The sequence below is a fragment of the Lycium ferocissimum genome, chromosome 5 (genome assembly GCF_029784015.1).
Source record: "Lycium ferocissimum isolate CSIRO_LF1 chromosome 5, AGI_CSIRO_Lferr_CH_V1, whole genome shotgun sequence".
Taxonomy (NCBI): domain Eukaryota; kingdom Viridiplantae; phylum Streptophyta; class Magnoliopsida; order Solanales; family Solanaceae; genus Lycium; species Lycium ferocissimum.
The window spans coordinates 23,265,663-23,336,898 of NC_081346.1; the positions used below are offsets into that span (position 1 = coordinate 23,265,663).

Below are 71,236 nucleotides of genomic sequence, written 5' to 3' on the forward strand. Positions count from 1 at the left end.
CATTATGCATTATATTACGAACTTCATATGTTGCGTATGCATTCGTACCTGCACTAGTTTTATTTTGATTTGATAAAGATGAAAGGCATGTTTGTTTTCCGAGAAATTTTCATTATGTACTTATGTCATGTTTATGGCCCCATTTACGCGCAGTATAACGAGAGTCAAGTCGAGTTCGCCGCCCCCAAGTAAGGTCGGGGTGGCCCATCACGCCCCACCGAAAATTAAAGCGTGACAAATTGGCACGAGCCCGTCCTAGGGGTTGTCCGCAAGTCGTGTCCAAACAGAGTCCTGCTTATGGCGGTGCGAAGCGCGCCACATTTATAAACGGAGGCTACAGCATCTAGGGTGGTTACTCTTTTTTTCACATCCGAGATCGTGCCACAGAGCCAAGTCATAGGAACGAGACTTCGATACTAATCTTGATTTCACAGGACAATGCAAAAATGGCTGCACATGCGACTAGGGATATTGGAAGTTACGAAGCACGCAGTAAGTAAAGGTATGAAAGATATATGCTCAGTAAGATATTGAAGTACGATTGAAATACAAGTCAAGACAAAGGAAAGTAAATAAGAAGGTAACAAAAGCCGAAGCTGAAGCGTGCATACGAGGTATGTTTATTATTTTTGCATCACGATTTATATCGTGTTCCCGTGTTTACATGATACATGACATTATACATATATATATATGTTGGCCCCTCGAGGTATTATTGGTATTTCCCGCGTATGTGTTTCGAGATAGTAGATAGTAAGAAATATAGAGGTAAATTTTTCTAGAAAAAAAAGAGAATGAGATATGGTTTTCAGGATACGATTAAAGGGTCGTACCATTGTAGTAAATGATAAGATCGACTAAGTTACGAGTACCTACCGACCTCGAGAAAGAAGTTAATCATGAATTGGAAGTAATAGTAACATTAAGACAAGAGGTACGAAAGAACTTCAGATGACATGAATGCGTCGTATAAGACAACATGAGACACTAAAGATAAGACGATCGGTGGCGGTGCTAATAAGAAGTGTTCCGCTATGGGATCGAATACGACCAGACATGAATATGATTGTTATAAAAATAAGTAAAGCCTAGTGCATGCGGGCTAAAGCTAGGATGTAATCTATGTGAATAGAATATGTTGCAAGTGTGAAACGGAAAGCAAGTTTATGTGTAACCTAATAAGGCCAATGTTCTACAGGAAAGCTTGGCATATGGTAATCGTAATGTAAGGAAATAATAAGAAAGTTGGAGATAATGCAGTAATAGTCATGACACGTAGCTAAGGATACGAGTACTATGTTAATGGATCCACACCCCGTTATAGAAAAAATGTAAATATCCAGGTAAAATGAGAACGTTTCGAAATTCACTAAGACCCCAACTTACCTTATCATGTGACGAAGGTCACAAAGCCAGGCCGGACGCGATCAAGGGCTGAAGTATTTCTGCGTGACGATTTCATCAGAGATCCAAGGTTAAGTCAGTGGCCGGAGCGAGAGAAATTTCAGACGGGGGACCTCCCGGAAGTTTTCCAAAGTTCTTGCGACCCGGCATAAGTAATAAATGAGAAAGTTTGGTAGCGTCAGTGAGGCTCGTATACGTGGCGCGGGGCGGGTGAACCCAAGAGGTCGCGTATAGTCCGGGCGATTAGGACCGGCAAGACAGGGGCACAGGCGACCACAACTCTAGTAGTCGGGGGCGAGTTCGAGTACGTTTGCACGCGCTTTTTTTTGAATAAAGTGAAACCCCCAAGACCCCTGGCGCAGCTTACGAGATTAGTCAACATTCGAGGACGACTGTTCTGTGCCGGGAAGGATGTTATATCCCGTATTATCGCATTGAATATTTTTAGGCCTGGGTTGCATGTTAAGGATAAGGCTATTTCCGCTTTTGTTTTAATGCACAAGTTGTTTATAATTTTATCGATGGAAATATCGAGGGAAATGAAATGTGTTGGAATTTTTTTTTTTTCAAGAAACGGCCATGTCGCCGTGAGATGTGGGACCCACCCTTGGTTGGCCAAATTTGATTAGTTCAAGTTACGAAGGGTGCGATTACTTTAATATTCGTAGGGCTAAGTGAAATTTTAAACTTTAACATTTCATGAAACGGCCATAAAAGGGTCATGCTATGGGGTTGCGTAAAGGGCCATGTGCCACATGGAAGCATTATATATGTAACATTAGATGACTAATTCATCACATTTTTCATCATTTTTCCACCTAGAAAAATCAAGAAACTTGAGAACCCAAAGAAGGGCTATTCGCCACGAGCAAAAAAAATTAAAGACCAAAAATCTCCATCAAAAAAATTATTTTTCTAGCAATTCAACCAAGTGTTCTATTAAAGTGAAGGAGTTGTTGGAACAAACAAAACATTCATCTTTGCAAAGAACAAGTCCCAGCTTATTTGGAAATCATTGATGCAAGAAGGTTTAATCTTCTTTTATAGGTTACGGATGGTTTACAGTATGTCGAAATGAATGGAATTCTATGAAAACATGTATGTTGATGCTTGGCCGTGAGTGTATGATGTTATGTAGAAATGATGAACAAATTTTATTTAGTGTTTTCGATCATGTCATGTTGCGGATTCAATGATGCAAAGGAAAGTTTAATGGTTCAAATCGAGGTTACAATCATGTGCTGGCTGTTTTGAAAGCTAATGCGAATTAAATTTTAGGCTTGTATTATGAAGATGATGTTGTTAAAGTATGGATTGTTGGTGTAGTTGATGAATTCGAAAGCAAGAAATGTGGTCGTCTTGTTCCTCATTGAATCGAAGTTTCTGCAAGGTAGTATTGGTCGGGTTGTTCAAATATCAGTGAATCGTTTAAAGTTATTCGAAAATTGTTTGAACGATCGGGATTAGTAATTGAACGACAAGCATTGACGTTTGGGTTTGATTATACGTGGTCGATTTCAGTCATATGCCAACGGAATGGCCGTCAATTATGTAGAAAAGAATTACCAATGTTAACGCGCTTGAAATTACTTATTGATGTTGTTGGAATGGTCGGGTATTGTTGTCAAGATTTGGCCGCAGTTGAATTCTCGATGTTGAGTTTATAGGGAAATGTCAGCCAAATTTCTGAGATAAAGTTGTTAGCTTGGAATTGATTCCTAAGTGCTTATGACTAATATTTGGTGTCTAATCTACGTTGTCAGAGATTTTGAGAAGCCGAGACTTAAGTTCGCAATGGGGCCAAGATATAAGCTGGACAGGTATGTAAAGCCGCCTTTTTTTCTTTTGGCATGCCCGTACGTAAGTAAGTTATGATATGTTATGAGGTTTGGGGTAACTCATTCTTAAAGTCCGAGCATGTTTACGATTCTTATTTGCTTTTTGATGTTGGCATCCTTAATATGGTCAACTATGTCCGTATGTCTTTGATATGATTGATTTGAAATGTTGTGTAAACGTTTGTTCCTAAGGATCTTATGTCTAAAAATGTCCGTAACTTTCATGGAAATGAAGCCGGGCTGATATGCTCGTAAATGATTCTATAACGTATAATGACTTTAATTTTCAAAGGGGGCTCATTGGTTTCGATGCCGTCCAGGGCCCCGAGACTTTTCTATGTTTGGTTCTAACCCCTTGTCCTATTTTTAAGAACTTAATGTGGCTATCATCCCGATCCTCGAGGGTTGGTACACTATTTATCCATCGAGTCCGGACCGATCGATGATTTATATGTTATGTATATGTATTCGAGTATGGTCTGTTGGTATCGGAGTCGGTGGTGGGAACAAACCCAATGAATGGGGCAAACCCCATAGTGGGGCAAACCTCAGTACACTGCCGAGTCCCAAAGTGGGGGTGAGTGTAAGGCCGCCTTAGGCGAAATCCCACATTGGTTTGTAAGCGAATCCCACGGCGGTTAATGTCACCATATGATATGTTATGATGTTATGATGTGTTTCTTTTGAGTTGCATACGGAGTTATGAAAACCATATATTTCGTGATTTTTATGCATATGATTTTGATACGTAACTATGATTTCTAAAGTTCTATTTGATATGTACTTGTGACATTCTAAGAAATTTGGTTTTTATCATTCGGTTTGTAAACGATAGTTTGTTTTGATTATTCTATCGAGTCCTTGTGAATGTTTTAAATTGCATGTAGTTTCTCATGACTCGCTCGCATTGTTATTATCTCTTTTCGCCGAGTCCCGGTGCCGTATGTTATCGTGCGCACTATGCTTTATTCCGAAGTATATGTGATTTACAAGTATGATTTGTTATGAAGTATGATGTGATATGAAGTACGACGTGTTCGAGGTATACAATATTAAGAAGTGATGTGTTGTGTGAAGATGGAGTGGCGACCACGTTCGTCCGCCGGTCCCACATGGACCGCATGTGCGATATGATATGATATATGATAACATACGATATGATGACTGCGTTTTCACCGAGTCCCCACCTTGGGCCGGACACGCTATATATGCATATGTATGATGGCATTATTTACTTATGTCATTCCGGGCCCATTATGGGCTTGACATGATACATGACATTGATATGCATGATTTGTATTTCAGCAAAAGAGTAAGCATTTTGGCATCTTCCGATTATTATATTTGTCTTCTCGTACCTCGTATGTGCGATTTGTATTTCGAATCTGTATTTTGGTATTCTCAAGCTATTATGCTCACTTTGTCGTACTTTACTTCTAAGTTATGACCTCAAGTTGTATGCCATGCTTTACATGCTCGGATATATTCCGTACCGACCCCCCTTTTCTTCGTGGCCGTGTTTTCATGCCGCGGGGCAGTACATCTGACAAGATGAGTAGAAGATGTTCCAATGGATTGCGAGCTCCATTTTCTCCGGAGCGCCGCCGAGTCGAGTGTTAAAGTCAGGATATCTTGGTTATGTTAGAGACTTTGCGGACGAGTCGAGTGTATGATATGTCGGTTTTGTAAGCTGTGTGTGTCGATGTATCATTATGCATTATATTACGAACTTCATATGTTGGCGCATTTCGTACGACTAGTTTTATTTGATTTGATAAAAGATGAAAAGGCATGTTTGTGTTTTTAGAAATTTTCATTATGTACTTATGTCATGTTTTGCAGTCTTGCATGATTATGAGTATAACGAGAGTCGGCGAGTTCGCTCGCCCTAAGTAAGGGTTCTCTGTGCCCATCACGCCTACCAAAATTAGGATGTGACATGTATAATAAGAAGTGCGAATTTGATCAAACAAAATACAACAAGTAACAATTCCCCAACAACCGAAGAATTTGTTACGTTAAAATAAATGTGAATCGTTGCAACAAGTTAATAGGTTGTTGCAACAGTATTCTTCAAATTGTTGAATAAGTGATTAAGTTGTTGGATATATCTTCTACAAACACAACCAAATAATCAAGCAATGTCCAATGCATTTATAGTTGTTGCAACATATTGTATACTTGTTGCAACAAGTGTATAACTTGTTGCAACAACTAAAAATCTGTTGGACATCTTCTACAAACAAAATAAAAAAAAACTGAAGCTAAGTCCAACAGATTTGTAGTTGTTGCAACATATTGTATACTTGTTGCAACAAGGGTATAACTTGTTGCAACAACTAAATATCTGTTGGATATCTTCTACAAACAGAACCAAAAAATTAAAGATATGTCCAATAAATTTGTACTTGTTGCAACATATTGTATACTTGTTGCAACAACTAAAAATCTGTTGGACATAGCTTCTACAAACGAACAAAAAAAGCAAGCTATGTCCATGATTTGTAATTGTTGCAACATATTGTATAGTTATTGCAACAAGTGTATAACTTGTTGCAACAACTAAAATCCGTTGGATATCTTCTACAAACAGAACCAAAAAACTGAAGCTATGTCTAACATATTTGTAGTTGTTGCAACATATTATCTACTTGTTGGCACAAGTGTAGAAATTGTTGCAACAACTAAAAATCCATTGGACATAGCTTCTATAAACAACCATAAATACTAGGACAAGAACAAAAAAATCATCTGTTGGATATCTACTCCTAAACCTTGAACCATACCAGGACAACAATAGAAAAAAACCATTTATTTCACTACAAACACACAACAACAATAACAACAACAACAATAACAGCAACAAGATGGATTTTATCCAAACTTTTCCTAAACACTGAACCAAACCAAGACAACAAGCATCTACTTCCAAGACAACAACAACACCATCTACTACAAACACACAATCATACAAGTTAAACAAAATACACCAAATGTATGTGTGATAATTGCTTATACTTTCTTTTCCTAAACCATACCATAGCAGGACAACACCAACACCAACACCAACACAACACCAACAACAGTATTTCACTACAAAATACACCAAATAGAGGTTTTTAAAGCAAGCAACCTCGGCAAATAATGTCTCAATTGTCAAACAAGTGCGGGGTTCTTCCGCAAGAACTTACTACAAATCATTGGAAAAAAGTCAACAAGATTGCAAGCCATTTTTTGAAATCCTAAGGAGAACAAGAACAAAAATATCACAAAAAATCAATTTGACAACAACGTACGCTATTTACAAACAAAAACCCCAACAAGTCAAACAAATACCCCGAATAAGGGTTTCTCAAACATAGAACAACAAAATAAACAACATATCGAAGACAAACCCGTTGTTCTTCTTCTTCTTCTTTTTCTACAACCAAAATCATCAATTTCTACCAAATAACTTTTGGAACAAGTGAACAAAAACTTTACCTTGATATTAAAGAAGAAGCAAAGAAGAATGCAGACTACGTACGAGGGTGAAGAAGAAGATGACAAGAAAAGAGGAGAGATGAGAGACGTCGAAGTGAAGGAGATGAAGCTTGTTGCTTAGTTTGATTTTGAAATATGGAAGAAGTGGAGGGAGTTGTGGGGAGGGAACGATTTGGGATGTTTTGAATAATGGGTGGGTGTTTTAGTATAATTAGTGGATATTTTGGGTTTTTTTATATTTTGTAAAAAATTAAAAAGTTTAAAAATTTATATTTTAGACCCCAATCTTCTTAATCCCAAATTTAATTGGGTTTTGATGTGAAATGGGCCCCACACGTCACCTTTGCTAATTTGAAGACTTTTTTGTCACCTTGAGTTAATTCTTCGTACTAAGTTCCAATTACTCGCAGCTGCTCTCTAAAATTAGGGTTATTTAAGACATCATACGCCTCTGTCAGTCACCATTGATACGGTTGGTGCTCCAACAGTTGTTGTCATCGGATTGCTCGTAAGCTTTTTATTTTATTTTAAATATGATTTCTTCTATTTTTTCTACTGAAACTATGTCAGTTTCTCTGTACTGTGTAAAATTTCTCCCTTTATAGTGTATCTTCCTTCTCTTTTTCTTTCTATATATACCTTCTTTTGCTGTTACTTTCCTCCAGCTTTTTCTCTCTTTTTTTTTTTTTTCACTCTTCATCAAGGAGTAACTCCCTTATGGATCATTATGCAAATTTCTAAGTAACTTGTATCTATAAGTACAAAGGAATGTCGTTTCTTTACTTGATTGTTCTTTATCTATCTTCATTGATTTCCTAAGATTCTCTAAGGTAGTATTCAATTCTCGTTTTATACATGTTAGCCTAAGCACGAAGACTTTGAAATTTGTGGTCTAAGACAAACCTTTGATATTTGTGTTGCTACAAATCATTTCATTAAGGGTAAAAGGGGAATTATAAGTGAAGCTGTTTCTAATTATGAAAAGGTGACATTCTTTTCGGAGCAGAGTAAAAAGGAAAGTGTCCCAAATAAATTGAGACAAAGGGAGTACTCCTGCCGTCCCATATTAGTTGTCCACATTACTAAAAGCAATCATCCCAAAATACTTGTCCATTTACAAAATCAAGATATAATTAATTAATTTTTTCCTATTTTGACCTTAACATTTCGTTGTTTCTGAAAGTAACCAATATTGATTAGAGTGTAATTTAGTAGAGAGAGATAAGGGTAATGTAGTAAAAGTACAATTTTATTTATGATTTCTTAAAGGACATGTAAAGTTGAAAGTGGACAAGTAATATGGGATGGAGGGAGTAGTTATTAGCGTGTAATTGGTATTCAATTGCTCTCCTGACTGCTACAACTCTCTGTTTCCATGTGCCTATTTGCTGGATATTAGTATTCAAGTTGAACTTGGGAAGTGATTGGAGCTGCATTTGCAATTCAAGTTTATCTCTGTTATCATATCATGGGATTACATGGTTATTTAACTATTTTATTATTTCAAGCAGCGTTATTTTTTTAGTTCTTACTTGAAACAAGTGACTTGGCCTGGTGGCAATTGACTTGAGCCTTGGGGTGCTCCCTTTCAAGGTCTCAAGTTCGAAACAAACAATTTCTGAGGGCCATCCTGACCGGGGAAGTAACCCGTTGATGAAGTGTACCCCCGGAAGTAATTTCGATATAAAAAAAACAAGTGACTTGATGAAGTGTAGAAGTAATTTCGATATAACCGTGAAATCTTTTCAGCATTTAAATTTCTTATATTTTTGTAAGAACCATAATAGTTTTTTCTTTTTTTGAATTCAGTAGCACAAAGATGACTCTATCAGAGGAGGAGCTCTCAAGACTTTTCAGAGTTCGTAAGACACTGATGGAAATGTTGTCCGATAGGGGCTACCTTGTTGGAGATTTTGAGATAAATATGTCGAAACATCAGTTCCTTCAGAAGTATGGCGAGAACATGAAGAGAGAAGACCTTGTATTTCAGAAAGCCAAACGTAACAACAGTTCTGATCAGGTGTGCTTTTTCAATTTCCTTTCTTGCATATCTTTGATTATGGTTACTGTCTGTTTATCCTTATGTGTGTATTACTATGTCTTGCTCCATTTGTTTTATATCTTGATATTTTGCTGTCTTATTTTTCTTGCAATCCTACATTAACTGCGTTTCTTTTGAGCCGAGGGTCTATCGGAAACAGCCTCTCTACCCCACAAAGGTAGAGGTAAGGTCTGCGTACATCCCACCCTCCCCAGACTCCACTTGTGGGATTCCACTGGGTATGTTGTTGTTGTTGATACTGTCTGTTTAATTTACTGCTTTCTTGCCTAAGGATTTTAATGTTTCCTTTAATTTGATGACCGATAAAAACACTCTTTCCTTAAATTGGTGAAATATTCGGTGTTTGTTTCAATTCTCCAACACCAAATTTGATTTTGCTGCAGGTTTTATGGCTTAAGTTACTCCTTTTCTACTAGTATGTCACTTCATTGTATAACTGAGGATTTCATAATTATTTGTTACCCATGTCTCAGCCATTTCCTTTTGATGCCAGATATATGTGTTCTTTCCAGAGGAGCCAAAGGTTGGTGTTAAGACAGTGAAAACTTATACAGAGCGCATGAAAAAAGAAGATGTCTTCCAAGCAATCCTGATTGTGCAACAAAATTTGACTCCCTTTGCTCGTACCGGCATTAGTGAAGTATCTACAAAGTTCCACTTGGAGGTTTTCCAGGTGACTACTGTAGTATTTCTACTATTAGCTTGTTCTTACTACTTGAATGAAGGATTGAATCTGTTATGAAATAGCTGAGAAGCTTAGTTTACTCCTAGTTTTGTGATCATTTTATTTTTGGTACCTTTGTTATTTGGTTTCTTCTGACTATTATTCATTTGAGCACTTGACACTAGTCAAGTAGCAGGACCACCAAAATCAGAAAGACAGTATGTTGTTACGTTACCATTTGCATTTTGATAAGTGGACTTTGTATCAAGATGGCATAATGATGAAGCCAATATGTGTTCAGAACAAGAAGCTTGTCCTCTGGATTTCTTGTAATTAGATTCTTTGAGGTGAGAGGGTGAGGAGGACATTCAGTCATTTATTTCGGGAAAAGTGTTTGAAGTTCATTAGGCTTCCAATTTGCTGTTGTGTTGCATGGCTAATGATATTGGATAGAAATCCGTGGTGTCGTATGCTAAAATTGGTGGCAGCTCGTTATGAAAAAGATATCGAGACTGAATGGTTAATATGATTAAAATGGAGGAAACAGATTATGTTATATAATTCTTAATTGCATATGGTTGATGCAACCTAAAAGAAAGTCTTCAATGTGTGTCTTAACTGGAGAATTTTATATCTAAGATACCCTTCTCCCAAACATTGATATCTGGAGTTTCAACAGATCAAGATCTATGTTAAACAAGAGCCTTTTGTGACTAGTTCTTAATAGAATTCGTCTAATCCTACTACCTGCATATTGCTTAGAACCAATGGATCAAATAAGTGTAATTTTTCAAAAGTGGAGGGGATATTGGTGTCTACACCACTGAGCTTCAAAGCTGAAAACAGCGGATTTCTTGGATATTTACGAAAAAAAAGATACTTCTAGATATAAGTCTCCAGTTCCGGCAGACCTTGTATCTGTTTACAGGTCCTTTCCATTTGATGACATTTTCAAGCTTCAGAAGAATAGGTGTTCAAATTCTTTCTAGAATTAGAATAAAGTGCAAAGACCAAGTGTCAAGTTTAAGAATCTACTTCGTACTATGTGCTAGCATACCCAGAATGCCTAGCAGCCATATGGGGCTGCCAAGTAAAGTAGTGAAAAGGAGAGGTAGTCCAGGGATGAGACTGCCAAGGCCTGCCTAGCGCTCCTCATCAGATAGCGAATTCTAACTCAAAGCTTAAGTGATAATCGAACCAAATCCCTTTTCAAGTATATGAGTAAATAAACTTAGCTTTTATGTCATTATGGATTAAACCAGCCTAGACAACCTGTACTTGACTTCATAAGCCACAATTCACAAGACAATGGCTTAAGACTATTGTACATTATATGAACAAATCGACGTTCTGTTCAGAATGACTTCTACATATTTGGAAAAAGTTATCTGTTGGGAATGACTCTGCAACTTTATGTTATCCAAAGCTGGTATAGACATTGATAGAGAATGATTCTGCTATATAAAGGGTTATTTGGTATTCCTCTAGGGGCTTTGTCTCTGTTATTTGTTTGATTTGGAATATCGCTTGGCTTCTAATATGCACATTTAGACGTTTAGTTGCTTCATGTGAATGATATCTATTGTCTTAGAAGGCTTAATCTTCTTAATCATCAAGATATATGATTAATGTTTCAGGAGGCAGAGATGTTGGTAAACATAAAAAATCATGTTCTAATTCCTGAGCACCAGCCACTTACTCCTGAAGAAAAGAAGAGCTTGTTGGAAAGATACACTGTGAAAGAAACACAGGTTCGTCTTTGTAATATTATTGCACTTGCTAAACTTTTCACCTCCTATAATACACTAAAGACCAGGAGACACGTTTTACGTGCATAAAGTTGAAGGCATTTTCGAGCTAATGGTGGTTAAGAGTGAAAGAATGGAGTAAATGAGAAATAACTAATTTACTTATTAATTTAATGGCTTTGTATTCCCTTTCAACCCATTGGGAATGAGTTTGTTGGAAGGGGTAATAATTGGAGATGGAAAAAAGAAGATAAAGCAGCATGCTTCATGATAGTGTTAAAGCCGAAACTGTCTTGTTCCCTTAGTCGTAGTATGGAAAAATTTAACCATTTTTTTTTTTGCGTGTTATTTTATGTGAAGGATCGTCAAAACCTTGTATCCGATAGCCATCTATCTATGTAAATGCATCTCTATAGCTGGGCTTCTATTATGAATGGGAGTTTGGCTGAGGGGAATTTTATAAGGAACTAGTGCCCAGTTGAGAGGCTTGCCCAGATGTAAACTGTTCAGTTTGCAATTGGATCAGTTCAAGGGGGCTTTGATTAACCTAATGTTAATTGTGAATAGCTTTGATGGAAAAACTACCTGCATGCTGCATTATTGATCATCACACTCATGGCCTTGTTATCTTTTGCTTCTTCCTTTTATTCTTATCTATCATGTTGATTCCCCTGCCATTATTTTGAATTATGCTATTTAGGTAGGTGTGATTGATTACTTCGTCAATTTTCTATCTAATTGAATGCCTAACATTTTCTTCTGCTAAAACAGCTTCCTCGGATTCAGATCACCGACCCAATTGCTAGATATTATGGGCTAAAACGGGGCCAAGTCGTGAAAATTATTAGACCAAGTGAGACTGCAGGTCGTTATGTTACTTACCGATATGTGGTCTGAACTAGTTTTTGATGTTTTCATCAGTTGAAAGGTAAGAAGTGGACAGAACAGTCAAGTTATGTAGTCGTTTGTTATTGTTCTCTCCCCCCCCCCCCCCCCAAAACCACACTAAAAAGAGCGATTGAGAATCTAGAGAACCTTGTGTTTTCTCTACCCCGTCTTACCATGTAAAAACAGGGACACTTACGTTCTTGAACCGATAACCATCTTTCGGTTAACTTAGCCTTTTTTTTTCTTTTCAGGATAATTGGTGAAAGAGAGGCGGTAGGACACTCCTGGATTGCTTAATGTACTGCTTATGCAAAAGTGGATCTAGAGCGAGTTCTATGGATTCCGCTGAATCTATTTTGTTCAACTTGAACAATGTATCATACCCCAAAAAAAAAAAAAAAAAAAAACCATTATACATATAATCATGTGATGGCACTCATTCTGAATCCACGGACTCTAGAATTTAGATCCTAGATTCGCGCACATGCTTATGATATTGTAAAAGCTAAAATGGAGCTTAAAAGTGTCGTTGGTTGAAGGGGTCAATATTTCTTTATGCGGAAGGCATTATCCTTGCAGATGAGTTCAACCGTATGGGATATACCGTTTTGTCCAAGTGCTCTTGTTTTACTCCAATGTTTGTTATGGGTCTAAATGGAGTGATATGATTAATATCGTTCTTATAACCGGTCCCAACTAGCTTAGGATTGAGGCATGGTTGTAGTTGTTGCCAATACTAAAAAAGGTTAATTTCATGCACATTGATAAATCTGATTAGTGCATATCTGAGTTCAGAAAATTTCTGCCATAAAGAAACTCCCTGCAAAAGGTTCACTTATGAAGAACATTCATCTTCACTGTGGGGTTTAAGGCACAAATTGTACAAACAACTGCATTCATCAATGTGATATTTTAAAAAAAATCACTTTATGCTATGTGAATTTTACCAAGACACCAATCTATTTTCTGTTCAAGGGTTTCAATGTTTACTTGGAAATTTAAAAAAAGTGTTTTCAACCTTGAAGCAGGTCACCTCACATCAAAGAAGAACGCCTAGTAGTATTTTTCACATTAAATTACTTAACTATTGAAAGCGACTAAATAAGTTGCAACATTCTCCCTGTTCTGCGATAATCAAGGTAAAGCTACAGTGATATCGAGTGTGAAAAAATCAAAGAAATAAATGGTCATACATAGAAAAGCAAGACAGATAAGTATTCCAGGGAGAACTCAAATTCGTTGATCCATGAATGGAAAGTGGTAATAGAACTTTGACAAATTATCTTCTTTGAAAAAACTGTTAAATACAAAACCGAAATGACATACAGAAAAGCTCTAGACATATTACCTTACAGATGATGCAATAGCTAACCAGACAACAACGCCGAATCAAGCAATCCACAAAAAATCCACAAAAGCAAAACAGACTCCATTAGTCTCTGTATCCATGTGTAATTCTGTATATACCGCAGTGCGCTTAATATAATTTCTTTGCCTCATTTGTCTTGGTGATATTCTCTAAAAGGTCATAAATAACGAAAACTAATGTTTTTTCATGTCAGAGTTGCAAAAAAGTGTAGGAAAGAGTAAGTTTGCTTCTTTGCTAATGTATCATAATTGTGAAATTACTTAGCATTATTTAATGGGAAACTTACATAAATGATTACATTCTGGGAGTTATTTTTTAGGCATAGCTACACTTTAGCTAATTACATTTCGTAGCTACAGTAGACGCGCGCTACAATAGATTGTATTCGCGCGCTACAGTAGATTGTATTCAAAATTCGGATGATATTCAAAATTCGATTGTGTCAGATTTTGATGTATTCAAATTAAATTTCACTGTATTCAAGTCAAATTCCGATGTATTCGACTAAGTTTAATCCAAGTCAAATGTATTCAACTCAACCGTATTCATTTGTAGCTATTTTTACACTGTATTCACTTTATTATATTTAAAATTAGTTGTATACAAAAAAATATCCTTCAAAGAAACAAAAATACACCGCAAACACATTTTTGCAATACGGAAAACAAGAAATAAAATACACCCCAAACACTGCTTCGTATGCTAAAAAAATTAATGAATACACTAGACTATATGCTAAAAAATTAATGAATACACTAGACTGTATGCTAAAAAATTAATGAATTCACTCATAAAAGAAACACTATTTTCCAAATCCGGCACCGGAAAACGACCGGATCTGGTATTACCGGCGGCGAGAAAATACCGACCATGCTTGCTGAAAACGACAAAACAACCAGAAAATTAAAAAAATCACTGCCACTTTCACTCCCATAATCGCCGGGTAGATTTGAGCCACCACAACACCATTACACCCCGATCTGAGAAATACTCAGAGATTTGAGAAATACTCAGAGATCTAAACTTAATTTCTATGAAGAATAGGAGCAACAAGACGAAGAAGATGAAGAAGAAGTAGGGAACGAAGAGTCCTGTACATACAAAGAGAGCTTAGAGAGAGAGGGAAGGGAGAGACAAGGGAGGGAGGAGAGAGAAAAATGTGGATACAGGGGTTGCTTTTTTATTTTAACCTATTTGTATGTTTTAGTTATGGAGTGTAATTGATATACACCTTTTAGCTACGAGGTGTAAATAAATTGAAGTATAGCGACTAGATAAAAATAAGGTCTAATGTTAGCTACACCATGCAGATTTCCCTTATTTAATGACACCGGGCCGCATACTGAACTTGGAGACTGTCACATCCTGTCTTCTCTTCTACTTCTTTTTTAATGTTCAGAGCTGAATTCTTAAGTGACTTACTGCAGCGAATCAGCTTAATCAACTTTAGTGTTGGGATATCCGCAAAGCTGGAAGGGATCTCTTGAAGCCTCCAACAATAATCTATAACTAGTTTCTCGAGCATGGGGAAGGATGTCTCCAAGGAGCGCCATTCTGTCATAAGAACAAAGTGTAGTTTCACGACTTTGAGTGCTTGGAACTTGTAATCACTGGTATCCCAACATCTGCTATATCCTTTACCCCTGAAGTATATTCTACGGAGTTTGAGTCTCTCAAGGTTTCGCAGTCTTGCAATATTTGAGACGATTTTTTCTGTTAGGAAAATACTGTGAAGGGACAAATCCTTTAAATTTGAAGGGAAGGCAATACAGCCGCCCAATCCAATAGATATGTAGGTTGAGAAACCCACTTCGAGAGATTGAAGTTGGAGTTCTTCAAGATTCGGCATATCAACTTCCGGTTGCACAACGGAACAATATTTGGGTTCAACGATTCGGAGCTTTAGTTCCTCAATATTTGGAAATTTCCACCAGAACTCCGGACTCATATCAGCCAAGTATACACGACACTTCCCAAAACTCTTTAAGTTCGGTAAGACTGAATATTCTTCGAAAATTGCTCGATCATTGTCTTCCCATTTGAAGGAAAATTCGTTGATATCCACATGCCGTAGGTTTTGCATTTTCCAAATAGCAGATGATGTCTTTAAATGCATTCTAGTTGAATCTTCCCACACCACCCGCAAAGTTTGTAGATCGAGCAGGTGTGATACCCATTGGAAATCAAATTCTTTCGTACGAATTGCAAGGTACCTCAATTGAGTTAGTGCTTGCATTGCTGAAGCCCAAGAACTTTCCAAGTAGATATCCAACAAATTCAACACCCGCATAAATCTAAAGTTGTCAAGTAAAGGAAAAAGACTTATCTGATCCCACGCATAGAATTTTGGATGAGCAATGAACTCCCCTTCCTTCAAGCCTGTCAATATTGGAATCTTATCCAACGAATATTCATTCTGCACCAATTGTTTGACAAGATCGTCATGGACATACATGCATAACCGAGACACTTTTGCATCTGAAGGCTTGCAGGGATTATACGGGACTACGAGCTGCATAAACATTTCCTTTGTAAGTTTTCTCAAGCAAAACTCATGCACTACATCATGAAGAGTGCAGTACTTTATCTCACCATTAACTCTCCTTTTAGTAACCACTACTAGGCTTCGGTTCGCTAGATCATTCAAGCAAATCTTAGATGCTTCCTCCATGTTCTCTGTGTCCATGTTCTGTACAAAATTTTCAGCCATCCACAACTTCAGCAAATCGGACACTGGATATTTGTAGTGTTCCGGAAACAATCCCATGTAAAGAAGGCAAGGCTTTAAATAGTCTTCCAAATGGTCGTAACTTAATTCTATTATCTTCATGCTTTGCTCTTCTAAAACATGGGAACTTAAATCATTTGCGACCTCATTCCAAAAAGAGACTTGCCTTTGCTTTGCAAAAATTCCAGCAATCAAGACTATGACAATTGGTAATCCCTTACAGTTTTTGGCAACTCGTAATCCCACCTTGAGTAGCTCTGGGGGACAAATCTCTCCTTGAAATACTTTCTTCTGAAGTAATTTCCAGCTCTCATCCACTGTGAGAAATCGAAGAAAATATGGATCACTGTGGTGCTTAAGCTGCCTAGCCACTTCTTCATCTCGAGTTGTTAGCACTATTCTGCTTCCATTTTCATCCTGTGGGCAAGATAATCTGAACTCTTCCCATGCCTTAACGTCCCATACATCATCTAATACGATGAGGTATTTCTTGCGCATTAGACTCCTGCGCAACTTGTCAGGCATGTCTTCATCTCTCATACCATTGATATTGCCTATAGCTTGTTTAAGAATATCAGAGAACACTTTGCTCAAGCTATATTCTTTTGAAATGGAGCACCATGCTCGAAAGTCAAAGTGTTTATTATCAATAAAATGATTGAACACCTTTCTAGCCAAAGTTGTTTTACCCAGTCCAGGCATTCCAACAATTGAGACAATATCAAGTTCCATTGTTCCTCCAGTTAATTGTCGAATTATACTCTCTGTTTCATCCTCAAAACCAACTACTTCCTCATCAATTGGTGAAAAACTATGTTGGGTGGAAGCGGTTGCACCTGCAGGTGTTCTTTCACTAGTCAGAAAGTTCTCCATGTCAATTAGCTTGGTCTCTTTCCTGCTGTTAGAAAGTAAATATAACTATGTTAGAACTGATTGCTAGTCATAAAATTAGATAGATATGGAAAAAAGAAGTAAAAGTTAATCTATGAGATCTAGGGGTTGAAGGAATATATAGAATTGCATACTACAGAAATTTTCTATTAAGATAATATTTGGAGGGAGTTTTCCTTTTCTTCCAAGTTCTTTTTTCCTTAGAAAAAGACGACAAACTAGAGTTCGTAGTTTGGGAAGGGGAAAAGGCCAATTTTGCCTTTGAATTATTCGATATGGGATAACTTTGTAATCCGCTTTGTTTTTTGGCTCAACAACGCCCTTGCCATTAGCCAAGTAACTCAAGATTGCCCTTCGAACTAATGATTGCTCCAGCTTGGATGTAAAACGGTCAATTTTTTCCCTGAATATTTGATATGGGACAATTTTGTCCTCCGTCAACAAATCGGCCAGTATCATCCCCAAAAATTTGGAACCAATAAAATTGAGCCTCTAGTCATTTTTAACTGATTGCTATTAAGTTGATGATATGATTTTTAACAAAGCGACTTTATTTGCTTCAACCCTATTTTAATTGTTGCTATTATGTTGATGATCTGATTTTTACTGGTAATAGCGAGAATATAGTTACTGAGTTTAAGAAAGATATGATGAAGAGATATGAAATGAGCGATTTGGGATTGTTGCATACTAAGTTTCTTGGTCTTGAGATTTATCAACAAGCTGATGCAGTGTTTTGTTTCTAAGCAAAACCATGCTGAAACAATGATTAAAAAGTTCAACATGTTTTTAGTTGCAAAACTATGGAAACACCACTTGCTTCAACTTTCAAATGAGAAGTTGAAGAAAAATGGACAACACTTTGTACAGAAGTATGGTTGGATGTTTGATGTATGTTACTATTACTATGCTGAATATTATGTTTGCAACTAGTTTGTTGTCCTGATTTAGGCAAGATCCTATCAATTTTCACCTTAGAGCAGCCAAACAAGTTCTTCGCTACATAACGCTGGCTTATGGTATGATCATGTATTGGAGAGGAGAAGAATTAAAGTTAGTTGCCTATCGTGATAGTGATCGGGCAGGTTCTAAATTAAAGATGATATGAAAAACATGTAGGTCATGTATTTTTACTTGGTACGGGGAGCATTTTCTTGGCAATTAAAGAAGCAAGAAACAATGGCACAATCATCTATCAAAGCTGAATATATATCAGCAATCATGGCAACTTCTCAAGCTATTTGGCTAAGAAGAAATTTGGAGCATGTTGGAGAAAAAACAAGACAAAGCAACAAGGATTTTCCATTACAACATATCAGCAATAACAATGGAATAAATCCAATTTACAACAGCCGAACAAGACACATTCCAGTGAAGCATTATTTCATCAGAGAGAAGAATGAAGGACAAGAGATTGAGCTCGAGTATTGCAAGTCCGAAGATCAAGTTGCTCATATTTTCACCAAGCCATGAACTTTTGGGAGTCCAACAACGACACATTAATGTGTTGTCTTTGTATTAATTAAAAGTAATCTTGATTGTCACGAGTATAGTTAAGTTATTACTCCCTCCGTCCCATTTTAACTGTCGCTTTAGCTCTTTCACGCTCATTAAGAAAAGGCGGAATAGCTTGGTAGGTCCCTGTGCTTGTCCATTTTTGTCATCCCGGTGTTTGTACTTACGAGTTTGACAACTAAACCCTTCTACCCTTTAAAACTGAGCATTTTAAACCCTTTTTCGACCCGGTCATCATAAATACGGTAACTTAGTAAACTATACCCTGCATTTATTGTTTTTCTTAAGGCGGCCATGACAAATAGGGCCTACCAAGCTATTCTGCCTTAAGAAAAACTATAAATATAAGGTATAGTTTACCAAGTTACCCTATTTATTAGATTTTTTTAGAATTAAGAAATATTAAAAAGGAGTACTTATTTAATGTTAAGGGAATTTTGATTTTGAATTCCCAAAGTGATACTTATTTGGGACAATTGTTTAAGCTAAAATGATGGTTAAAATGGGACGGAGGGAGTATCTATCTAGAGTATTCTAAAGGACTCTAAAAGAAATAAACTTTGGGGAAGCCAAAGAGTACCCATTTTGTATCTATATATGTGGAAGTGTATTGAACAAGGTCAAGAATGTAGAGGAATAAAAAAGTTACAATTGCTGCTGAAAAATATATCAGTAAAACTACTGCTCCCTCTGTCCCAATTTAAGCGTCTTAGTTTAATTGATTAAAAAATTTAAGGAATAAAAAGAGATTTTTGAATCTCATGGTCCTAGGTTAAAGATGTGTGTAATGTACTAAAATATCATTTGAATTGTCAGGTACGATATTTGAATTGTTAACTTATTAAATATAGAAAGAGACACTCTTTTGGTACAGACCAACAACAACAACATACCAGTTGGGAGGGTAGAGTGTAACGGACACTTTTATGAAAGGTCGGATACGAGCAAACAAATTAAAACAATTATGAAAATGAAAACAATGAAAGTAAATAAGCCATTATAAACCAACGAATTGAGACAAGAAACTATTAAAAAGTAAGAAAGGATAAACGCGACTACCTCTACTACCCTAATATGAGTCCTCCATACCCTCATCTATTAAGGTGTTAAGGAATGCCATGTCTGTTTTAATCACCCTCCCAATACTTCTTCTACTACCTCTACTTTAGGCCCCAACTCCGTATGGGACATTTTATCTCTCACTCATCATTCTAAATCTTGTCTTCCACCGGTTAATGACTTCATGGGATCGGAGTGCGCCAACACATCCATCGCAGAACTTTCATCTTCCTCAATACGAGATTTCTTTTCGATACACTAAACTTCTAAAACCACTTTGGGACTCTACACAAAATAAACTTTGGGAAGTCCCCATTTCCTCGTATAATAGACCCATTTTGTATCTATATATGTGGAAGTGTATTGAACAAGATCTAGAATGTAGAGGAAAAAAAAAGTTACAGTTGCTGCTGAAAAATATATCAGTAAAACTACTATTCTCTCTTCCATCACCAAGTCCCAACCCCAAGCGTCTCCTCTCATAGTTTGATTGAGCAAAAAATTTAAGGAATAAAAGAAGCATTTTGAATCTCATGGTCCTTTTCTAGGTTAAAAATGTATGTCCCTATCTCTCCGTAAAATATCATTTGAATTGTCGAGATAGATATTTGAATTTTAACTTATTAAATATAGTTGTTGCAAGAATGCCGCAATTCTTGACACGGAGTCATTGTACAGACCAAAAAAAAATAAAAAAATGGTAAACACTTAAATTGGGACGAAGGGAGTACTATTCTCTCTTAAGTCAGGACATTCTATTTCAGACTTATTACCAAACATTCTATCTGTTACTACTTTTCTAATTCCTACTCTTCCTCACATAAAAGTTAAAACCATCGGTAATACTACCTCTGTTTCAATTTATGTGAACCTATTTTCTTTTTAGTCGAAATATAAAAATGAATAATCCCTTTCTAATTTGGAAACAAATTCACTTTATGAAATGATTCTGATACCCACACAAATATTAAGACTTATTTTAAACCAAATTTCAAAAATCTTCACTCTTTTTTAAATGTCATACTCAGTCAAATGGGTCCACATAAATTGAAACGGAGGGAGTATTAGATTGAGTGATAAACCAATACCATTATAGGAAATACTAATACTGTTTATGCCTATTGATACATTATTACTCCTATTCAAGTTAAAAAAGAAAAGAAGTATAAGAAGAAACAAAGTCACACTTACATTCAAACGATTAAAAAAAACCACCAATCTTTCTTCGTCCTGGTTCTGGTACAGTAGAGGTAGTAATGAACTCAAATTTGGTAAGATGTATGGCTTCAGATGGATTAATTGCTAACATATGGTTTTGAAGTAGATCAATTGAAATGGAATAGCTAGAAATAGGAAAGGAGAAGGAATAAATGAAGAGTGAACTATGTACCACAAAAAGTAAATAAAGACTGAAGAGTCTAGTCAATAATGAGAAAATGACAAAAACTGTATGTTTGAAGGAAGCTATGAAGAAAAAGGAACATTTATACGTACAATAAGTTTTTACTATTTTTAATTTAGGGAAAAGGGTTTCTAGGAAAAAATTTAAAATATCATGGTTATTTTGGTAAAAATCATTTTAAATATACCCCTGTATTTTTGTTAATTTTTATATTTTTTTTTAAACGATTATCATAATCTTTAATGTTTTATCCCTTATTTTAAAATTTGATGGGGGAATAAGGGATCTTTCTTGATTTTTATTCCCCGAGTTAATGGAGCGGGAATAAAAAATCCATTTCGAGGGATAATTCCTATATTTGAAAACTTTAAGGATGAGAGGGGAATTTTTGACCCAAAATAAGAGGATATTTTTTAGCCTTTTTTTCCAAAGTAAGAGGGATATTTTTCACCCTTTTCCCTTTTAATTTATTTCTAGAATAGGCCCGTTAATTTTTATATTTTTTTAGTGATTAGTGTAATCTTTTGTGTTGCATATTTTAAAATTTGATGGGATTTTCTTGATGTTTTATAGTTAATTTTTTTCCATAGTTTCCTTTAAATCTAGGACAATAAATATTTGAATCTAAGTGTTAGCTTTTTTGGGCCAAAAACTATTAAGTGCATACTTAAGGGACTATTTTGAATCTACTACTACCTCTGTCCCAATTTATGTGGCACCATTTGACCAGAAACAGAATTTAATAACGAAAATAAGACTTTTGAAATTTGTGATTTAAAATAAGTCTTAGATATTTATGTGTCTGTAAATCATGTTGTAAAGTTAAATTGTTTCTATATATACAAATGTAGATTTTTTGGGGCATTAAAAAAAAAAAAGGTGTCTTGATAAATTGAGATAGAGTGAGTATCAAACATAAGAGATCATTTTTATCATTTTCTCGAGTCATAATTAATAGTACTTTTTTTTTTTTTATAAGGTAAAGTTTTATTAAAAAGTAGTATCAAGATAATACTGCGAAGTACAAAGAAATTGCAGGGTAGATTACATTAGAAACCTAAGCGGTCTAGCATGTCATCTAAATTCATCCCAACATTTCCATCTTTTCAATAGTACACGTTGTGCATACAACTATATTTTACGGACTGCAACTGCTCATTTTTGCCTTCGAAACACCTCTTATTTCTTTCTATCCATATAGTCCAAGCTATGCTGAGAGGAATGGCACTCCATATCTTCTTTAGGGATGCATCTGGACATGCAGCTTCCCAACACTCTTAACACACTCCTGAATGTCATTGGACTTGTCCAATGAATGCCAAAGTTAGCAATGAACATGGACCACACCTGCCAGGCAAATTCACAATGCACGAAAATATGATTCACCGATTCGCAAGCTTTCTCACACAAGTAGCATCTGCTGCACATTTTCCAACCCTTCTCTTCAGATTTTCTAGTGTCAGGCATGCTTCATGAGACGCAAATATGCATTGATGAATAATGTACCTTAGGGGTTATTGAGGGCCAACTTATTTGGCCGGATTTTTCACAATTAAGGTAAAGAATCTAAACCCCATCACTAGTATCCCCCCCCCCCCCTTCCCCTTTTTGCCTTCAGAAAATCATGCACGTCATGAAAGACAAACTTAAGTTAAATCTAAAGAGAAGAGAAAATTACAAAACAATAGCTTTTATATATGGGATAGTTTAAAGTAATCCCTTAAATATGTTTTTGCTTTGTTTTTGCCAAAAGTATGCGCTTTTGATGTGTTAAAACTTTAACAAACTACGACTGTTAAGTTTGACGAAAATCTGGAACTATTTTTTTTAGTGCAAACTCATTTTTGAAGGTGTAGTTTTTATAGTTTTTGTCATTTTTGGTCTATTTTCAGAGTTTGATGTAGCTTTTTGAGGCACAATTTATGCTAGTTTTTGTTTCTTGTGCAGTGTTTTTCTGCTGAGTTTCTAGAATTATCTACTAGACTTTCCTGCGATATTGCTGGTTAAATCTATATTTTTTCCACATTTCCCTCTAATCTAACAGATAAAACTTGTTGAAAGGTTTGAAGAAAACCATAAGTGCTCATTTTTCACACACTAAGAGAACAAAAACTGCTCAGAAATATATACAAGGGAGTAAGGGACTAATTTAAACCTACCCTAAATATGAAAACTATTTTGTCTTTTTCGCAAACGAAAATCGAAAGCTCTTTATCACATGGTTGTTTGTAGCCCGATGGTACGACTGGACTATAAAACTAGATGTTTGTAGCCCGATGGTACGACTGGACTATAAAACTAAATGTGATCTCTTCACTCCAATTTTTTAAGAAATTTGAATTTTCGATCAATGAATGTGTACGTACTATTTTACTCAAGGAGTTACACAGATTAATTTTTAAATTTTTTTTGTCTCACTCCACGCTGTCATTTTTACTAAACTTACTAGCTGGACTCAATAAGGTAACAATATTTTTAATATGTTAACAAAGATGGTCCAGCAAGGAGGCGTTTAGTTTGTGTTTCTTCTACTTAGTCAAGGCACAATTGTTCCTCATTTTTTGAAAATTCAGCACCTAAGAGGTGCAACTCAATACTATGTCTTTTTCCTTATTGGCACTGAAAATGATAAGCAGGGTTTGTATTTTATGTGTTGGTGGGAGGTAATAGATATTTGGTGAAATTAGTTGAAGTGTGTAAGTTGATTCGACACCACGATTATTTAAAGAAAAAAAGAAGGTCTCGTTTGTATTAGAAAACTAGTTCTATACTCTATAATTTGATACTCTCAAGTCAGAATTCGCATTGTGTAAAATTTGTATTCATTGCAAACTCTTCCTATAATCTTAACTAAAAGAAAGAAAAAGAAAAAGGCAAAAATAATTTTGTCCGCTTGTGTACTCATATTTGAGGGTATATCCTCTTTTTCTTAAACTATATTTCTTAAAGAGGTCAATGTAATCCATTGTTTGTTCTTTTTTCGGTTTGAGAAATAAAGATCAATTTTAGCAGTTTTAATCTTAAGAACTACAAAAATGGAGTAGTTTCTCTTGAGATCACACAAGTTCTGTGGTTAAGAGAGGCTCTACAGTAAAAATTTAGCCAGAGTAATTCAAATTAACTTAAAAAGCTTTTTCTGTTTGATATACGGTATATAGCTTCCCAATTAAAAAAAAAAAAAAATTCTAAAAAACTACTATAGTTTTGCCCGACTTGGTTACAAATGAAGTACTAGACGAGTTATTTTTCAATGAGCAACGAATAGTGTGCAAGACCTGATGAATTTAATGGTAAATCTCTCAAGCTATCTGGGACATACTGGATCATATATGATGTCCTCAATGCTAATCTTACATTTTTTGTGGAGATTCTCTATCAGAGTTGGAATTCAAATAAACCTTGCGTTGATTCTAAAGTTGGCTTCTCCAGTGTCTTTCTTTGACATATGAGCAAAAAGTTTGTAACTTCATGGGCATTGTTTACATGTTTACATTTTTTATACTTAAACTATGAGATGCTACTATTACCTCAAAACTATATCGTTTCTTGTTTAAAATCCTTTTGGAGTGCCAAGTGATGTAGAGAGCGATATCATCTCCTTTGTTGTGTGTGGAAGCTAATTATTGGGCCAAAAAGAACAATTATATTCAGTCAAATACTATAACATCAATTAAGACAGGATACAATCTTTTAATGAAAACTACTTCCCCTTTTTTTTTTTTTTTCAACAAAAAAATAAAAATAAAATTGGTAAGCCTTGAATGGTAAGTTGGTGCATTTGTCAGTATTATCTTCTAAAAACATTAAAAAGATCTTCAGAGAAATTTCCGATGGAGAAGCGCATTAAGGCTACCTTTTTTTAATTAGGAACTTGCAATCATTGTTTTAACAGACTACTAAATGACTTAGATAGGAGAGTGTAATTATACAACAAATGTACTAATAACATTAATCAGTTAAGACATGATAGACCTTAGTAGCACCGCCAAGGAAAACTTCGAATTTATACTAATAAGTCACGCCTTAATATTTGTTCGAAGCTGAGCAATCAAAAAATGACCACTACTGTCAAGTCGTGATGAAAATACTATTTAACGTATTTTGGGATGAACCCTCTTTATTTGTTTTCTGAAGAGGAAAGCACACGATCAGCAGTCAGCACAGCACAAGAAAGAATGACAGCATCCTGTGCGAGCCTAAAAATGCAAGTGCAGAAGGAAGTGAATGCAGGGGTAGAAGGAATTGCTACCCTTTTAGCAGGCCTACTCTACGCAAATCCGGATTAATTGAGCCAATAAACTTCGAATACCGGATGCTTAAACCAAAAGAAAGGAAAGAAGGCTATAAATGAGGGGAAGAGTTCATTTGCATGTATTATACTAAAAGGACCACAAGCACCACTGCCCAACTCGACTGAACATCAAATCTGAAACCCGACAACACTTACTGCCAGTCAACCATAGCAAATAAGCAACAAAAATATTGGAGAAGTGAGATTGCTCAACTTAATTTAGCTCAGAAAAGAAAGACAAGCAGTTGGTCTGTGAAAAGCTGGGACCATTTTATCAATTGATTCTATATTCATATATTGTTCAAACTAACATGAGAATTTGGTAAGCTGCCACTGCTGAAAATAATGAGCAATAAGAATAAAAATTTTAAAACCCAATTATTACAGAAAAATTGTAAGCTGCAAAAAGAAGGCTACCCTAGCCAAAATGCGGCAACAACTCCAAGAAGAGGATGGGATGTAAGCTACTCTAGAAAACCTTACTTCAACTGTGACAGAAGACCACAGGTAAAACGGAACCTCTGCTGGACTAACTAAAAACTGCACAATCGGGTATAATCAGAAAATACTTTCATCCTAAATTATGGTTTTCGCTTTGGAATGTACCTTGTCTTAGTAGACCTATCAGGCTTCTGCCTGAACTTGTGTTTAGAATTGCCATGGGAAGATAAATTAAAAACCCCAGTATTTGCCTGCTGATTATCAGCTTTGACAAGAATGCCATGGTCCTGATCATCTGATGCTAGGGCTGCTTCCGAACTGCCGTTTTGCGCATCTGGATGTCCGGAAACCTCTGAGTCATTGGAAAGGACTAATGTAACATGATCCCCAGAGATAGCCTCCTTCCATCCTACATTCATTTCCAAACAGGTCAGATGAAAATGAAACGGAAAATAAGTCAGTAGAAACTTTAGAGAGAAGCACGAATAACAGCATAAAAACATACTCTGAGAGAGAAAAGCTCTTGCAGAAATACTGCAAAATCCCAGACCTTGATTAACATTACCATCTGAAACCTGCTTGCCAATTGGGTTGTCCATCGAGCATGATGGCAAACTATTTTCAGTGGATGAAGTCTGATTATCCAACTTTCCAGTGATCACAGGCTCTTCAGGATGTTGTCCACTTCCATGCCTGCCCACAGGCCTCCGAAGCTTCACAGCTGCCCCATTTGACCCACCCTGAAGAGCATCTTGCTTTGCTGGCTTCACTACAAGATTACACTTATTAGGCATGCCTGGTTCTGTGCTGTCGAGGTTATCTCTTTCTACGGCAGGACAGTTACCCTGTCCATGAGTGTTACTATTTTTCATTGGAACAGATATAGAACCAATCATCACTTCACAGTTACTTGGATTTTGATCCATTGCCTCTTTCTGTGGCTCCGGTCTAGAGCGCTCACCATTTTGCACTCTAACTTTTCTTGTCCAGATCTTACTGCTATTAACGGGGGCACCTCGGTCTTTAAAAACTGCATGCTTCTGCATGGGTTCAAGTTTCTGTACTTGATGATTCTGGCTGTTATGAAAACCATTTCGCCCCATTCTTTGTGATTTTGGCACTTGCCACTGGGTGCGGGGAAACTGCCGTCGACTATTTGCAGATACTGGTGGGGGCTCAACATCCTGAATTTCGACCAGATCCAGATGCTGGTGAGAGAGATTAAGTTGGGCTTCAATGTCTATATCTTCATTGTTAGATAATTGTACAAGTTCAAGGCAGGAGGACAGATCATCAGATACTTCGGGTGTACTTGAGTAAGAATCGGATACAGTAGCTGAAAGGATGGAAGATTCTGCCATTGGACCGTCAAACGAATCAGCAGGTACCTCCAAATCTCCCCTCTCCCAATTTGATTGCTCCCTTGCTCTCTGTTCCTTCTGTCTAAGCTTTTTCAGTTTTTTCCTTTCCAACAACTCAGCTTGCCTACCAACAAACAAGAAGAATGATAGTGAAAACGAGTTTCTGCACAAGTGAATAAATAATCATGTATCCTTTTCTTGATAACTGAGAAATCCTTGAGGGCTAGTGACGAACAGTTTGGAACACAGTGAATAATGGTCCCAAGCCCTGGGAGCAAATTATGTAGTTTTAATTTTACGCAAGTGATGACAAATCTTTATTTGAAGTAGAATAGGATTTGTTACGCATGTGGAATATTTTTTCCTTTGACTTTCGAGCCTCACTCCATCTCTTGGGGGAACTGCTAACAAGCTATTGGATTCTCCTCTTTATTCATTTTCCAGACATATCATCAAATCAGTTGGCTAAGAACAAATGACAAAACACGTAGCTCATTTGGTGAAATAAGAGCAAATTGTTTGCCACATTAATAGGGATGCAAATGCAAAAATTCCGTCTTCAAAACGTGAGAAAATTCTTTGTCTCCTTCAACGTTTCTGGGATTGACAACCAAATGAAAAAGAAAAACTGTTAGCTACTCGAAAAGCAATCTGCTATTCTGCTTCAAGAAAGGAGGGAATAAACTCCAAGCACAACTTCGCAACATATAAATCTTTTTTTCTCAAAATAGTCACACTGAGTATGTAGACGTTCCCAAACACTTCATTCCATACAATAAAAAGAATACCGCTTTATCAATTACTGACTAGCCACCCGAAACATCATAAAAATATGATCAACCAAGAGACATAATTCTTAGTGAAATAATGGGGAAAAAGGGCAAATACGAAACACCACTTTATCAATTACTGACTACCTACTAAGAACATCAGAAAATGATGATCAGCCGAAAGCGCCATAATCACCAGTGGGACACATAAAAAGGTAATATTAGAGAACAAAAGATACAGTAAAATGTGCCTCACTTTTTTTGAGCAGCTTCCTCCTCCTCAAAAAGTAACTTCTGGCATCTCAAAGCTTCAGCATCTTTGTCTGCGAACCATGCTTTTACCTGGGCATAACAAGACATAAGTCACTGTTAATGTTGGTTTGAAGGACAGGGTCAGTCTGATACGAAGAAAGGAAAAAGTAAACAAAGAATGCTTTGCAACTAACAGCCTTTTCAAAAATGTATCAAGAACAGAACCTAAAGCATTCATTTCAATGCCATATGCTGGTGTTAGTATTCATATAGACATGTACACAGAGAGAACATACAGAGCTGGCTAGTTCTCAAGAAAAAAGAATTAAGAGGTGAGGTAGAAAGACCTACCAGTTTCTGTTCAAAAAGGAAGCTAGTGCAAGCAACCAGGTTTTTCAACTCGGGACCTTTCTTGGAAGCATCCCCATCAAACACATATTTTTGAACGGACTCGGCTGTACCAGCACATAAAAATGTTCTTTCGCTAGCATCATCAAGGATGCTAAATAACTCCTGAGAGGTAATTGCAAGCTTGGAAGGTATAGCTTGGATGAGCTCCTACAAATTCACTATGAGCATCATTGGCCTTTTCTGCTCAAAGGGCATCAATAGCACTTGACAGGGAGTGGAATAGATTACTTACCAACAAAGCTAAGCCAGCCCTATAATAATCTTGGGGAAGAGTCCAGACTGCCGGTTTTCGCATAGACATTGCCAGGTCCTCAACAAGTGAAGATCCAGAAAGATCCTGAAAGACAACCACAGAACGATCCTTTAAGTCTGAAGATCAGCAAAATGGCACGTTAGAATTTTCTAACATACGACACGACATTTCAACAGTGTCAATTTAGACAGTTTTACCACCAGTCCTAAGCTTGTTATAAGCAAGCTAGAGATTTCTAGCATGAACAGACATTTATATGAAATAAAGAGGTAGTTTGAATAAAAGTAGATCCTTCAACCTCTGCAGTCAGCAATTATTTGTGTGGTGATTATCAGCGACTATTACAAGTCACCACCTCCCTAACATAAGAATTCAGCCATAATTTCTCATAGAAAAAAGGTGTAACATGCAGAATACAAATATATTATTGTCAACTTCACATATATAGGTCAAGAGATGTAAGAAGCACCATATAGCACATCACCAATAATCCTACTACAATCACGGCAAGCAATTTTATGATCAATGGGTGACTTTAGATAATCTTTACTTTATATTTATGTGTCAATTTCATGTTAAAAGAACTCACTTCAAATTCCAGGCAAACAAATACCTAAGACAGAGGGAAAGTGAATCTGGTAATTACCTTTATTGAAACATCATGCAATGATACAACTTCCTTAATCTCATCCAGTGAGAGCTGTGCATGTAATTACACAAACATAAATAGCCATTACGGAACCATGGACACTGGAAAAACATCTTAAAGGAAAATTTAGGAGGGGAAAAGGTGCAGTACCTTATCCCAAAATGCTCCCAGTAGATCTCTGTATTTGCGAGACTCCTGCAAAATGTGAAAATATAATTATTAATATTTTTGATAAGGAAAACAAAGGCAGCTATACATGTGAACATATAATAAGATGCATATGGCAGTACACCCACGCTCGAATTATTGACAAGTAAACACATCTGCACTAAGTTTTATGATAAAATATAGCAAAGGTCACGGGAATGGAAATTCAATAGTATAAATTTCTGGAACAAAATAATATTTTTCTTTTTGTGGAAGTATAAAGTAATAAAAAGAAGGGACATCTAAATATACCTTATCAAAATTTAAGGCTCGACGATGCAGACGCATATGCCTTCGATAATTTATAGGGGAATAAAATTCCCGTGAACATTTTTCACACTTTTGAAGTTTCACTGGTGTTAGCATAGGCCAACCACCAGCATTATCTGCACAAAGAGCCACAAAAATCAATCAATTCTAATGGCTTCAACCTGAGCTCCATATGTAACCAATTTTGAGTCAATTTTCATGTTACTTATCGGATTCTACATCTAACACACCAAAGACGAGTATGGTCCAAAGCACGACATTCTTTACCACCACAAGGTTTTCAAACCTACTGAAATATTAGCGACTTCCCTGACCCACTTATCTAATACTGTATGCACAAGAACCTAGAAAGTGTTGTATGCTATGAATGCAGCCCTTTTTAATGTTACTTTGGTACCTTGCTGCTCTAAACCATGAAGCAGTTGAAACCACTGGACAGGACCATCCCCTGTTCTGGAGAAAGAAAAAAGAGGCTCCTTGCCTATAGCTTGCCTAATTAAAGTATCAAGAGAATCATTTCCCTCGTCTGCTTTCATTGCAGCTGGAGTAGCACCTATGCTGAGCTTTGCAACCGGCATCTATTCTCAATTAATGGCTCATAAAATCAAACTGCAGCAGAAGTTATCAATTAGTTATTGACATTCCAAATTAACATCTTCTGCATCACAAGTCAGATATATCTCTATATGCAGGTGTACAAGTGGTGCTTGTGTAAGTATATCTTCATCATGCACACAAGAACTGCAAAAGACGTAGGTTCTTCGCAGAAATGAAAAAGAGGCAAAAATAAAAGTAGAAAAGGTGAATATAGCTTGTATCCGTAGACATAACCTGGAAGAGACACTGCTCATAACTCGCACTATGAACATCACAGAATCCAATTAAGTTACAAAATATTACAGCAAATAAATGGACTGTAAAGAAGAATAAACAGAATTGCTTGCATGACTACCAACTGCCCAGTGTTAAAACATACTGACTTAAAAAAGGCCTAATATATAGGAAATCAAAAACAACTGGAGACTATGGAGCCAACAAAATGAAATACTTCTATTGATATTTGATACCTATCTCAGTTATTCTACCAATTTCACTCAGATGCAAAGATTATTTTCTGCAGGCACATGAGATCAACATAAAGTTGAAAAAACTCTAGTACTGATTGCTCGAGCGGTTCCTATTCAGGAACTAGGCCTAATGTTTATTTCACTAATCAGAAAAAGGTTCACTTCTCCAGCTATTGGAAAAAGTCCCAGGTTTGCCTCTAATTCAAAGATGCATACAAACTTTGAAGTTTTTCTGGTTTGCCACAGGTAGGCTAACTGAAAAAACCAAAGCCTACATGAAAGCAGAAACAAGCCCTGGTGATTAGTTTTACAAACTCTAAATACATTTCTTGTAAGCTTTATGATGTTTAATCATGGACAGTTCATTTCACAAATTAATTCTAGAGCATTAAATGAGGAGATGATCCCAAGTGTGCATTCATAATTTTGTAGTGTTTAGTTATTTAGCAAGCCTAGTTCCACCATCAACAACTACCACCTTTTCAGAATTTCTTCAATCATTTAAGATGCAATTGACTCTTGTTTTTTCTTCGGAAAATGGTAATGTTAAGATGCAATTGACTCTATGAGACCTCTAGTACACTTGCTTCGGAGAAAGATGGTTTCCCAGAGAAACTTCTCTTGCTTCTTCTTCTTTTTCCTAATTCACCTGGAAGAAGAGTTTTGACAAAGCGGATGAATCATGTAGATAAATTATGGGTTAAAAGGCAACAAGGTCCTTAAGAAAGGCCAGATAAGAAAAGATAGCTAGCAAAATCAACTAATAAAGAAAGTAAGACTACCAATTTTCCACCTTCCATCGTACAGATATAATTGATCTCGAGAAACAGACAAACAGTCTATTCAAGATCCCAGAAAAAGCCAGTCACAGTTGGCTTTTATTGGTACAACTAGATTTCCTTGAACATCTCAACAAGTAAAAGGTTTACTTCTTTCCTTGAACATCTCAACAAGTAAAAGGTTTACTGCTTTATGGTGAAGTATACACCAGTCCCTTGAAGATCCTCACCATGCATGCTTTACGACATTGGGTCGTCTCAGACCTTCTAATTGGTATTTATCTCAAAATGTTTGGAGATACACATACCAGGTTCGACAAAAGTAGAAGCGAAACTAAGAGGTAAACTTTGTATTATCACATAATTATAATTCAGTTTAGTTGACCAGCTCCATAAAAATAGCACCCGTCATTATCTTTTGTTTATATAGAACAGAGTTTTCCAAATAACTTCATAAAATATCCCAATCAAATCTCAAACGTATTTTTTTTTTTTTTTGATGACATGGGAACCCGCAGCCGCTACCCTTCGGGTGCGCACAGGGTAAACCCAGCTCCTGTGCAATAGCTCGCAAACCACACACAAATCTCAAATGTATTTTAAAGCATGAGTCTACCCGTTCCAGTTCAATTAAAGATTCCATATGATCGGCAAGATAGATAAAATGTTAATGAAACCAGCTGTTAAAAGCTAAAACTAGTGTAGCTCACCTAATCTTATTTCTAACAAGAGAGCCTATTTCATATTCTTCTTCTTATGTAAGATTTTCCTTCCTAAATATTATGGTTAGAAACCATACCAAAAGTACGGTTTGTTAAACATAAAGTTTCAAAACTCGTTACTGTATGCACCCAAGGATGTGGCCTATTGGTCAAGGAAGTGGGTTGAGAACCATGAGGTCTCAAGTTCAAATCTCAGCAGAGACAAAAACACTGGGTGATTTCTTTCCATCTGTCCTATCCTTGGTGGATAGAGTTACACAATACTTTATTCTTTGGTGGGAGGTATCCCGTTGAATTAGTCGAGCCAAAAAAAAAAAAAAAAAGAAGAAAAAAACTCATTACTGTATCTCAAAGTATCATTCACATTAGAAGTTGTGCATTCAGCGTCAATTATGATTTCAACAATGACTCATAAGGCAGATTATAGTAGTTAAATTTGTACCCCTGGCTCATAGATTGGATTCAACTGCATTTGTAATAAGAATGTTATACATCACCAATGCAGAATGATAGACACAATTACTGATTAGCGCATCGAAATTTAAACTTACTTCAGTTGCCATATGACACTTAATTCACAGCATAATGCAGTTTTGCATCAGTATACATCAAAGCTAGCTGCTATAAAATTCTAATAAACCAACTCGTTGACAAACTGATATAGTTCCAATGAAAACAAATTAGTACAACAGCTCTTATGATATGAATAAATTAACACAGCAATAACTAGAAGTTTTACCAATAACAGATCAAAGAAGAACTAACTTAATTGAAAAGGAAACAAAAAAAAACGTGCGAGAATTAGGGCTTTAGGTCCCGTGATCCGTGATCGGCACGTGCCGGTAACAGAACATATATAAAAAAATGAGAATAGTAGAGTTCACCATATTTACCAGTGCGGCAAAAGTATCGAGGGATCACCGGCAACCGGAGAGATTGAAAATCGCCGGTAAAGAGAAAATTATATTTGTATGTGAATAATAAAGTATGAATGAATGTATGTATGTATAGGTGGCGCCCTTTATATATCCGGGGTAGAGGAGGAGTCGGCGAAATCTACACAGGGACTAAAGGGAGGGACACTGACAAGTAGGGAAACTGTGAGAGAAAATATTATGTAAACCCTTTTTTTACCTCAACATTTTATTAATAGGAATAAATATTTTGTTATCATCGAGAAAATAACGTATTAGGGTAGTAATCTTGATTTGGGACTCTTTACACTTTATTTCCAATCAAAAAAGTTATGTGCTCCGCTTTGCATTTTTAACAATAGTAAAATGTATTTTTTTTTTTTTTTATGTCATGTAATTAATCAATGGTAGAGAAAACCTAACTAAACAAGAAAGCATCCTGGTTGTTGAGATTGCGCTTGTGAGATTGTGATTTGGATTTTAATATATAGGGGCCGTTTGGTTCATAGATAAATTATGCAGAAATTAGTAATGTGAGATTTTTATGCAGTGATTAATGATGTGTAAATTATTTCTTGTTCAATGATGAATATATTACAAATTAGTGTATAACTCATAATTTAAGATGTTTATTTAAATTTTAAAATTTTAACCTATATATTACTCTAACTAGATCGTCTTTCTAGTGAGATTGTTTCAGGGCAATTCGCAGAATTGCCCTTCTTTTGGGGTGGTCTTTAAATTTTACTGCCTCATTTGAAATCTTTAAATTTTGCCCTTCGGCTATGGGTTCCAGGTTCGAACCCACGTGCGGTCAAAATTTTAAAAAAAAATTCGCAAGGCGAGTTTAAATTTCGCTATGCGGACCGGCATACTTTTTGTTAAGGAATTACCAAAGTTATGCGGACCGGCATACTTATGCCTTGTGGGCGGACTTGGCATAAGTATGCGGTCCCGATAACTTTGATAATTCCTTCACAAAAAAGTTATGCGGCCGGATAAAAGTTTGCCCATTAAAAGTATGCCCCCACGCGATAACTTTGTGAAGGAATTATCAAAGTTATGGGACCGATACTTATGCCTTATGGGCGGACTTGACCTAAGTATGCGAGTCCCGGCGTAACTTTGATAATTTCTTCACAAAGTTATGTCGGTCGGCATAAAGTTCACGGCACTTAGTAGGAAATATGTTCCTCTCGATTCAATGCAAATTTGGTCTTTCAGTCGCATTACAAAACAAATCTGTGGTAGTATACGAATCATTTCCATTTTATATAAGTGTTCAAGCACTTCAGCCAGGGGAAAAGAGTAAACTTATGCCACAAGAGTAGAAATAAACAAAATTTAGATGCATATGTTACGTGTTTGAGGCCAAAAGCTCACCATTCTGCAATATTTATCTTTCGAGTTTACGGAAAAATAGAAGAAGGAAAATATGTTCGATAAATATGAAACAACAATAGGAAAACGATAGACAATATAAAAGTATGCCCCCGCGGCATAACTTTGTGAAGGAATTATCGAAGTTATCTCCGGACCGTACTTATGCCTTATAAATGCGTACTTGGCATAAGTATGTCGGGGTCCGCATAAAATTTGTAATTCCTTAACAAAAGTATGCCGGGTCCGGCATACACGCGACCCAAATCTTGTCTTGCGATTTTTTTTTTAATTTATGCTTGAGCCGGGGTTCGAACTCAAAACCTCATGATTTCGGCGGGAAAGCTCAAAGTTGCAATACAAAGGGCAAAAATTAAAGACCGAATATGAGGCGTAATTTAAAGACCACGAATATGAGAGCCCAAAATTTAAAGACCACCCCAAAAGAAGGGCACTCCGCGCAAAAAAATGATTGTTTCAATTCTCTTTGTTGATGATTGTTGAGACCTGAGTGTGTATGATGAATACTTTGCTAGCATTTTGTCAAAGCTCTTGAAGATTTTCTAACCTAATATTTGTACTATTTACAAAAGATAAAAGAACGCAATTGGAATTTTTTTTTTTTTTTTTTTTTTACAAGAACTAATTTTTTTTGGACATATTTTTGAAACAAACGCCAGCACTCACCCTTTCATTGTTAATTAATTAATGGAAAAGATTAAGAAATAAAAATATTTCATATTTAGTTAGGAAAAATTATTTTATCGTTATTAAAATGAAAACTAATAATGGGGTACTATGATCTTATATATATGACATATATTATCACGTAAAAAAAGTGTACAAGTTATTTTATTTTAATTGATAGAACGAGATTAAAAAGGAAAAAAAAAGAAGGATTATTTTCCCCTTTTTAATTAGTTAAAGGGATTTTAAAAGAAAACAAAAAACAAGAAAAGGGTTCTTGTTTATTAGGAAAAAAAAATATATGTTTAAAAAGAAAAGTAACAATATGTTTATTAGAAAAAAAAAGAAGCCCAATTAAGTAATAATGGGGATACTTTTGAACTAAACTATTAACTGAACACATTTTTATTCAAGTTCACATAATTTAAGGACAGTTTTAATTCTTTTTTGATTAATTAATGTAAATTTTCTTCCACAATTCATGGAAAACTGGTTGTTTTTCGGCGTGCAACTTAACGAAAGAGGAAAAGTAGAAGAAATGAAAGGTCGTTATCACGACCACTATTGTAACAAAAAGGGCAAAAGAAAAAGACTAATAGGCTGCTAGTACTACGTTGTGATTTGGCTGGATTCTGTGGCAAACGTAAAAGTAGTTCTGATACTGAGGAGGGTCGGATCCTTTTTTTATTTATTTCTCTCTTTACTGTTTAAAGAAGAAGTGGATTGTTCTTCTTCTGTAAAAGAACATGTGATGTGAATTGTGAAGGCTGGCCCAAAAGAAAACCCAACAGACCCACCCCAAATGGGCTTATCCATTTCCTCACAGCAAATTGAACACTGTGGACTATGCTGGTTCCGAAAGTTTACATTAATTTTCGCCAGTGACAGTTGATTAGTAAATAATTTTTTATTTCTTTTTGCAATTTCTAGATGTTTTTGAGTAAACTGAAAATCTTATGAGAAAATGTTAAACTATGATAGTATAATTTTGTAAGTTATTGCAAATGCAAGACGACTTCTAATGTTTTGTATGTAAAGGATAAGTTTTCAAGTGCTATATTTGCACAATTTTAAAAATAGAGAAAAAATCTAAACAATTGATTAAAAAGAGACACTTGCGTAAATCAACCGAAAGTCTATGATGTTTCTGTTTGCTCAATATAATTGTAAAAGATGATGTATGAGAAGTATATTTTCCATTGGAAAATGTTTGATTCTGAATGATCATTTTGTCTACCATTTTCTAGTTTTTGATTGGTGAAAAAGTAGATAACATATAGTAGTAACCTTACCAGGTAGATGTAAAATATGAAGATAGTGTTTTGGTGATAACTTTGAGCACTAAAAGATTGGCAACAATGTCCAAGTGTAAATTATTTGTAAAGGCAAATTACTATTGTCCATACATGACCAAAGTCATCAACTTGAACATATTTTCCCAAGAGAAAACACCCAGCAATTCAAGGTAACAAAATACAGGAAGTAATTTAATCAAGGAAAATACCAAACACACCTAAGAACAAGAGAACTGTCCTTTTGCTCAATATTGATATTAAGTTTGCAAAATATACAGGGACATAGTGATAGAATCTGTACATATGAATATTGCAGTCACTTGTATACTTCCCTGACAAGTTCAAATAAGTTGAATCCAAGTATTAACACTAACTACCATTGGATACGGCTTACTTTCTATACCAGTATATATTTCAACTTTGAAGCTGTTTTTGTCTGTGAAAAGGCGTTATAGACCCTAATGAGTTTCAGGACTGTTGCTGCCATTCCTGAATTGCGCGATAGAGAGCATAATTGGGAATCAAATCACAGGTATCGAGCTTGAGGTTTGTCATGGGAGAAGTATCATGTCCACTATACAGCCATCCTTTTATTGCATCACCTTCATATGTATAACCATCCGCTGCTATGTGTGGATCTTCCATGACATCCTGAAAGTGTTCACGAAAAAGTTTTAAGGCATCAATCATACAGGATACACACTACACCAGATATGAAGTTTCAGCAACCATCTGTGCTTCATCTTGATTCTTGATAGTATCTTGCTCTAGCAGGGATACAGGAGGCTTTTCAATTTCTTTCATGTATTCATCATTCGTACCAATTGATAAAAAGTACACTCCCTCTGTCCCAATTTATGTGGCACACGTTCCTTTTTAGTCTGTCCCAAAAAGAATATCACCCTTTCTATAATTAGAAACAATTTAACTTTAAAATCTCGCTTTTACCCTTAATGAAATGATTTATAGCCAACGAAATGTCTAAGGTTTGTTTTAGACCACAAATTTCAAAAGTCTTTCTTTCTTAAATTTTGTGCCTAGTCAAATGGTGCCATCCTAGTCACTTGTTAGTGCAACCTAAATTCTCTCAACCGGTAGATGAAAATGATTACTCTGTATGTTCATATTGAATGATCGATCAACACAAGACTGAGGATCTCACAGCTAGTCTACATGTTCTCACGCAAAACAAGCATTGATCACAGAACTGAGCATCTCACACAGAATTTGAAGTAAAGAACACCAATCATATATCATATGCTTACCTGGAAAATAGGACAAACGAAATGAGGAGGAATTCGTCTTTGACCCTTGGAACCCTGAGATGAAGTATTCAAATCCGAGTGTGGTGTGCATATATCTCTCATTGGCTCAATTGTTGGCCAGATTTCGGACACCATATTAGGCCGATTTAAAGGAACTTTCTCACAGCACCTCAATGCTAGATAAGCCAACAGTTCCGATAGTTCAGTTGGCCAATCACCAGCTGAAGAATCCAAAACTGAACCCAAGTTCCCACTTTCCAAAGCACACTTGACGTCCCTCACTATACCCAAAGCTGGTCTTGCAGTCAAAAGTCGTAAAAGTATGACGCCAAATGAGTAAACATCAGATTCTACAGTACTCTGTCCCTTGTCAACACATTCTGGGTCATCATTATCGGAATTCTCCTTATGCGAAATCAAGAGATGGACTCCCCAATCACTTATTTTGCTGACAAAATTAGCATCAAGGAGAATGTTGGTAGGTCTTAAGTTCCCATGGACAATGCAAGGATCGTTGGCATGAACAAAGATAAGAGCAGAGCATATCTCGACAGCAATTCGTATCCGATGTTGCCAATGAAGAGGGCGGGATTTTTTGCGGCAAGCCAGGTGATCTTCAAGGTTTCCGTTTTCAAGGAATTCATAAGCAAGGGACCTAGACTCTGAGCAAATCCCCATCAGTGTAACAAGGTTTGGATGCCTCACCCTGCTCAAACTTTCTGCCTGTAATGATCAAACATTGTTAAAGTAAGAAACTGTTTATTTATCAAGCGTAAAGATGGAAAGATCTCTAACAAAAATGAACCCATGTACAGTTATTCAAAGAATGGAAAATTTTTAGACATATTTTACATCAAAAAGCCTAGAAAATTCTCAATGTTTTAAGAGTAAAGAATTAAGATGAATACTGCAAATTTTATTCCTCCAGACCCCACATTGTGGGATTTCACTGGGTATGTTGTTGTACTGCAAGTTTTATTCCTCAAGCAACAGGTTGTTGAGTATAAAAAGCTAAAATGGAAGCAAATTTCATATTCTGTCAAAGCTTTGAAATCATCTGCAAGTAAGGAATAGGGATATATATATATATACACACACACACGCAAGGACAGTCCTGCTCTTAAGATCAAGGGGAAACAAATTGAGGGTATTTCACTCATTCACTTACCCTTTTACAAAACGTACAAGTGTTCCTGCAAGACCACCAAAAAGAGAGGGGGTGGGGGTGTAGAAAATATGAAATGAAAACTGTTGAAAAGTTCACAAGTTGGGAGCAATTGTTGAATTTCCATCTCACTGAAACTATAGCTTTAAATGCTAGGGACGAAATGTCTAATAAATAGGCGTTAGGCATGCAGCTAATACTTACATAAAGAGGTACGGAAGGGATCACTAAAAACAATTATATAAAAAGAAACTGAAGTGCACACTTGCCACAAATCAGCATCTTAAGATTCTAAGTGATTCACCTTGTGTTGGAAATCCGAATCGCTTAAAGAACCACAAGCAGGCAACATCTTTATAGCTACTTTTACATGGTGAATAATCCCCTTGTAAACACTACCGAATTTTCCTTCTCCAATGTTTGAGGATGGATCAAAATTTTGTGTAGCCTCTATAATGTCGCAGAAAGAAATTGAAAAGAAATTTTTGATACAATACTCATCGGCATCATCTTGTACCAATTTTCTAAATCTGTTAACTTCTTTGATTGCATCGTCACGCTCTATCTGCATCTCATCCCTCTGCTTCCTAAAGGATTTTAGTAGCTCTACAGCTTGAATTATCTTCTCCTCTAACTCCTGCCCTGCATAGGAGGATTCAGTTATTTGACTTTCTAATACAAGCTTCTTCTCCTGGGTCTTCTGAAGTTCTTTTAGACACAGGTCATGCTGAATCTTCAATCTTTCTATCTCTTCTTTTTGCTTTGCCAAAATTTCTTCCTTCTCTTTTCTTTGATCTTCCTTTTCCTTGGATAATTTATATGACACTTCAGCCTGGGATAATCTAACGTCAGTGACAAGCATGTCATAAAAACATGTGGAATTCTATCAAACAGTATTAGTGGGGAGGAAAGGCATATGATCCAAACACTACAGGGAACTGCCAGGTCATATCACCACAGCTAACTAGCTGGTGATCCTACATTGATTCAATTGATATATACAAACATACAAGTGTGTGTGGAGTGAAGCAAGAAATCCAAACTAAAATATGTTATTATCATCATAAGACAAGTACTCATCGTGAATCTGCGAAAATAGCGACTACTACCTTAGAAAAATTAAATAAGATCAGAACTGATACTCAATCATGTCGTAGAAACTACATCCATATTGATTCCTAAATTTTTGTCACTTGTTTCTTAAACACGCAACTGCATTAAATGAATGAGTAAAAGTGAACGGGCACCGGAAAGATTCAGAGTGATAGATAAAATTGAAAGAGGAAAGCAAGATTTACCATGCGGATAGCCTCCATAGCATCTTCTTCAGCTCTCCACCGTTTTACTGACTCTTCAAAAGCCCTCTGTTTTGAGTTCTCAGCATCCATCATAGCATGCTCCAGTCTACTCCTTTCATCACTAGAGGCTTTTCTGAGAAAACTTTCTTCTTCCTGAATCAAATATTATATACAGCTTCATATTAATCAAAAAGACAAAAGCTAATAGCTTAACAATTTTTTGCTCCAACAGAAGTCTCCAACAATATAGTATTATGTTGTCTCTCTCTCTCTCTCTCTCTCTCTCTCTCTCTCTCTCTCTACATTAATAGGATGGACAGTAAGAAACTCCACATTAATGCTAAGGAAATAATAGAGCCAGTACACGTGGAGATTAAGTGATAAAGGTTCACACAGATCACAAGTTCAACTCTCAAGTTTTAAATACGCAAGGGAAACAAGTTTGCAAGCATCTTCATATGAGAAAATACAATGCTTACCAGCAAAGGTTGAGATGTTGCATGAAGCAAATGTGCTTCATGTTTGTTTTTTGAGTGCAAGGGTGAATAGTCATCCTTGATCTCTATCTTGACTATTTTGTTATCTGACCTTGATGCATCTTCTGAAATGTTCAAATCTTGATAACTGTCCAAATCTTCATAACTGTCGTCAACATGATTATGCAATTTGGTTCCTCCATTATCTTCTGGAGAAGACAATGACTCCATGCCCCTTAAAAGAGAGTTATCCATAGACCTTGCAAGACAGATAAACAAAACAGAAAGTAAGTCACCTCTGTAAACTGTTAATCAAAAGAAACAACCACACCTCAATCGCAAACTAGCAGAATAAGAAAAAAGGCAGTCCGGTGCACTAAGCATCTCGCATTCACGCAGGGTCCGGGAAGGGCCAGCCTAATTCCACGGCTCGAACCCGTGACCTATAGGTCAAATAGATACAAGTTAATCGTTGCTCCAAGCCCCTTTCCAAGCTAGCAGAATAATATATTTTTGATCCTCCCTGTCTAATTCATTCCATTTAGAAAACTGTTTATCAAAAAGCCATGTGCAAACCTCTTGCTCATTACGTTATCAATTATTTACAGAATTTCCATGATAGCTCTCTTCTATATCCCTTATTTATGCCATAACATTGCATCCACAGATCAATTTCATTATAGATGTATATGTAATGAATTTAGTTCCAACATCTTATTTCGTGATATCAATTGTCTGGTAGCAATTATCTCACATGCAAAGCTAATAAGAAAACATGCTCCCACTATTTCGTTTCTTTTTCTTTTTGTGGGTGGGACTTCAAAATGACATCTTGTCTCTGTTTTTGGAGGGAAACAGGGATATTAGAAGTTAAGTATATTTAAAACTTTGAACTTATAGCATAACTGACATATGAAAGCAACGAAGGCTGACACATGCATATTTTTAGAACTTCTTCAGGTGTAACCTCATTTACATCCAAAACAAATTATAACCCCCTTATTCAAAAAAAAAAAAAAAAAAAAAGAAGGTAGGAGTAAGTCTGCGTACGCTCTACCCTCCCAGACCCCACCTGTGGGATTACACTGAGTACGTTGTTGTTGTTTTATTCAAAAAAAAATCCGAGGGGTTCTGAATTTTCGGATGATCATACAAGCACAATGTGAACTAGCACACTGTAATATGGAAAAAGAAATGAAAAGGACATGTGTGCTTGCAATGATCACATGTTTTAACACTCGGACGTGTAATATGTGTGGACACAAGATGGCAGAATATGACTAGTCAAAGGAGTATTCTGATAACAAAGCACTGCATGAGTAAGTGAATCATGGAACACTAAAAGAACATACATAGGCCATTGCTTTATGTGTTATCTTTTAGATGATTTTGTACCCACGAGTCATCATACCTTGTCTGTATCAGGCACCCGCTGCAAGTAAACCAAATTTGACAGTGCATTGGTGCATGTTGGCACACAAATTTAGCTTTGCTGGACTTGAGTTCTAACAATTGCCTGCAATCTAGAGAAATCCTAATCAGCAAAATTATGGTTATCAGATATCTCACACCAAAAGAACTCTTCATATCTTTCACTATTCCAATTATTCCTGTTCCACGTCTGATAGATCTTCAAAGAAAAAAATGTGTCATACTTTGAGTAGTGAGTCTCGGCTGCTGCTCCCATCACAAGCGATTGAATTTTGTGTTGTTCAATAATATGTATTATCCCTTTCTCCACATTGTCTATTTCAAGCCACACCTTGGCCCCCTGTATCTGCAGAAGTGAGCAGTGGTCAATATTTTGAATACTAGCAACTCAATCTTTTAAGCAATAATATGGTTTTAAATTATAATCTATCTCAAAATAATTTTCCAAGCATGTAAACCCTTTTGATCTTTTTCTGCGAAGAAGCTAATACATTCTTTTGAAACACAGCTATTGGAACCTATCTTCAGCATAAGTTCTATCTTAAACAACTTACTTGGATTTTTCCTCTATTTGTTTTTTTTTTGATAAGCAAAACAACTTACTTGCTATAAACTGGAATTCCATTCGTAACCTCCATTACGGTTATTTTCCTCAAAGTTCTGTAGATGTTATATTAACTTCAAAGTCACAAGGGGCTTACAAGCTGGATGTCCAGCTTTTCTTTTTGCAAGTTACTAAACGACTAAAAGTAAGTCCAGTAGAACCTTACGCCATTAATTTTATATTTTTGATCAGTAAAAATATGTACTTCCTTAAACCCTTCGATTCTTTTCAACAATTATAATCTCAATGTCGTCATAATAAGTGTGTTAAGTCAGAGGCGCACTCAATATGCAACAGACGAGCTAGTAATTCTGGGCTTAGTGAATATCCAACATGCTAGTAAATCTAATAAAGGAATTAGAGGGAACTGTACCCCAGCTTGGGATATAAAGAGAAGATACTGGTTTAGAAGTTTGTGCGCTCTTAGTCTTTCAAGTTCTTGGCATGCCTTCACCACGTGCTGTTTTAGCTTTGCACCTGAAAGCTTCCCATCCGCTGCAAATTAAAAGAAATGTGATTCATTCATCTGTGCATTTTGTGAATGACAATGATTTTCATGAAATAAAAGGGGGATCCAGTTGGCCAATAGAGGTTAATATATTCATCACAGCAACAAGAATAATTAATTAGCACACATGAGGCGATCACTTGTATAACTCTGGCAAATTGTTAGATCTTGACTCAAAGCAGACAGTACCTTTGGCTCGCCCTCTCCTTTATTTAACAATCCCCAGCTGAACTGTGAGATAGAGTGGGGAAAACACATTACACACTCTCATCACTCTAATTTTAACTCATTTTGCACATGTCAGCTTGATAATTAATGTACTTTTAGCTAAAAGAACGAACTGATAGCGTGTTACCATTTATCTTCAAAACATAGCATATCTAGTAACCACACATCAATGCAGTTTGAGCCCCACTTGTGGGACGACAGTGGGTTTGTTGTTGTTGTTATTGTTGTACACATCAATGCAGTTCAAAGTTTGCAAACAAAGGTATAATAGTTGTAAGTCAACCATATAGAGAGCATACTTCAGAACTGCCAATTTCCAACCAAACTTGACATGCTGCAGATTTATCTACCCCAATCAATCCAAAAAAGAAAAATGATATACGCTGAAACATCCGGAGGCTTTGCATTGCCATGAACTCTGAGAGGCAAATTACAAGAGCAAAAAGGACACATCTACCTCATATGTTTAAACTGATAAGGTGACTTTTATGTGTATCAATCAATCAAAAAATCGCGCCTCAATCCTGAATTAGTCAGGGTCAGGCAACATGAATCCCCTACATATTCCATTCGATTGGGGCATATTTCATTCCAATACTAACTAAAAAGAATCCCCATAACTATACTTATATGTTTATACAATACACTGCACGGAAAGACACATGGTTTATATTAAATTTGATTTGTTGAAGAAACCTGTAAGCTTACCGGGGTGCCTGCTTTTGAACCAAAAAACCTTCCTTGTTACTTGTTAGTGTGTAAAAGAAATAAGGGTGTGGAAAATTTATCCGTAAATATAACCAAGTCAAGTCTCCATTTTTTTTTTATTTTTTTTTTCCCCCTTGTCTACTTCCTTTCAGTGTCAACGATAACAACTTAACAATTATGGCTCTTTCTTGCCACTCTCAAAATCTGTCTTTACCCTTCCTGCCATGGACTTAAGACATGTTTGGTTGACTAATCAAGTCTATCCGGTAATCCCGTTAAACTAAAAGTTAGCACCTCAATCTCAAACAAGTCAGGGTGGGCAACAAGATTGGAACACATTTCATTCCAATAATACTGTTAAGTAACTAACAATTAATCTTTATAACGGCACAAAAAAGACACATGCTTTATGTTAAAATTCATTTCTTGGAAAAAAGCCTATGAGCTTACTTGGTGAGAACAAATGATTGGGGCATATTTCATTCTAATAATACTGTTAAGTAACTACTATGGATCTTTATAACTGCACAAAAAGACACATGCTTTATGTTAAAATTTCATTTCTTGAAAAAAATCTTATGAGCTTACTTGGTGAGAACAAATGATTAGGTTGATGAACATGAAGAACACAAATTCTTCTACCAGCAAAGCTCTTCAATGCCCAAGAAAGTACAGATTTACCCTCTTTAACATTCTTTCCCACGGCTACAAATACAGTATTCTCTACATCACAGATCCCTTCAGCTTTGATCACTTCACCACTCATAACTTAAAATTTTTCAAAACCCCTTTGCAATTTTCTTCCCAAAAAGCTCACTCAGCTCAAGAAATTGGTTGATCAATCTGTAACTGATTCAAGAAAAGTAAAGTGGTATTCATAAAGCACTTTTTGGACACAAAAAAAAGGGGCTTTCTTGATAGTGTAAAGAACAAGGAGAGGTAGTGTGTGGAAAAATCATCTGTAAAGATGACTAAGTAAAGGTCTTCATTTTTCTTTTTTTTTTTTTTTTTTCTTTGTCAACGTTTACAATTATGGAGAATTCCTACTAGTGTATTTGACACGGTCAGATTCTGTCTTTTACCGTTCGGTTAGGGATAAAGACATGTTTGGTCGACGAATCAAGTAAAATGATAAGTCTGTTTCTGGATTTAGTAGTGATTTTATTATTTACAAACCAAAAGCTAACCAATCAAATATGTGTCACTAAATTATGTCACATTCGTTCATATATTAAACTAAATAAAAGATGTATCGCACTCGTTCATGCATGAAGATACTTTTTCGCACAGGATTAGTAAAATTATTGTAGTTTATGATTTTATGAGGAAATAGTTTAATATAGCACTTTACCATTTACATTAAAAAATGACTCTGCAAAAATTCTTTTATATGCTATTATATCAGATTTCTTATGTTTAAAAATAAGTTTCTCATAAACATAAAACTAAAACCAAATTACAGATAAATTAATCAGGAAAAGTTTAAATTTCACCAGCTGATTGTACCAAATCAGTGAATCATGACAGGTGTCATTTAATGCATTTCTACTTTAACTTTTTATTTTTTAAAATTTTTTATTTGATTTGGGGTAACTGGCGAGTGCCGACATATTCTGTAAAAAACTGCGATAATTTAATTGCTTATTTTACTATAGATTTTAAAAATTAAAGTGCAATGATCATTAATCAATTCAATCTTTTCGTACAAAGCAAAGAAATATATATAGGAGGTAATAATAGTGAGAAAGTGTAGGGTCACCAAGGCGTTAATGATTTATTAGTAGTGCAAAGGATTTAAATTGAAGACCAAAGACGAGAATACTTGGAGTGCGAGTTCGATGGCGTGCGCGTGAGGGGATGAGGAAGTGAGGCTTGGTACTCGGAGCCATTCAAAAGAAAGGAAGTTTCGAAGTACCTTGGAGTGCATTATACAAGAAGATGGGGATATCGACGAGCGATGTTTCGCATCGTATTGGTGCGAGTGGATGAAATGGAGACTCGCCTCGGAGTCTTTGTGTGATAAGAAAGTGCCTCCAAAACTTAAAGGCAAGTTCTGTGAAAATGGTGGTTAGACGGACTTTATTGTACGGAGCGGAGTGTTGGCGGGTCGAAATGCCGCGTTCGAAAGATGAAAGTCGCGAGGAAATGCGAATCTTGCGGTGGGATGTGTGGGCACACTAGGAGAGATAGAATTAGGAATGAAGATATCGAGATAAGGTGGGAGTGGCGTCGGTGGAGGACGAAGATGCGGAAGCAGGTTGAGATGGTTTGGGCATGTGAAGAGGAGAGACAGAGATCTTTGCGGTGCGGAGGTGTGAGAGGTTGGCTATGGATGGTTTCAGGCGAGGTAAGGGAGGTCACAAGTATTGGGGAGAGGATTAGACAGGATATGGCGAGCCGAACTCACCACCGAGGACATGACCTTAGATAGGAGGTTGTGGAGGACTCGATTAGGATAGAAGCTGGTGGCTTACCCTTTCACCTTAGTAGTTGTAGTTTCGCTCATTTGTTTGTTACCTTTGGTTTATGCGTCGATTGTGCTTATTACGGTTGGGCCGTTGGTACTTTGATTATTTTATTTATATATAGTAGTTAATGCTCCTTTATGCCGGAGATGCCATGACTTTCTCATTTTGGTATTCGTGTTATCATGTTTGTTTTCGATATGCTTGGCCCCTATCCGGCCTTTTGTCTTGTTTTCTTATCTTCCTCTTATAACTCTCTTAGTAGGGCCTTTCGGAAAGCAGTAGCCTCTACACTTTCAAGGTGGGGTTAGGTGCGTCTGTTCCTACCGCCCGGACCCCGTGGTGGGATTATGATTATAGCCTTTCTTGTTGTTGTTGCAAAAAGTGTTAACACTGTTGGTTCTTTTTTCCAATTATCTATCTTTATGAAACTTTATGGAGCATAACTTTACCCTCTTCATGTTCCATAAAGGTTGTAAAATTGATTCATTTTAGGCCAAAATTATAGATGGATTCCTGAATTTGTCCTGATTTTTCATTTAGACCCCTTAACTGAAACGTTGACCATCTGGACCCTCGAACATAAGATAAATTGTGCCATTTGAACACCTCGTGCCAGCTGGCAAAACGCGTGCGTGCAACACTTTTTAAAGAGCGTGAGAGACCAATTTTTTTTTAAAATTTTTAATCATTAAAAATTAATTTTAACAAAAACTCTATTTTAAAATCTATTTAAATAATTAAAAAATTGAAAAACCCAACCCATCCTCTCCGATAGCCCACTTCGCTGCCGCCACTGCCTCCGTCGCCGCCGCCGCTCCACTTCAAAATCTATTTAAACAAATCTCCGACGAAAAACGACATCATTTTTGTAATTATTTAAATAGCTTTTGAAGCGGCGCGCGCCAATAATGGCGGAAGCGATGTGTGGAAAACGACGTGTGCGGCGAAGTTAATTTAAATAATTTAAATACTCTATTTAAATTATTTAAATAGATTTTAAAATTAATTTTTCTTAAAATTAATTTTTTTTATTGACATGACTTATTTTTATTAGTCTAATTTTTATGTCTGAGTGTATTGCACGCGTGTGCCAGTAATTTGTACCATTTGTTCAAATAATGCGATTTATCTCTCTTATGTTCGAAGGTCGGATGATCAACGTTTAGGTTAAAGAATTAAATAAAAAATCGGACAGTTCAAAGGTCTATCTATGACTTTGGCTTTCATTTTATAGTAATTTTTATCGAGTTCTTCAATTATATGATCAGCTGGATCAGTTGGAATATAACTTTTTATTCTTCCTTTGTATTTAAAATAATTGGTCTAAAGAAAAGAAAATAAGATATCCCAAAACACACCACGTGGACTTGGTTCTAACGTTGGCGTTACGTTTTTGTGGGGCGACAACGAGGCAAAGACTTTCTTTTATTCAACACTGATCCTTTACACACGCAAATTTGGTCCTTTAAATTCGTCAAAATGATCACTTTTAATTGAATTTATGTCAAATATTGTAACAAATTATCTATCTGATTTGAGCGAAATTGTAGCAAAAGAAAAAATTTAACTAAAAACATCAAAAAAATCTCATCAAATTCTAAAAATTACCTCTCAAAAAATGTAACAGAGACTAAAATAGCAGACATTGCACCCCCAAAAACATCACATGTTATAAATTGTCAAAAATTGCAAAAACTATACCTCCGGTTGTGAGTTCTCCCTGATTTTTTTTCTTTTCTATTCCCGCCAAATCTAATAACTATTGTTAGATGTATGGCGAATACCAAAAGTGTTTATTTTTGGCTAACTTAAAAGACAGAAACTACTTAGGAATATATTTAAGGGACTATTTAAATCTAACCTTAAATCATATGGGATTATTTTGTTATTTTATCTTCTTTTATCTCCCTACATTTAGCCATATAATTAGGGGAAGAACTTTCGGAAAAGTCATGCCAATTAAGATCGGGTAGGTGACTTTGGTTAAGCAGAATGTCAATCTATTAGTTCTAACTTCTTTGATAGGACTAACTTTTTGGTCGATTTGTGCAAAAGAAGTTATTCAAACCTAGTATTCACACTAAGCTTGTTAGTTAATTATAATTAAGTGATATATTGAGAATAGGAAAAAATGATACAAATGTATGTAAAATATATATATATATATATATATATATATATATATATATATATATATATATATATATATATATATATATATCAATTATTTATTAATTTGGTGTAACACGGCGTGTGAATACAATTATGTCATGCTCATTCACTCCTCTGAGCTGGTCCTTGAAGTCATATTGCCAATGATACTACAAAATGCTGCTTCTAAAATTGTGTGTCTGGAAATCAACGACTCAGAGGAAGAGGAGGATTGAGAAAACAAATGCATAAAAGAATAAATAAATAAAAAGTAAAATACAATTTATATTACATGTAATTAGTTTGGTTAGTGAAGAAATTAGGAGATGAGAGGAACTTTTATCTATGGTTAAGAAGTGGGCTAACAAGAAAATGATGATTCACCTTAATTTCATATTTTTGTTTGTTTTTTATCATCTGGTTGTCTCCTGTTTGCTAACTAAATAAAGATTTACCCTTCTAGTTTTCATATTATATTACAGATCCAAATAACATCTCTTGGTTTGTATAATAGAAAATTCACCAAAAAACATATAGAATTGTTTAAGAAATGAAAATTTACTCCAATTTCCTTACCTCCGTACAGGAGCAAATGCATAAATTTTTCGTTCACTCTTTGTCTCATTTTAATTGACTACTTCTACTTTGGTTTGTTTGTATGACTTATTTTCTCTAATTGGAAATGTGATGTACTTCAAATTATTATAGATTCATACACATTGTTTACCCCTAAAAAGGTAACAATTGAATTTATACGCGGTTTAAAGGATACATGGTTTAATATGTCGTTAACGCAATGAAATATGGAAGAACAATCAATTAATATAGAACAAGGATAGAAGTAGCCTGAATCTGTGATTGATTGCCCCTGTAATTGGTCCGGTACAGATCGTTAGTTTTGTGCCCGAGCCAAATTGTTATAGAATTTAGGACTTGAATATGAGATTTTACAAAGTGTGAGAGTAGAAATTAGATGCCTCTAATGAAAGGATTTACCCCTATTTATAGTACAAGGGTTAAAACCCTAATGTTAGCTCAAATATGGTAAAATAATCTAAATACTACTACTGGCGGCGCCACAACAGTTGTAGCGTAACAGACGGCGGGTTTGGCGGCCAGAAATTCGACCCGTTGCGGATTTCCTGCATTCATATTAAATGGTGCCACTCCGGCTTACCGAACTAACTACTCCTCGAACTTCGTTTGATCGGTATCACCCAATTCAAACCAACGTCATGTTTTGATGCCCACGTTTCTGTTTTGCTCCGACCTCTCGACGGATGGTCGCAACTTTCTTACCTCGATTTTTACCGTATACAGATAGTCCCCACACTTTCCGGATCGGAGTCTGTCAGATTGATGGGAAGTGGAATGATAACCTTGGTATCTTCTTTTGTAAGCTTCCTTTCGAAGATAGGCGGGAAATCAAACGTCCCTTCACATCACATCTTTCTGACTTCGAACACGTGTATCCTCCTGATTGGACCGTCCCTTCGGTTCCCAAATTGAAACACCTCGCCATTATTACTCTCCCCCTATAAAAGTTTGATTTTTCACTTTTTACTTTTTACATCTCGATCAATTATTCCTCGATCTTCCTCGAATCTTTAATTTCGTTCTTGTTTTCCTTCAAATCTTTATCCGCCAATCTTCAAAGCTTCATAGCAATCTTCAAATCTTCAACCCAATCTTCGAACCTTCAACCCAATCTTCATTTCATTATTCAAATCTTCATCCTAATGTTCAAATCTTCACCCGAATCTTCAAATCTTCAAATCTTCATAAGAAATGGATCGCAAAATCTTCTTCCGAAACGCTAATGCCGCTTGCCCTCTGCCAGCCCCACACTCGCCTTACAAACCACCAGGCTCAAGAAATTTTTCCACGAATTATCATTTGACACCGAATTCGTGATCAAGGCTGCTCCGAAGAAGTCCTCAAAGTATGACAGGGGATACTATGTCAGAAGTTACCCCTCCTCGATCAAGGAAAAGGACCTCCCACGAGTCCAAACTAACTGTGGCTAGACGGTCCGGCCTTCGGAGATTATTGTTCCGAGCCCGGATCATGACATCACCATCTTCAGGGATAGATACTCAAACGTATACACCTATCCCTTCACACTCAACCTTGATCCTCCGATTAACCAAGTCATCCTCAACATGTGTAAAACGTACAACCTATGCCTCGCACAAATTGGTCCGTCTGTCTAGTGGACTATAACCTATCTCCGCTTTTTGGCGAACAATGTCAACGCGGAGTTTACTTTACACCATTTGATCCAGTTATACAATCCGTGGATCTTTTGTGGCGAGGTTGTAAAGCTCTATAAACTAGGAAATTACCCCATCCTTTCCAGCGTTGATGAGAACAGAGACCGAGGTTGGTTGGACTTCGTTGCGATCAAAACTGCGGAGATAATCCCGGCGAGATCCATGCCATTCCCCGAGCGGTGGAACATGTAACGTAAGCATCATAGAACTCTTTATTTCTCCGCATGCTTTCAATTATGTATCTAACTTTTTTTTACACTTCAGCTGTTGCATGGATCCCGAATGAAATAGAAAACTTCCTCGATTGGATAGAGAATATCATATGCTAGTACTCGCACCAACTGTACACATGGAAAGATATATTCGACAAGAAGTGGATAACAAAAAATCAAGGTAAGCATCGTTTTTCCTTTTTTTTTTTTTATCATCCCTTTTTCTAACTTCGACGTTATCTTTTTCAGGTGTGTGACGGTTTATCAATCCCAATCAGGGCACGAACGATAGATGCCCCTCCCCGTGCCGAGTCGATATTTTGACCCCGCGGAATCGGTGCGACATTGCTGAGGAGAAGAATTAGAAAGAGAGCGCCAAATACTCCAAGCCCCCGAAGTCTCCTTCGGTGGGTCAAAAAAGAAAGAAAAGCTCCAAAGTTAATGGCGGCCCTTCACAAGTTCGGGGCTTAAGAGACTTCTCGGATGATGATATCCTGGTAGCGGAAGTCAGGACTGGTGCCGCCACCACTGCTCCGGTTGATGTTATGGAGGAGAATGTCATGGCTGGTTCGAACGAACCCATTGCCGTTAAGATGGCTAAAAAAGTCTCAATCCCCATCGCTGAAACCTTCGAAACTTGTGCTCCGTTAAAGGTTATCGTACTAGAAGTGGATATTGTCATCGTTGAGGATGGCACGTCTTCGGATGAAGAGCCTACGACAAAGTGGGCCAAGCAAACTGGGTCAACTTCTTCTCCTGCCCGAAAGGATTTTGATAGTATGTTCCCCAATGAAGGGGTTGTTACCGCATCCTATGTGATGGCGGGTGCCTTCGAGTTTGGCCACCTTGCTATTCCATAACTGCCAAGGAGATCCCTGAATCTGGATCGGGATCAAAGCTCATGGGGACCTTTCCAGCTCCGAGCGTTGACCCGAATAGGATGAGGTTGGCCACTATCTTCATCCCCGAGGATACTAATTTCTTATCCCGTCCTGTCAGGGTAGCCAATTGCCTTCGACCCCTCGTGTCAGAATCTGATAAGGAGAAGATGGGGTGAGTCTCCTAGCAATGTCTTTTCAATGAGAGTATACACGCAACCAACCGGGTAAACATTCAATTCTCTCAAAAGAATTATTTGCTTCGAGTAATTCTAACGGTCTGTTGATTTTTAGCTTCATTTTCCATTTGCAGTCTATCGTACTTGAGAATGAAGCTTTCGTTCATGTTATGCGGGAGATGGATGATATGCAGGGCCAATTGGATGCCTAAGACCGAGAAACCGAGAAGTTCAAACTTCTCCAGCAACAAAAAGAAGATCAACTGCAAAGAAGTCGGTGATCCTTCGGTCCTCAGAGCTGAGCTTGATGAGGCTAAAAAAGAAACCCTCTGAGTCGAAAATGACCTCAAGCTTATGACCGAGAAAAATGAGGTCCTTAAGGTGGACGTCAAGAAGCTCGTTGAAGATGCCTCCGCCTTCACCGCGCAGTTCCAAAAGCGCGAGGCAACAATTGCCCAACTGAGGCAAGATGTAGACTCCCTCAAGGTCGAGGCTATCACCATCGAGAACGGGTTTGGGGATTAAGACCAAGAGGCCTCCGAGAAAGAGATCTTAAGGGTGGCCTAAGAAAAGGTAAAGAATCGGGCCAAAGCCAACGAAGAGCTGAGGGGTGAGCTTGAAACTTCTACCCATGCTCTTGACACCCTGAGTCAATAAAATATCGAGCTGACGGCCCAACTGCAGCGAGCTTTGGCTAAACGGGACCAGGCCCGTGTTGATATTGATACAGCCATGGCTCAAGTCTATGCTGAAGACCGAGCATGTGAGATGGAATTCTGGAGGCTTTCTTTAAAAGAAGCTCAGGGCGGCATCGAGGATATTGCCGCCAAGATCGAGCAGGCGAGGGTATTTGAAGATGAAAGGCTAAAAGCACTCTTCGGAGATAGCTCGGGGGATGATCCCGAAGGCTCTAGCCCTGATTTCTCTTCGGAGGATTAGATAGGCTTTTAGAAAGCCTTTTTATTTTCTTTTCTTTTGACTTATTTGTAAATTTTTCAAGGTCAATATCCAGCCTTTTGTTTATATGAAAGCTTCGGTTCGACTTTATTCTGTTAGTGTTTGCTTTTCGAGCATTTTCCTGCTTTCAATACTTAAAATAGCTTTCACCTTCACTAATTTTCAAACCAACTTAAAGAACCTGGAAGTTTTAGGTTCATTTTATACCGAGCCTTTTTCTACTCGTGATTGTCTTTTGATGACATGTAAGGGCCTTACTTTTGTGAATTCGGACATCTCCAAATCACTTCGGGCATACAGGTTAACGTTTCAATTAATTCTAAACCTTTCGACTATTTAAAGTCTTTACAAATTAGGCTCAGCTCACTATGGCTTTAATGCCTTCGTTTTGTTCCGTCTACTTTGTGACGACAGTCCCCTATTGCGGGTAGCCCGTGGGCTTCAAAGATTAATTGCTCAAGAATGTTAAAGTAAATATTCATGCCAGAGTATAATTGACACGAATTTTAACCGAAGTATTTTTCTCATTTCAAACATGTCTTGTACAAACAACGGATGCAAGACTCCTTCGAACTTTTTTGCACTAAACTAGCTGGGCACAACTCATTTGATCGTTTGGTCCTTACAACATACCCTAGTGCGAACAGTGCAAAAAATATCTAGCTTTTTGAGCTACCACGAACTTGTCTAGGCTTTATCTAACTACCTCGAATTTGTCAAGGGTATGGAAGTCCCCTAGTGTTTGTGTTCGAAGCAGGAGGAGTCAAATACTATAATTCAATGTTAGGCAGTCCCCAACACTTAGCTGGCCTTTGATATAAAAGTAACACGTTGTACATTGTTGCCTCATTAAAAACCTTGCCGGAAAACCCACTCCAGGACAAAACCGAGCTAAGGGAAAAAGAGTGCAACATGTGTTTTCAGACCTAATTCTACCCTTTTGAACTTTGCTCCAGTCTGTACCTGCAAGGGTCAATTGATAAACAACTTAAGAAACTCACAAAGGGTTAGAGATTCATACCTTAGTAATAATATCTTTTCAAGTGTGCCACATTCCAATTTGTTTGCAACTGTTGGCCATCTTCAGATTCTAGTTGGTATGAGTCTTTACCAGTTATTTCAGTTACTCTGTATGGTCTATCCCAATTCGGACCCAACTTCCCATCATTGGGATTTTTGGTTTGAAGGGCAACTTTTCGTAGAACTAAGTCCCCAACTTGGAAGTACCGAAGATTTGGTCTTCGATTGTAATATCTTCCCATCCCTTGTTTTTGTGCTGCTAAACGGACTAATGCAGTCTCGCGAAGTTCATCCGTTAAGTCAAGCTTTACAGCCATAGCCTCGTCATTCGACTCGTCTGTTGCGTATTAGAATCTTAAGCTCGGCTCCCCGACTTCCACAGGAATTAAAGCCTCCGCACCATAAACTAGGGAAAACGGTGTTTCACCACTGCTCAGGTCGTTCTATAAGCCCAAAGTACTTCCGGCAAAATTTCCTTCCAATTGCTCTTAGATTCGTTCAACCACTTCCTTAGATTTTGAATAATGGTTTTATTCGTTGACTCCGCTTGCCCGTTTGCACTTAAGTGATATGGAGTTGATAAAATTTCTTAATTTTCAAACCTTCGAGGAAATTATTAACCTTATTGCCAATGAACTGTCAGCCGTTATCACACGTTATCTCGGTGGGAATATCGAACCGAAAGATGATGTGATCCTAAATGAAGCCAATGACATCTTTTTCTCTAACTTTCTCAAAGGCCTGCACGGCAACCCATTTAGAAAAATAGTCAGTCATAAATAAAATGAACCGTACCTTACTAGGAGCCCAAGGCAAAGGTCCGACTATATCCATTCTCCATTTCAAAAATGGCCATGGAGACAGGACGGAATGCATCAGCTCCCCCCGGTTGGTATATCATCGGAGTGTGCCCTTGGCACTCGTCGCACTTCTAGACGAAATTCTTTGTATCTTTTTTCCATTTGATTCCAGTAATAACCGGCCCTGATCAGCTTCCGGACCAACGTCTCTGCTCCCGAATGATTACCACAAGTCCCCTCGTGGACTTCGTGCATCACATAATTTGTTTCTCCAGACCCCAAACATCTAGCCAAAAGACCGTAGAAAGATCGACGACATAATTGTCCGTCGATCAAACAAAATCTCACGCTTTGGTCCGAAAAGCTCTGGACTCCTTAGGATCCGATGGCAGCTTCCCATTTTGAAGATAGTCCATATACCTATTGCGCCAGTCCCAAGTCAAACTTGTTATGTTTACCTCGGCATGGCTATTTTCTACCGCAGAGTTCATCAATTGAACGACCGTACTGGAGTTAAATTCTTCCGCTCCTACTGACGAACCCAAATTGGCCAACGCATCAGCCTCATTATTATGTTCTCTTGGTACATCCTGCATGGTCCATTCCTTGAATCGATGTAAAATCACTTGGATTTTTTCCAAGTATCTCTAAATCCTTTCCTCTTTTACTTCGAAAACTCGTTCACGACTAGAAGCGAGTCATATTTTGCTTCGATGACTTCAGCTCCCAAGCTTTTGGCCAGCTCTAAACCTGCAACCATAGCGTCATATTCGGCTTCATTATTAGTCAATTTTAAAGTCCTTATTGACTGCCGGATAATATCACCTGCGGGAGACTTAGGTACGATTCCCAGTCAGAACCCTTTAACTTTTGATGCTTCATCCATGTGTAAGGTCCAGACCCTCAAGGTTTTTCCCAAAGTTAACAAAGGTTCTTTTTCCATCTCAGGAACCATTGCGGGTGTAAAGTTTGCTTAGAAGTCTGCTAAAATTTGAGACTTTATAGCCGTTCTGGGTTTATACTCAATGTTATAACCACTAATTTCTACCGCCCATTTTGCTAACCTACCAGATAATTCCAGTTTATGCATGAACGAGTATGTGGTTACTACGCATATAGGATGACATTGAAAATAAGGTTTCGGCTTTCTCGATGCACTTAACAAAGCTAGAGCCAATTTTTCTAAATGAGGATATCGCGTTTCTGCACCCCCCCCCCTAAAGTTCTGCTTACATAATAAATTGAAAATTGTGTACCTTCTTTTTCCCCAACAAAAACGCCACTTACCGCAAACTCATATACTTTCAGGAACAAAAACAGTTGTTCGTCCATCGTCGATGTATGCAACGAAGGTGGATTCGATAAATATTGCTTCCCCAAAGCTTATTGACACTCTGGTGTCCACATGAAGTCATTCTTCTTTTTCAGCAGTGAAAAGAGCCGATGACTTTTATCCGAAGACCGAGAGATAAACCTGCTCAAAGCCGCAATTCTCCCGGTTAACCTTTGCACCGCTTTCACATTATCGACCACTTCAATATCTTCAATGGCCTTAATTTTGTCCTGGCTGATCTCTATTCCTCGATTTGCCACTATGAAGCCCAAGAACTTGCCTGAGCCTACTCCAAAGACACTTTTCCGGATTCAACTTCATGTTGTATTTTCGAAGTATGTCGAAGGTTTCCTGCAAATGCTTCAAATGGTCCTCTGTTTTCAGGGACTTAATTAGAATATCATCAATATAAACTTCCATTGTTTTCCCTATTTGTTCCTCGAACATCCGCTTAACTAGCCGTTGATAAATTGCTCAAGCATTTTTTAGTCCGAATGGCATTACATTGTAGCGATATATGCCAAATCTAGTTACAAAAGAAGTTCTCTCTTGGTCCTCCGGATCCATCCGAATTTAGTTGTATCCGGAGTAAGCGTCAAGAAAATTTAGCATTTCATGCCCTGCTGTCGCATCAATCATTCGATCAATGTGGGGCAAAGGAAACGAATCCTTTAGGCATGCTTTATTTAAATCTTTATAATCTACACACATTCTGAATTTATTGGCTTTCTGTGGTGCAACTATTACGTTAGCTAACCAATCCGGGTACCTGACTTCTCGGATGGAACCTATCTTTAAAAGCTTTATTACCTCCTCTTTGACGAACTTATGCTTAACTTTGGCCGTCGATCTCCTTTTTTGCGTCACCGGGAAGGGGGGGGGATTTTGGTCAAGACTTATCTTGTGATGACGTCATCACCTCCGATGGAATACCTGTCATGTCTAAATGGGACCATGCAAAAAAATTGGCGTTAGCTTGAAGTAATTCAATTAATTTATGCCTGAGCTCTGAGGTTAGCCCGTGCCCATATATACCTTTCTATCCGGCACGTGTAGGAGCAAGATGATTTGTTCTAATTCCTCCACAGTCGATATGGTTGCGTCCGAATCATCCGGTAGTACGAATGACACGAACATCGAAGTCATCTTCCTTAAAGTTTATTGTTCCTTCCTCTATCTTCAGCTTAACTTGGCCTGAGTCATGCGAGTTCTATTTAGTATTTCTGCCTTTGACTAGCTCTTCCATAGTCTTTAATGGTAGTTCCTTCAGTATTGGAGCTACTTCTTCAACTGCAAATACCTCCTTGAAGCCACCGACTCCCATGACCGTTTTACCCTTCCGGGGTTGGAACTTCATTATTTGGTGTAACGTTGAGGGTACTGCCCTCATGTCATGTACCTACGGTATGCCAAGAAACGTATTGTATCTCATCTCTCCTTCAATAACGTAGAACTTTATTTGCTGAACCGTCTCAGCGGTATTCACCGGCAGAGTGATTTCCCCCTTCGTAGTTTCGCATGCTTTATTGAACCCGTTGAGGAGCCGGACTACTGGCACAATTTAGTCCAACAGCCCCAGCTGTTTTACCACTTTCCAACGGATAATATTGGCTGAACTACGTAGATCAATCAAAATACGCTTAGCTTGAGATTTATTAATGAGGACAGAAATTACCAAAGCATCATTATAGGGTTAAATGGTGCCCTCCGCATCTTCATCACTAAAGGTAATGGATCCTTCCGGTACATAATCCCTGGTTCCTTTTTCCCGAGTGATCGAGACTTTTGTCCTCTTCATCATTGGACCTCGGGGAATTTCTGCCCCGCGCTGATAATTATATTGATCAGGTGTTGAGGTTCCACTGATTCAACTTGATTTTTTGCTTCCCTATTTTTGTAATTTCCTTTCGCTTGGTCACTTAAGAATTCACTCAAGTTTCCATTCTTCAATAGTCGGGCTACTTCATCCCTTAATTGTCGACAATCCTTAGTTCGATGACCATGAGTACCGTGATAGTCGCATACCACATTCGGATCCCTTTGAGTAGGATCAGACCGAAGTGGCCTTATACATCTCGTGTCCTTAATATGGCCAATAGCTGAAATGAGACCCACAACATCAATATTGAAATTGTACTCGAACAAATTCAAGCTCTCACCACTATTAGACGACCCACCGGTATTATTCCTAAATTGCAAACCTGGGTTACCCGAACTGTGATCATTTTGCTTATCATTCCTAACCAAATGATGATTGTGACCGCTTCTTCCCCTATCTGGCCTAAAGTTGGACCTTTTCGACTGACCATATAGCTGGTACTTATCCTTTGATGACTTCGACTCTGTTTCAACCACCCTTTTTGGTCTATCTATATTTTTACTTCAGGTTGCCGAACCTGGTGAAAGTTTGAGTTGATGATCTTCCACTTGAATTTTGGACTCATATCTGTTATGGACATCGACCCATGTCACCGCCTCGTACTCTAATAAGTTATCCTTCAGTTTAAATGAGGCGGCAGATCTCCGAGGGTTTAGTCACTTGGTGAAAGCTTGTGCTGCCCATTCCTCCGGAACGGGGGACCAAAGCATCCATTCCTTTTGGAATCTTGACACGAACTCTCGTAGTAATTCGTTGTCCTTTTGGGCGATTCTGAATATATTAGCCTTCCTTACTTGGACCTTCCGAGCTACAACATGAGCCTTTATAAAAGTATCTCCAAGCATTTCAAAAGAGTTACTTGAATGTTCAGGAAGCATTGAATACCATGTCATTGCCCTTTTGGACAACGTTTTGCTGAACTTCTTTAGCAGCACCGACTCAATTTCATCCTCTTCCAAATAGTTGCCTTTTATAGCACATGAATAGAAAGTCACGTGTTCCTATGGGTCCATCGTTCCATCGTATTTAGGAATGTCCTGCATCTTATCAACTTGGGGGCCGCGCTCAGTGGGTAACACCTTTGACAGTACCGTTTGGAATCTAGCCTTCTTAAGATCGGTGGGGCCCCAGGGATCTGGTCCACTCTAGAATTATAAGGTTCCACCTTTTTCTCATTGGTGTCGATCCGTTTGGCCAATGTTTCAAGCATTTTTAGGACCTCAGACAACCCATTGGAGCCCGATCCGTTGCCATTATCAGCAACTTGAACTTCCCTACGGACCGGTTAACCGACTCGGCTCGGTTCCTCCGTACTTGCGCCGTTGTTCTTCTTTCGGAGTTGAGCTATAGCCTCCTGTTGTTCCTGCAACATATCAATTATTAAGCGTAAGTTAATTTCTTCTCCCATATCACTCGGTGTCTTTTGTATATATACCCGTGGTAAAATCATTGGGTTGTTGTTGTTAAACGGATCAACGGGCTGATTGCCGTTGACAGTCAGGTTGACAGTGTCATTTGGATTAGTGGGGTGAACGCCATTTGGATCTTGGGGTAACTCATCGACCGACACCCTATTGTTGATATTGTTGGCGTAGTGACCTAGTTCACCGTTATTGTTCAAGTGAATTGATTGGCTGTTGTTTGACATTTTAAGGTTAACTTGAAATCACAAACTTCAAAAGAGCAAATAAAAGTAGGTTTGTAAACAAATCGCCACTATTATCCTTAGCCCCACGGTAGGCGCCAAATTGTTTACCCTTAAAAAGGTAACAATTGAATTTATACGCAGTTTAAAGGATACGTTGTTTAATATGTTGTTGACGCATTAAAATATGGAATAACAATCAATTATATATATAGATCAAGGATAGAAGTCGCCTGAATCTGTGATTGATTGCCCCTATAATTGGCCGAGTACAAAGCGTTAGCTTTGTGCCCAAGCCAAATTGTTATAGAACTTTAGGACTTGAATATGAGATTTTACAAAGTGTGAGAGTAGAAATCAGATGCCCCTAATGAGAGGGTTTACCCCTATTTATAGTACAAGGGTTAAAACCCTAATGTTAGCTCAAATATGGTAAAATAAGCTAATTACTACTACTGGCGGTGCCACAACAGTTATAGCGTAACGGACGGCGGGATTGCCGGCGAGAAATTCGACCCCTTGCGGATTTCCTACGTTCATATTAATTGGTGTCACTCTGGCTTACCGGACTAACAACTCTTCATACTTCGTTTGATCCATATCACCCAACTCAAACCAACATCATGTTTTGATGTCCACATTTCTGTTTTGCTCTGACCTCTTGTCGGATGGTCGTAACTTTCTTACCCTGATTTTTACCGTATACATACATATAACTAATTTATCAACAATTTCATATTCTTGATGCGCCATCCATTTCAATTTGGCTGTCATTATTTTGACTTAACGTTGTTATTAAGAGGAATGGAGGAAATATTAACTTGTAGCAAATGTAATAGAACGTATTGTGATTCTTTCAAATGTAGAATAATAGGATAAGAATAAGATTGTTCTATGAAAACTTTGTGGTATTTATATGATTTTTTTTTTTTTTTAAATTGAGCTTGATACTCCCTCCTTCTACAATTTTACCCGTCAACTGTATTCAAAATAAACTCTATGTTGTAAATATGATAATGTGGATGTCCATAACTTCTAGGAGTTAATTCACCATTATGTGTAGTTATACCACATCTCCACTACTCCCTCATTCATCTCTCACAACCACATATTCTTCCCCACCTTCTCAATGGGTTAATGACATATTCAAGACAATCTTGTAACCCCCCCTCTCTATGTAGTAGTATAAATAGAGGTATGATATGTGATGTGCTACACGCTTGAAAAAAAAAAGTCATCTTTACATTGCTTCATTCTATATTGTTTCTCTTGTTATAATATATATTTTATTTTGAGCTTGGTTTTGCAACAGGTTATCAGCACGAGACTCTAACTTCACTATCGTCGTTCCAAGTGGAGTCTACTCTTTCATCTGGTATGCGTTTTTACCATCCTTCTAATATAATTTATGCAAAAAGAAAGTTAATTAATTTCTAAGTCGTTTGCCAATTCTATTTTTGTGCAAATATTTTACTACCATACATTTGGTCTGTCAGTTAATATTCCGCTAGCTGCCAATTTGTCTTTACTTTTCTCATGCAATGACGAACTTATTTTATGTGCTATAATAGTAAACATTTAACACTTAACAATGTTAATATGGTATTTTTTATAAAACAATGCTTTAAATTTATATTGGTTGATGGTTGTGAATTAATTGTTCTTTTAACAAGACCATGACTTTATGTTATTGTTAATTCGATTGGATCATATTGACTACAAGTTTGTGAGAGAAACAAAACGTATTGATTGTTAAGTATTGTTTTTGTGAAAGAGTTCTGTTGTTGTTAGAAATAATGTATTGTTCTTTGTAAAAAAAGGTTTTGTGAAAAATAGGTATTGTTTTGTGGAAACAAGGCTATTGTTTTGAGATTATTTTATTTTATTATTTCTAAATCAAATATTTTTGTGATAGTTTTGATCATCATGTCGAAGTTGTCGAAGCTTGAGTTTGTGGCACTTAATATCTCCGGAAAGAATTACCTATCATGGGTACTCAATGCTGAAATTCACCTAGACGCCAAAGGTCTTGGTGCCACTATTACTTAGGATAAAGCATCATCGAGTCAGGACAAAGCGAAGGCAATGATTTTCCCTCGTCATCATTTGGATGAAGGATTGAAGGTTGAATACCTAACAGTTAAAGATCCACTTGAATTGTGGACTGGTTTGAAGGAAAGTTATGACTATATTAAGGTAACGGTATTGCCCAGGGCTCGCTATGAGTGGATTCACTTACGATTACAGGATTTTAAAACCGTATGTGATTATAACTCTGTTGTGTATAGAATTACTTCCCAATTGAAATTATGTGGGTATAATATAACTGATAAGGATATGTTGGAAAAGACTCTTACGACTTTTCATGCCTCCAATTTAGTATTACAACAGCAGTACCATGAAAGGGGTTTTGAAAAGCATGCTGATTTGATCTCATGCCTTCTTGTGGCTGAGCAGCATAATACCCTTTTATTGAAAAATCATGAAGCCCGTCCTACTAGAACTGCTCCATTCCCGGAAGCGAATATGGTAGCAGTACATGGCCTAGCTAAAAGAAGACAAAATAATTGGAGCCATAATAATGAGAATGGGCGTGGCAAGAGCAAGGGACGATATAATAATCGTCGTGATGGTGGTCACCATAAAAGGGAGAACAATACGGGTTATCAAGGCAATCCTTCAAGGAGCAACTGTCATCGTTGTGGTTTGAAAGGTCACTGGAAAAATGAATGCCAGGCGCCTGAACATTTTGCCAGGCTTTATCAAAATTCCTTCAAAAGAAAGGCAAATAGAGGTGGTGCCTCTTCTGCTAATGTCCGGGTGGAGTCACACATGACTTTAAAAAATGACGATGAGGCAGGGCCTTCATGAAAATATGATAATAATGTTGAAGCTAATTTGGCTTTGAAAGATGATGATTTTGATGGGCTTGATGATATCACTCATTTGGAAGTTGAAGACTTCTTTGGAGATCAAAATTGAGATTTCATTGTTTCACTGGGGAATGTGTTATGTTGTTATTTTTATTTATGTGTTTTAAGTTGTCCTTATGTTGTTTTATTTTCGAGAAGTACTTAAGTTCTCTATGTTGTTTTATTTTCAAGGATTAGTACTTAAGTTTTTTGTTGTTAGTTTCCGTATTTCTTACGATGTATTTTATTTTTATGGAGATAAATAAAATTTCTCAGTCTTCAATTGGATCCAAGACGAGTAATGGAGATAGGTGCCTTTTGGAAGAAATATTTCTCTCATTTGGTTATGAAAAAGGCTTGTGTTAATGCAATACCTGGTAATACAAAATTAATTGAGGGTTCTGGAAAAGCGACCTTATTACTACCTGGAGGAATAATATTGGCCATTAATAATTCATGGTATTGTAGCAAGTCTCGAAGAAACTTATTAAGTTTCAAAGTTATTCGCCAAAATGGCTATCATGTTGAGACTGCCAATGAAGGGTAGGCTGAGTACCTTTATATTATTACAATGAAAGCCGGGGAAAAGTTTGTGCATGAAAAATTACCCGCACTTTCTTCTGGGTTGTACCATACAAGTATTGGTGCGGTTGAAACACATGTTGTAGTAAACAAAATATTTAATGGATCTAATGATTTTATCATTTGGCATGACCGGTTGGGCCATCCCGGTTCTAGTATGATGCGCAAAATAATTAAGAAGTCACGCGGGCATACTTTGAAGAACCAAAAGATTCTTCAATTTAAGGAATTCCCTTGTGTTGCTTATTCTCAAGGAAAATTGGTTATTAAACCATCAGCAACTAAGGATGGGATTGAATCCCCTGCATTTCTGGAACGTATACAGGGTGATATATGTGGGCCAATTCACCCTCCATGTGGACCATTTAAATATTAGATGGTCTTGATTGATGCATCTACAAAATGGTCACATGTGTGCTTATTATCAACTCGCAATATGGCTTTTGCGAGATTGTTGGCTCAAATAATAAGGTTGAGAGCACAATTTCCAGATATTGTGATAAAGAAAATTCGTCTTGATAATGCTGGTGAGTTTACATCTCAGACCTTTAATGATTATTGTATGGCCACTGGAATAGCAGTTAAACATCCGGTTGCTCATATTCATACTCAAAATGGTCTAGTAGAATCAATGATTAAATGCCTACAATTAACAGTTAGACCATTGCTAATGAGGACAAAACTTATTGTTTAGGTATGGGGACATGTTATTTTGCATGCAGCAAAGACTTGTACGCATAAGACCAACCAGTTTCATGAATTCTCCCCATTACAATTGGTTTTTGGTCAGGAGCCAAATATTTCCTATCTTCGAATTTTTGGATGTGTGGTATATGTTCTAATTGCTCCACTACAACGCACAAAGATGGGTCCCCAAAAAAGGTTGGGATAAATGTTTAGTATGAATCTCCTTCAATTTTAAAATATTCAGAACCGATGACTGGAGATTTATTTACAGCAAGATTTGCTGATTCTCATTTTGATGAATAAGTATACCGAACATTAGGGGAGAACATAAGAAGTTGGAAAAGGAGATAGATTGGAATGCATTATCACTATCTCGTTTAGATCCTCGAACAAATCAATGTGAGCAAGAGGTTCAAAAGATGATTTATTTGCAAAATGTCGCAAATCAACTGCCAGGTGCATTTACTAACCTTCCAAGAGTTACTAAATCTCATGTTCCAGCTGCAAATCTCCAGTTCGAGTTGATGTCCCGGTAGGACAAATGGTTAATGCAAAGGAGTCTAGGCCACGTCTAAAATGTGGTAGACCAATCGGTTCCAAGGACAAAAATACTCAAAAAGGAAAAGAAATAAATGATCAAAATAATCATAAGGCGAGGGAAATTGCTCAAGAAGAGCCCCGAGACATAATAAATGATAAGTCCACATTGGAGGTCCAGATACTTCAAAACAATGAGAGTGAAGAGATCTTGATAAGTTATGTCTCAAAGGGGAAAAAAGGGAACCGAAATGATATTGTGGTCAACAATATTTCTGCATATAATGTTGTTATTGAAATAATGCAATAAGACGAGGATCTTGAGCCAAAATTTGTCGATGAATGTAGACAGAAAAATGATGGTCAAAATGGAAGGACACAATTCAAGTAGAATTGGCTTCACTTGAAAAACGTGAAGTTTTCGGACTAACACTCTGAACACCTGAAGATGTCAAGCCAGTGGGGTACAAATGGGTGTTTGTGCGAAAATGAAATGAAAAAGGTGAAGTAGTGAGATATAAAGCACGACTTGTGGCACAAGGATTTTCGCAAAGGCCTGGCATTGATTATGTGGAGACATATTCTACTGTGCTGGCTGCAATTACCTTCAGGTATCTAATAAATCTAGCAGTTCATGAAAAGCTTGATATGCGATTGATGGATGCAGTCACAGCCTATTTATATGGCTCATTGGACCACAATATTGTTATGAAAATCCCTGAAGGATTCAACGTGCCTGAAGCATACAAAAGTTCGCAGGAAACTTGTTCAATAAAGCTTTAGAAATCTTTATATGGATTAAAGCAATCAGGACGGATGTGGTACAATCGTCTCAGTGAATATTTTCTAAAGGAAGGATATAAAAATGATCCTATTTGTCCTTGTGTTTTTATAAGAAGGTCCGGGTCTGAATTTGTTATAATAGCTGTGTATGTTGATGACTTGAATATCATTGGCACTCCTAAAGAGCTTTCAAAAGTTGTAGAGTGTTTGAAGAAAAAATTTGAAATGAAAGATCTAGGTAAGACAAAATTTTGTCTTGGCCTACAAAGTGAGCTTTTGACAAGTGAAATATTTGTCCATCAATCAACATACAATGAAAAGGTTTTAAAGCGTTTTAACATGGATAAATCACATTTGTTGAGTACCGCTGACGATTGTGAGATCGCTTGACATATATAAAGATCCATTTCGACCTCAAGAAAATGATGAAGAGCTCATTGGTGATGGAACTCCATATCTCAGTGCAATTGGGGCACTGATGTATCTAGCCAATAGTACCCGACTAGATATATGCTTTGCAGTGAGTTTATTGACAAGATTCAGCTCCTCCCCAACAAGAAGACATTGGAATGGTACTAATCATATATTCAGGGAACAATTGATATGGGATTATTTTATTCTTATGAATCCAAGTCAGATATGATCGGTTATGCAGATGCAGGATATTTGTCTGACCCACATAAAACCCGATCTCAAACAGGCTATTTATTTACATAAGGAGGTACAGCTATATCATGGTGTTCAATGAAGCAAACAATAGCTGCCACTTCTTCAAATCATGCGGAGATAATAGCCATTCATGAAGCTAGTTGGGAGTGTGTTTAGTTGAGATCAATGACTCAACATATTCAGGAATTGTGTGGTTTTCTTTTGAAAAAGGATATTCCAACTATATTGTACGAAGATAATGTTGCATGTATTGCTCAACTGAAGAGAGGATACATTAAAGGAGACAGAACAAAACACATTTCACCAGAGTTCTTTTTCTACTCATGATCTTGAAAAGAAAGCTGAGATAGTGGTTCAACAAATTCGCTCGATTGATAATTTGGCGGATGTGTTCACTAAAGCATTACCAACCTCGATATTTCAAAAGATGGTATACAAGATTGGAATGCGTCGTCTCCGAGAACTAAAGTGATTTTTTCATCAGGAGGAGAAAATACACGCTACACTCTTTTTTCCTTGGTCAAGGTTTTGTTCCATTGGGTTTTCGTGACAAGGTTTTTAACGAGGCAGCAAATAATGTGTAACGAGGCACATTATCGGACATCCAAGGGGGAGTGTTGTAAATATGAAAATATGGATGGCCATAACTTCTAGGAGTTAATTTACCATTATGTGCACCATTATGTATAGTTATACCACACCTCCACTACTCCCTCATTCATCTGCCACAGCCACATATTCTTCCCTACCTTCTCAAGGGGTTAATGCCATATTTAAGATAATCTTGTAACCTTTTCTCTATGTTGTAGTATAAATAGAGGTATGATATGTGATGTACTACACACTTGAAAAAAGAAGAAAGTCATTTTTACATTGCTTCATTCTATATTGTTTCTCTTATTCTAATATATATTTTATTTTGAGCTTGGTTTTGTAACACTCTACTTTTATTTGTCCAGTTTGAAAAATCAAGAGATAATTTATATTTTTATCCTTGTTATTAAGTACTATTATAATTATTTTCAATTCATTTCTCGACATATCTAATTATAGGGTGTTACAGACTGTAACGCGTGTTACGGACTGTAATGCCTCACCGTAACTTGATCAAAATTTCCAGAAAATTATAAATAGTTCAGTTGTTTTATTCACTCCTCCACTTTCTGAAAAACCCTCAGAACGAAAACCATTCCTCCAAGTCTTCAACTCAAAGGTAAGAACATATTTATCATTATTAATCTATCCTAGCATCAAACCCGTGACTCTTAACATAATTCTTGTAACAAAAACCTAGGGTCTGCAAAGTAATCCTTCTCAAAGTCACTCAAGCTAGGGTCTTGGGTGTTCTTCACTAAGAAGGTGAATTGTTAAGATACGTAAAGCATAATTAAGGTATGGCCCTCTTTTGAAAGCTGGTTTTGGATGTATGTCTCCTTTTGAAAATAATCTTGGAAGTATAAATTTCATTCAAGGGCTCTTTATTGAATAAAAAGGTAAACTTTTCATGATTTGAAACTCTATTTCCTGCTTTGATTGTGGTTAATGTGCGTGAGGGGACAAGCCCACATTAAACCTAGTTTGTATCATGCTCTACATATGTATATAAGTTTATAAATGTATTTCCTCTATAAGAGATGATGAATAATGATGGCTAAGGGTTGGTAATGATGTTTTCATGTTGAATTATGACATTGAAATCTTGGTTAAAGAAGTGTAAATGTTTTCAAGACATTCTTTGAAATGATTTATCTTTACGATATGGCATAATGAACCTTAATGACCATTGATGATGTGACCACCTTAAAACGAATAAAGAATTGGCTTTTATGCTATGAAAGTGGTTGTTATGTTGGCCTAGCTACTCGGGAGGAAGGTTAGTCACTATGGATCCTAGTGTGGTAATGCCTAGCCATTCGGGAGGAAGAGTGGCCCTTTGCGGTTCGCCACCCGGGGTGTGGTTTATGCCTAGCTATTCGGGAGGAAGGATAGCCATCGAGAATTACATATTCCAGTGTGGTGCCCTGTGTTTAGGGAACCTATAAGGTCATCCCTTCGATATTATTAATTCTTGGGCCTGGATTGGCAAGTGTGATATCCTTATCCTTTTATGGAACTGTTGTTGATAATCATGATAAATATAAAAAGCATATTGGAAAGCTGTAACTTGACAAAAGGCTTTATAATCAGTTTTGATAATTCTTATTGCGATACACAAGCTGAATAACTGATTTCACGTTGTTTCATACTATCCTCAGAATTGATTTCTTTAAGTTTTATTGTACTTTATTTTCATATTACTTGTTGTCCCCGGGGCACTCATTGAGTACGAAGTACTCAGGCATACCATTGTTGTTTTTTAGGGTATGTTAGGTAACGGAGGAGAGCAGGTGCTTGATACTCAAAATGCTTAGGAAGGACTTGCTGTTGCTACTGACTTGGTGAGCCCTCATGTTCATTCGTGGGACACCCCTTATCATATTTATTTACTAGTCTAGTTTTCTTCGGGCTGCGTCTCCATGTGTCAGACAATTACTCTTTTATCTTAGAAACTCCATAGTACACATTTTTGTGGGTAGTTGTTGAGTTTTGTTTAACTCTTGGGCGTTCGTCATGTTTTGATTAATTTTTATAATATTAAAGACTTCCGCTGATTTAATTCATATATCATGATTTGATTGTATTTATTTTATCAATTGTTAGAGGTGAATATTGAACCTGGTGGGTTCAAGTGTTATTATTGCATCTTTTAGGTTCTTTCGATGTTGTTCGTGACGTCGGATACCGGTCACGTCTAGGGTGGATTTTGGAGCGTATGTTACGGTAAGGTGTTTCTTCTCTTTCACCGGCGAACACCGACAGTAGGCTATTTCTCCGGCGGATCTCTCTCTTCTCTCTCCTCCTCTCTGCTCTTTTCTTTGCCTTTTGCTTCTTATCTTCTCGTTTCTGCACCCGAAAACCCCTCGCCCGTAGGTTTCCAGTAGGTCAGCAAGTTCAGGCGGTGAACAGTAATTCCGATAGTGAATAGTAACTCCGGTGGCAAATAGGTTTTTTATATTTTTTTATTTTTTTCGCCTGGAGTTGCTACCTCTGGTGGCTTATATTAATTCTTATGTCTTTTAGCCTTGTTAAATCTTGCACACGCCACGCATTTTTGACTCTTGACATTAAAATCTTGCCTTTATTCATCCAGCTTATAGTGTTATTTTTATTATCGTAGTAACCTGAATTGCACACGTAGTCTCTTGCTAACTGTGCTTTAGTATTGATTCCTGTTTGCTTTAGATAAATCTTTGATTTTCTTATATTTGCCTTAGTGGCTTTAATGAGCGATGGTAAACTAGGGTCATGTTCTCGGTCGGGGACGGAGGCTAGGGTTAGGGGGGTAAGTAGGCTCAGGGAGCGTCTAGGTTGAGAGTAGGGTCCTGGAACATTGGGACTTTGACGGCGAAGTCCATAGAGCTAGTTAAGATTCTTAAGAAGAGGAGGATTAATATATCTTGCGTCCAAGAGACCAAATGGGTAATATCTAAAGCTAAAGATGTGGATGGGTATAAGTTATAGTTCTCGAGTAAGTCGACGTATAGGAATGGGGCAGGCATTTTAGTAGATAGTGAGCTTAGGGACCAGGTCGTAGAGGTTAGGAGGGTCAATGACCGGATGATGGCGATTAAGTTAGTCGTGGGAGGGTTTACCTTGAACATTATTAGTGCTTACGCGCCACAAGCAGGCTTGGACGAGGAGGAGAAGAGGCGCTTTTGGGAGGATTTGGAAGAAGTGGTGGGAGGTATATCGCCCACCGAGAAGTTATTCATAGGAGGAGATTTCAATGGACACATCGGGTCAACCTCGGGGGGTTATGATGATGAGCTTGGAGGTTTCGGCTTCGGAGTCAAGAATAGAAGTAGAGTCTCACTTCTGGATTTTGCTAAAGCTTTTGGATTGGTGGTAGCCAACTCGAGTTTCCCGAAGAGGGAGCAGCACTTGGTAACCTTCCGTAGTTCGGCGGCTACGACGCAGATAAACTTTTTGCTCCTTAGAAAAGAGGATAAAGGTCTTTGTAAAGACTGCAAGGTCGTTCCGAGCGAGAACTTTACGACCTAGCATAAGCTCTTGGTGATGGATTTGGAGATTATGAGGAAGACGAAAAAGAGGGTCGTGGATGACCGGACAAGGATTAGGTGGGGAAGTCTGACTTTGTCGAGTGCCCAGGAGATGGAGGAGAAGTTGATGGCTATGGAGGCTTGGGAGAGTAGGGGGACGCGAGCAGTATGTGGGATAGGACGGCGAGCTACATTAAGGAAACAGCTAGGGATGTTCTGGGAGACTCAAAAGGTGGTCGTGGTGGGCAATGAGGGGATTGGTGGTGGAATGGAGAAGTTCAAGGGAAGGTAGAAGCAAAGAAGGTGGCGTACGCGAACTTGGTAGATAGCAAAAATGATGAGGAGAAGTGGGAGAATGGGGAAAGGTATAAGATTGCGAGAAAGGAAGCAAAGCTGGCAGTTTCGGCGGCAAAAACGACAGCTTTTGAACGCTCATATGCAGAACTAGAGGACAAAGGCGGGGAGAAGAAGTTGTTCAGGCTAGCCAAGGCGAAGGAGAGAAAGGCACGAGACCTGAATCAAGTAAAGTGTGTCAAGGATGAGGATGGCAAAGTATTGGTGGAGGAAGCTCTCATTAAATGGAGAAGGTAGTCCTACTTCCATAAACTCTTGAGTGGGGAAGGTGACAGAGACATTGTGTTGAGAGATTTGGAGTACTCTGAGAGGCGTCGCGATTTTGGGTATTGTA

General features: G+C 37.2%; 6 protein-coding genes across 13 annotated transcripts; 3 read left to right on the forward strand and 3 right to left on the reverse strand.

Moving 5' to 3' along the window:
- Window positions 1–7,116: 7,116 nt before the first annotated feature.
- LOC132056538 (DNA-directed RNA polymerases II and IV subunit 5A-like) lies at window positions 7,117–12,665 on the forward strand. 2 transcript variants are annotated; one of them, XM_059448784.1, is made up of 6 exons: window positions 7,117–7,233; window positions 8,535–8,745; window positions 9,281–9,460; window positions 11,089–11,202; window positions 11,971–12,127; window positions 12,339–12,665. In XM_059448784.1, exons 2-5 carry the CDS (start codon window positions 8,545–8,547, stop codon window positions 12,094–12,096), a joined length of 621 nt encoding a protein of 206 aa, XP_059304767.1. In that variant the 5' UTR covers window positions 7,117–7,233; window positions 8,535–8,544; the 3' UTR covers window positions 12,097–12,127; window positions 12,339–12,665. The 2 variants fall into 2 exon arrangements, with proteins under 2 accessions (XP_059304767.1, XP_059304768.1); XM_059448785.1 differs by having other exon boundaries at window positions 7,123–7,197.
- Window positions 12,666–14,223: 1,558 nt separating this feature from the next.
- On the reverse strand, window positions 14,224–21,108 carry LOC132056540 (putative late blight resistance protein homolog R1B-12). Of its 3 annotated transcripts, none has more exons than XM_059448786.1 (2): window positions 20,841–21,108; window positions 14,224–17,079 (listed from the first exon to the last, which is right to left on the reverse strand). In XM_059448786.1, coding segments are annotated over exons 1-2 (2,304 nt in total). In that variant the 5' UTR covers window positions 20,843–21,108; the 3' UTR covers window positions 14,224–14,777. The 3 variants fall into 3 exon arrangements, with proteins under 3 accessions (XP_059304769.1, XP_059304770.1, XP_059304771.1); XM_059448787.1 differs by having other exon boundaries at window positions 14,224–17,082; XM_059448788.1 differs by having other exon boundaries at window positions 20,837–21,108.
- Window positions 21,109–25,153: 4,045 nt separating this feature from the next.
- LOC132056541 (uncharacterized) lies at window positions 25,154–33,677 on the reverse strand. Of its 5 annotated transcripts, XM_059448790.1 has the most exons (12): window positions 33,418–33,677; window positions 31,596–31,672; window positions 30,354–30,565; window positions 29,939–30,072; window positions 29,630–29,674; window positions 29,477–29,530; window positions 28,810–28,914; window positions 28,518–28,724; window positions 28,171–28,256; window positions 26,289–27,268; window positions 25,949–26,192; window positions 25,154–25,247 (listed from the first exon to the last, which is right to left on the reverse strand). In XM_059448790.1, exons 3-12 carry the CDS (start codon window positions 30,532–30,534, stop codon window positions 25,169–25,171), a joined length of 2,115 nt encoding a protein of 704 aa, XP_059304773.1. In that variant the 5' UTR covers window positions 30,535–30,565; window positions 31,596–31,672; window positions 33,418–33,677; the 3' UTR covers window positions 25,154–25,168. The 5 variants fall into 5 exon arrangements, with proteins under 5 accessions (XP_059304773.1, XP_059304774.1, XP_059304772.1 ...); XM_059448791.1 differs by lacking the exon at window positions 31,596–31,672 and having other exon boundaries at window positions 33,409–33,677; XM_059448789.1 differs by lacking the exon at window positions 31,596–31,672 and having other exon boundaries at window positions 33,418–33,676.
- Window positions 33,678–37,023: 3,346 nt separating this feature from the next.
- LOC132056542 (U-box domain-containing protein 32) lies at window positions 37,024–45,474 on the reverse strand. The gene is made up of 9 exons (XM_059448794.1): window positions 45,072–45,474; window positions 43,413–43,534; window positions 42,660–42,781; window positions 42,416–42,520; window positions 41,008–41,263; window positions 40,529–40,681; window positions 39,535–40,062; window positions 38,066–38,788; window positions 37,024–37,451 (listed from the first exon to the last, which is right to left on the reverse strand). Exons 1-9 carry the CDS (start codon window positions 45,247–45,249, stop codon window positions 37,269–37,271), a joined length of 2,370 nt encoding a protein of 789 aa, XP_059304777.1. The 5' UTR covers window positions 45,250–45,474; the 3' UTR covers window positions 37,024–37,268.
- A 16,889-nt stretch (window positions 45,475–62,363) lies between these two features.
- LOC132057662 (uncharacterized) lies at window positions 62,364–63,149 on the forward strand. Its single transcript, XM_059450281.1, has one exon. It carries the CDS (start codon window positions 62,364–62,366, stop codon window positions 63,147–63,149), a length of 786 nt encoding a protein of 261 aa, XP_059306264.1.
- Window positions 63,150–70,108: 6,959 nt separating this feature from the next.
- On the forward strand, window positions 70,109–70,549 carry LOC132057663 (uncharacterized). The gene has a single exon (XM_059450282.1). The coding sequence runs from the start codon at window positions 70,109–70,111 to the stop codon at window positions 70,547–70,549; it is 441 nt and encodes a 146-aa protein (XP_059306265.1).
- Window positions 70,550–71,236: the final 687 nt, after the last annotated feature.

What these genes read in the sequence shown, in the direction of transcription:
- LOC132056538 (XM_059448784.1), top strand. Translation starts at nt 8,545, where the DNA reads ATGACTCTATCAGAGGAGGAGCTCTCAAGACTTTTCAGAGTTCGTAAG. An exon ending in GTAACAACAGTTCTGATCAG is followed by an intron (nt 8,746 to 9,280) that starts GTGTGCTTTTTC and finishes TTTTGATGCCAG; the next exon opens with ATATATGTGTTCTTTCCAGA. An exon ending in ACACTGTGAAAGAAACACAG is followed by an intron (nt 11,203 to 11,970) that starts GTTCGTCTTTGT and finishes CTGCTAAAACAG; the next exon opens with CTTCCTCGGATTCAGATCAC.
- LOC132056541 (XM_059448790.1), bottom strand. Translation starts at nt 30,534, where the DNA reads ATGCCGGTTGCAAAGCTCAGCATAGGTGCTACTCCAGCTGCAATGAAA. An exon ending in GAGCCTTAAATTTTGATAAG is followed by an intron (nt 29,675 to 29,938) that starts GTATATTTAGAT and finishes CACATTTTGCAG; the next exon opens with GAGTCTCGCAAATACAGAGA. An exon ending in GGGCTGGCTTAGCTTTGTTG is followed by an intron (nt 28,725 to 28,809) that starts GTAAGTAATCTA and finishes GTGAATTTGTAG; the next exon opens with GAGCTCATCCAAGCTATACC.
- LOC132056542 (XM_059448794.1), bottom strand. Translation starts at nt 45,249, where the DNA reads ATGAGTGGTGAAGTGATCAAAGCTGAAGGGATCTGTGATGTAGAGAAT. An exon ending in TCTTTATATCCCAAGCTGGG is followed by an intron (nt 42,782 to 43,412) that starts GTACAGTTCCCT and finishes TCACTTCTGCAG; the next exon opens with ATACAGGGGGCCAAGGTGTG. An exon ending in CTATGGAGGCTATCCGCATG is followed by an intron (nt 40,063 to 40,528) that starts GTAAATCTTGCT and finishes AGATTATCCCAG; the next exon opens with GCTGAAGTGTCATATAAATT.
- LOC132057662 (XM_059450281.1), top strand. Translation starts at nt 62,364, where the DNA reads ATGATTTTCCCTCGTCATCATTTGGATGAAGGATTGAAGGTTGAATAC.
- LOC132057663 (XM_059450282.1), top strand. Translation starts at nt 70,109, where the DNA reads ATGGCGATTAAGTTAGTCGTGGGAGGGTTTACCTTGAACATTATTAGT.